Here is a 60,948-nt window from a genome sequence, read left to right on the forward strand (position 1 = left end):
AATATTTTCAGCCTAAACACTTATCTCTCCCATTACCTCAGCCAACTTGTTGATATGTCAAATGAGAAACATGCTGGTAAGTTGGCTGCAAACATTTCTTCTTCTCCTAGTGCATCCAAAACATACAGATTACACCATCTTGAACTCACATAAACCCTGATTGGGTTTATTGCAGGGCTGTAAAGCTGATCTGACTTTGCAAATTGATTTAGGGAAATGGAAACAAATCACTTGACAGCTTCCAAGTCAGCTTCTGCCGCCCAAACATCTTTCCTCCTTGAGCATTAAATGTGTTGGCCCTCAGTGAGCATCCACCAAATGGGCGTAAATGAGAACAAGCCAGGCAGGTCACGCTGCTCTCACATGTGTCCCTTAGGGCGTTTATTACTCAAATGTTCCCCCGATCAGTTTTTGTTATTTGCCTTGTAATTCTCTGGCTTTCTCTGATGACATTGACTGATGGACACCAGTTTGTCCATTGACTTCAGTGGTCTTTGGATCAGGCCCCACGAGGCTGCCTGACCATCCTATAACCTTTTCTTCTAATCCCTATTGCACAGGATGGGAAAGATGATTTGCAGTCTCATGGCATGTTTCATCCAAAGATCTCAAAGTGCTTTACAATCATAAGTTAATTCTCACAACAACCCTTTGGGGCAGGGGATGTATTATCTTTCTTACGGGGGTTATATGGGCAAACTGAGGCTCAGAAACTTGTCCTAAATCACAGAGTGAAACAGCAAGAGAGGAAGGAATAGAACCAATGTGTCGCCAATCCCAGTGGGCCTGCTCCGTGCTATAGCCCATAGGGGTAGCTTAGCATTTTATTTTACTTAGCAGTAATGCAAGGAACGTACAGGCCCGAATGCTGTAAAACATTGGCTTAAACAGATTAAAATAAGTGAAGCATAGGCCTATAACCTTTAGCACAGCTTAAAATAGCCCGGCAGTTACCCTAGATTTTGGAGAACTGTGAATAGCTTGTTTAAGAGGGGAGCTGATACATAATGACGCCAGGCAACCGCAGGGATATTGACCTGATACTAGGCTTAGATATTTTAGGATTAAATCGTTTAACCACAAACTTGCTTTAGCCATAGTTGAGATATATGGTATTGAGCTAAAAGGCATTAATATGTTAATCTGTAGGATAAAGGCAGGCCAGTATTATTAGGGTGAGGATGTTAAATATGGGCATGGAAGGTGGGGCATCTGAATGAATATTCATGATAGTCCCCCAGGCTCTATAATAGGCCAGACCACCATGTAAGCGATAGCGAGTTTTTCATCATTGACCCTTCAGCTCTTCATTGTCATCATCTATCACCAACCTTCAGGCATTGGGGTCTGGACCATCAAACTCATTTGACATGCCAAATCATTTGCCTCTTACCAGCAGATCCCCAAGGAAGGGTAGGTGTATATAAGTATATGAGCATTTGCAAGGAAGGATACCAAAAACTGTACTACTTCTGTTTATCTGGTTTGGCACTTTCTTGTCTCTGCTGGTTGTGTTAATAAAAGTTGGCTAAGGCTTTGCTTTGCGCTCCATGTGAGTGTCTTCGCTATACACATCAGGGTTCCCCACAAGATATTGAACTTGTCAGTTTTAATTCTGTTGTCTGATTCTGGGACTAGCACCCGATTACCCCCAGCTCATTAAATTAATGTTAATTGATAACCGGTACAATTATTAACCATTAAAGAATGAGGCTACGGTGCACTAAGCAGCACTCTTTAGCCATTAACCACAGGGTTCATTTACTGTATTTCATTTATATGGCAAAAATAAAAGATCTGGGTGGAAAAGAAAGATCAAGACCTCAAATCTGTGATTCCTGGCACCTCCAGATACATTTCTGTGTAGCTGGGTTCTTATATTGACCCCCCCATCTGAGCTCTTCTTAAGAGTAAAAAGCAGGGTGCCTAGCTGTGTTTGTTAGGCTGAGAAATGAAATCATCTTGGCCTGATCTAAAGCCAGTGGAAAAGCTCCTGTTGATTCCAAAGGGCTTTGGATCAGGCCTGTCGTAAGGAATTCTAGTCCTTGTCAAACACATAACTTGTACGCCAATTAAAAATATTTAGCTTCCAGCTTCCCTTTCCCAAGGCATTATGGGATCAATCCAGTTCCCAAAGAACTCAGAAGTCTCTCCATTGACGTTAAAGGGAGCTAAATCAGGCTGTATTCCAAGAAATGCATTTATCTTGATCTAACCAAAAGCAAGATTCTTCTTCCTATGGCTGATGTAAACGTAGAGCAACAACTATAATTTTACATTCAGATGGTTACGCCAGATAATTGCGTATGGAGTAGCAGAGTGTATTGCTGTGACGCTTCCTTCGTATTTGTGAATCGGGCATTATTCCATGGTCTGTTCTGGGTTCACACACTGGAGAGTCTTTAATTTTCCATTTGTGCAGCAAGTATCCGCATCTGCCACGGCTTGTGTGGATATGATTTAGGGTTGCTCCTGAGCTTCGTGGGAGGTCAAAGCCAGGGATCTTCTGCATCAGGTCTTTCACGAGGTGTTTATTTGTGACTTCTTGTGAATTACATTTGGCTTTCCAAGCTTCGTCAGGACAGAAGTTGCTTTGCTGAAGGTTAATTGCATCAGTTCACGACTTTGGTGGTGGTGAGGAACATTGTTAAGATCCTGGTGGATGGGAAGATGTTCGTTTTCCAGAAACCTCTGGAATTCCCAAAGGGTTGTGGCATCACAGCAAATGGATGGGGGAGCAAAGTGCGACAGCACTGGTAGCCAGGGTTAATTGATTCATAGATGTGCCTTGCAGCTGTTAGTTCTGAAAAGCAAGAGTTAATTGATTCATAGGTTAAACCCCCTGTGGCTGTTAGTTCTGATGCAGTTATTCAGTAACTGAACACCTGGAAATAAATAATTGTAACAGTTCATGAAAGTTGCCACCTATTTTGTGAAATGACTTCTAGGTTTTCCAAGTGGCTTTAACAGAGAGAAAATATATCAGATTTTACCTAATCAACTCAATAGAACCAGGGTGACTGAATTTTAGGGACCTTGCATCATGTCTTCAGTCTCCACAGGAACGACAAGGTGGAATCTTATTGTGGCTGGATTAAATCCTAAACCTCCTCATTTGTCTCAAGTTTAAACCAGGCCTTTCGCTGAAAACTCTTTCAATATTTGATTTGACTTTGGATGTGGACAGTATTTCGGCCCTATCTGAAGGCAAGTTACACCTGCCCAGTAGAACTATCCAGAGAGCAAAAAAGTGTGAATTCCAAGAGACTTGCTCCACTCCAGTAAGACTAACCAGGACCAGTCGTTCTCTTTAGTATCATTGTTGCTGGGCTATCCGTACCCCATGGTGTCACAATACTAATGCCCGTGTAAAGGCCAAATGCACCACAGCAGTGCTCAGCACACCCGGGCACAGAGGGACATAGGTGGATTTACATCATCTTTCGGCCACTCCCATTCTGAGACTGCTGGAGCCTAAACTCAGGCCTGAATGCTGCTCTCATTTGAGCAAGCAAATAAAAGCTCCCAAGGAACCATCCCCCAGCCAGGATTGCCAGAGTACATCATGCTCAGACCCTCCCCAGAAGTGCCACTTTTGCTATGTTGCCAGGAGCAGTTGGCCTTGGGATGTCAGACCAAAGCCGGGAATCCTCAACTTCTGCCTTCAGGCAGCTTTAAGTTCTCTTCACACTGCGCTAGTTGTGGGGCGAACGGAATGCTGGGGCTGAGACTCTTCTGCCTTTTTCACTGAAAATGGCTGTTCCTTATTCTACTATCAAGACTCTCTGCAGAAAACATCCCTTCCTTACAGAATGGTGGCCTGCTGGGGCCCCATTCGGACATCTGGTTCACCTGTCCATAACATCTCCTCCATAATATACAATAGCAAGTGGCTTTTCTGTCCGCAAAGCTATAGACAAAAGCATGGCGACTTCCTATTGGACTCCTTCACTTTCACTATCAGAAACAACCAGGTGGCAATGGCAGGAAACACAAGGCCATTTCATGGTCTTTTTCTCTATCCAGTATTAGATGCTACACAATACTATTTAGGCAGTAAAGGAATTTCACAAGGAGACACAAATCAGGAAGGTCTAGATGTATAGAATTGACCTGCACCTGGTTGTGTGATGTCAGGTTTGCTCGGCCTGTCCCTATGTCAGGCTATGGCCTAAGCTGTTAGAGAGAAACCAGCTGTATATCTCACCTGCTCTTTTAGGATAAAAACACATTAGTACAGTCAATTGATACTGCGTGAGGAACACTGGAAAATGGCAGCTGAGTTTGAGTTATTGACATCTAATGCTGAATGACTAGCATATGAAGAACACTAAGGCTACAGAAATAGACTCATTGAAATGTAGGGCTGGAAGGGACCTCAAAAATTCATCAAGTCCAGCCCCCTGCACTGAAGCAGGACCAACGAAACCTAGACCATCCAACCCTGACCAAGGTTTGTCCAACTTGTTCTTAAACGCCTCCAATGATTGCGAAGGCTATTGCAGAGCTAACGAGAAAGTTTTTCCTAATAGCTACCCTAAATCTCCCTTGCTGCAGGTTAACTCTATTACTTCTTCTCCTACCTTCAGTGGACTTGGAGAACAATTGATCACCATCCTCTTTATAAGAGCCTTTAACATATTTGAAGACTGTTCTCAGATCACCCATCAGTCTGCTTTTCTCAGGATTAAACATGCACCGTTTTTTTAACCATTCCTTATAGGTCAGATTTTCGAAATCTTTTATCGCTTTTGTTGCTCTTCATTGGACTCTCTCCAGTTTGTCTATATTTTTCCTAAAGAATAACAAGGAGTCCGGTGGCTCGTTGTTGTTTTTGTGGATACAGACTAACACGGCTACTGCCTGATATTTTCCTAAAGAATGGCACCCAGAATTGGTCACAGTACTCCAGGTGAGGTTTCACCAGTGCTAAGTAGAGCAGGACAGATATATCCCTGACTTACCTACAGCACTCCCGTTAATACATCCCAGAATGATATTAACCTTTTTTGCAATTGCATCGCATTGTTGACTTATATTCAATTTATGATCCACTATAGTGCCAAGATCCTTTTCAGAAGTACTATGGCATAGCCAGTTAGTCCCCGTTTTTGTAGTTATGCAACTTTGACTTTTCCTTCCCAAGTGAAGTACTTCACACTTGTCTTTTATTGAATTTCATCTTGTTGATTTCAGTTCTCCCATTTGTCACGGTCGTTTTGAATTCTAATCCTGTCCTCCAAAGTGCTTGCAACTCTTCCCAGCTTGGTGTCATTTGAAAATTTTATAAGTATACTCTCCACTCTATTATCCAAGTCATAATGAAAATATTGAACAATACGAGACCCCAGTTGCACAGCAAACCATTAATAGCTTCTCTTTGAATATGGTCTTTCAACCAGTTGTGCACCCACCATATAGTAATTTCATCTAAACTACATTTCCCTAGTTTTCTTATGAAAAAGTCATTTGGGACTGTGCCAAAAGCCTTACTAAACTCAAGATTTATCATGTCTACTGCTTTCCTTCCTACCCCCGTCCACTAAGCCAGTAACCCTGTCAAAGAAAGAAATTAGGCAGGTTTGGTGTGATTTGTTCTTGAGAAATCTACACTGGCTATTCCTATTATGTAAGTGCTTACAAATTGATTGGTTTATAATTTGTTCCAGCATCTTTCCAGGTGTCACAGTTTGGCTGGCTGGCCTATAATTTCCCAGGTCCTCTTTGTTCCCAAGAAAATCAATAATTAAAGTGGCCGTAGACTTGGACAGTGTGGTTACCCAGGGGAATGTGCATAGGTTTTGATAAGGAACTAAACTTTCAGGGCTAGAAGCTCAGCTGGTGTAAACTGGCATAGCTCACTGAAGTCAAAGAAGCTCCCCTGATTTACACCAACTGCAGATCCAACCTTTAAAACTTTTCGAAGGAACCTCCTCAATTGTACCTAAAAAACACCTTATGGGTAAGTACACACTGACGTTTCATTTTGATTACTGCATGTTAGTGGAATCTTTTGTAGCCAAATATGTCACCGTGCTTTACGAGCATAGGCCTGATAAAACCTCTGCTACAATTTACAGTCCAATTTACGGCCTCTCCAGTGCTTCTGCTGCAACAGTGGTGACCTGCATTGCCCTTTATGTAGGGCTAGGGCTTGATAGCATAAAGCTAGCCCTCAGTGTTAGTGAGACTCCCCGGTCTCATTCATAATAAAATGACAGTTAGATCAATCTTTGTATTTGTTGTTTTTCACTTGTTTCAAATTGTCTTTTTGTTGGATTCTATATTATGATATACAATAAAAAGCTAAAATGGAAATTCAGTGTTTTGATGTTGTCAAAACAAAATGTTTCAAATGAACTGAAATGATTTCCCCCCGGTCCCCTCTCCCCTCACCGCCCCCGAGCTTTCCTTTGCAGAAAATGTCTGCATTTTCAGGTTTTACTCCAATTCGGAACAAAGCCGAATTTTGAGACCCCTCGTGAAATGAGGCATCCGCCCTGCACCCAGCTCATGGAGAGCAACGTGTAAACATACTTGACAATGGAGAGTTCAACGGTTTAAGCATGATGGGTGTTTGCTCTGCTTCACAACGTGGGCCAAATGCAGTGATGATGCAAAAGGTGGGGGAAGTTAGCTGTCAGTTACAGTGAGTGTCAGTGGCCTAACCATGGACTGTTACTCTGCACTGATTCGGTGCTCTGTATTCGCACCTGGTGTAAGCAGGCCTACTTCCCATCAAAGGGGCCAAACTCAGCTTGCAAGTACATCAGTGCAAATCTAGAGTATCTCTATAGAGGTTGGTGGATAATATCAATTACACTAATGTAATCACATTCAGTGCTGAGGATTCACGCCTGATATGCATTGGTGAAAATTGGACTCTGTTGAATTACTCTCTTCTTATACCAATGTAAATCCAGTTATGGGCCAGTAGAATCATGCCAGTTTAGGCGGAAGGGAGGCAACTGTGCAGTCAGCTAAATAGAGCTTACTCTTTCTTACACCCTCCTGTGTCACTTTTCTTGTTCTTCCCCCCTTCCTCCATGTTAGTGTCCGATGCAAAGCCCACTGAAGTAAATGGGGGTCTCTCTACTGAATTCAGTGGGCTTTAGAACAGACCCTGAGTATGTAAGTTCCATTCATGTTGCTCTTCCAGTAAACGGCAAAATTACCTATCTGGGTTTTTATACCACCCTTGGCACTATGGTATCAGAATGTCTGTGCAAGTTACAGTGCTTTTTTCCATGTACACAAGTCTGTAACTGGTAACACTGGTAGCACTGCTGGGGAGTTTGACCCATTGTCTACAACCTTTGAAATATAAAGCTCAGTTGCATAGGCAATATAGAGGAAAAGGAATGTCTGTGTTATATGGGGCGCAACGTTGCAGACTTCAAAGGTTCAAATATTTAGCTTCTGTTGCTTCTTAAATATTGTCACCTGGGTGTCTCGAAAGCTTGCTGAGACTGCACCCAATACATCAAGATAAATGCATGCTTTGATCTGAGTGATAAAACCAACCGCTTTTCTGCATGTAAATGTTTATGAACTTGTGGGAAATTATGTCTCTGCCAGAATTGAAAATAAAAAGATTCAAGGAGTTTGCTTTATATTTGCCCTCTGCAGTTTTCTATTACATTTCTGTAACCCAATGAGGTTTTCAGGGAAGGCTCATGGTGTTGTAGTTACCAGGGAAATATATATTAAGCTGTTGCAATCTAAAGGAGAAAGTTCCTATTAACTTTCTATTAAGAAGTAGGTGATGTGAATTAATAGATGAGGTACCTGGATGGCTACTCTATTAAAACATTGAACTTATATAGCTACTTTCGTCCAACTTCAAGGAGCCCAAAGCACTTTCTGGCCAGATTCAGCAAATAGTAGTAGTTGTGAAGTAGAATACGCCTCAGGGTGAGTAGGGGTGGCAGAATCTAACCTGTCACAATCTAGACTTCACTGCGAGGCACAGTCATGAGCACCCGGTGGTGCATTGAACTGAACCAATCCAGGAGAAGCCCCAGAAACAGACACCAGGTGACCAACTAGCAAAAGCCCAAGTGTAGATGCAGTTAAACTGGTAAAAAAAAATGTCCTGTTCCTGATATAGCTTATTCTATTCCAGGGAACTGGTAGAAACTATACCAGCAAGAGAGTTCCTTGGCTGGTATACACTGTGCCTACACTAAGGGGGTTTGCCAGGATAGCTATATCAACAAACCCTTTACAGTTCAGACAAGGCCTCGGAGATACCTCCTTTGGGCAAAATCCCTTGTTTTCTCCTTGCTCCAGGGAGTAGTAATTTACTGCTGACTTTTAGTAGAAGAAATTTACAACATCCCTTACATCAGCCCAGCCGCACTGGCTGGCAAGTGGAGCCAAGTCTCCACCCATTCCTCACTCACCTGCTCTGGAGAGCAGGAAAACCTCATAGCCCCACTTACTTCTGCATCCCTGCACTAAGAGTGTGGGTAGCCCATGTAGCAGTCTAAGGGGGTTTCTCACTCTCTTGCACAGGCACTTAGGCCAAGTCACAATTAGGCCCTGGATTAAGTCTCAGAACCCTCATCTGAGGCAGGTTAAAAAGTATTATCCCCATTTAATGGATGGGGCAGTATAAACTGAGGCAGAGAGGTGTCACTGGTAAGTGACTTACCCAAGCTTTCCTTGTGAGTTGAAGAGAGGAGAACCCATTTGTGACTCCTAACCCACTGCTCTAACAGACCTTATTCCCTCCTCGTTCTTTCAGCTTATCTTCTTTGATTAAGAAAGGCATTGCTTTTGTTTAGCACTGGTGTCTGCATGTTGTCCTGCAGAAATGGACCTTGAGAGAAGCTTCTTTGCTTCAGTCATTTGGGGTCTATGAGTGGCATCAGCAGGTAAAATAATGGAACAAAAGTCTTATTTTAGTAAGCTGGCATGAACGGCTGAAAGGTTGTACTGTTTTCTCTCTGTCTCTTTTTATTTCCATTTCATTTTTGCTGGTTTATTTCTTAAGGTCCATGTCTAAAACAAGCAGGCTTTTCTCGTTAGTATTCTCAACAGATTTAAGAGAGAGAGAGAGAGAGACCTATAAAGCCAAAAACGAAATAGAGAATCCAAGCGGAGAGGTATGCGTTATTGGACAAGTGTTTAATTTATGGAATTTGGCCGGCAGAACAAGTGTTTGAAATGGACTTCAATAAGTGTAGCTCTTAGTATAAATGTGGCTTGTAAAGTTGTTTTACAATCTGCCTTGCAGAGCGGTCGACGCCTCATGGAAAACGCTGAAAAACATTCTATTGAGCATCGCTGTGTTTATATTTCATATTTTCTCTATTTGTTTTCCCTTTGGTTTTCTAACTAAGACCATATGCAGAAAACAGGATCTTTGTGCCTTAAGATACCCACTCGGCCCTGCTACTTTATTAATAGAGAATATCTAGCAGCTAGAAAATACTTTGTACCTTCCACAGCTCTGTTCAAATAGGAACTAATTAAGCCTTGTTCTATTCTCTGTTTCCTGCCCTGACCTTGGGCAAGCCATTTCGTTTCTCTGGCCTCAGTTGCCTGTCTGTAAATGTGGATAATGGCACTTCCTCGTCTTCCCTGGGCTGAAGTTAGGATAAAATCATTTCAGGATTCTGAGGCTATGGTTGTGAAATACTACAGCTGATGCATCAAAACCAAAACTTCTATCAGAAACGTGTCAGTCTCAACAAAAAAAATGTGTTAGGAAAATTCAGGTGCAAGAATGAGGAGGGGGACACATGGCCAGACTGACTAGCCCACCCCAGAATATTCAAGAGTCTGATGCACTCACCTGGCTGTCGGAGACCTAAGTTCTAGTCCCTGCTCTGAAGCAGGAGGTGAGTGCCAGGATCACTTGGCTGTAGAGTTAGTCTCTCCTGTTGGAGCCGTTCCAACGTGTGTGAATAACTAAATATCTGTTGAGCCAGAAAGACTCTGAATATGTCTACAGTAGAATAAAAGACTCAGTGGACTCAAGCTGCGCGGCTAGATTGCTGAGTAGATGTTTGGGCTCAGGGCATAGGTGCCAACTCTGTGGGTGCTCTGGGGCTGGAGCACCCACGGGGAAAAATTAGTGGGTGCTCTGCACTCACCGGCAGCCAAGCTCCCCTCACCCGCCGTCTCACCTCCCCTGGGCATGCCACGTCCCTGTTCCTCTGCCTACCTCCCAGTGTTTCCCGCCCAGCCACCACCAAACAGCTGTTTGGCAGCGTTAGCACACTCTGGGAGGGAGAGGGAGGAGCGGGAACATGGCACGCTCAGGGGAGGAGGCGGGGAAGAGGCAGGGCTGGGGCGGGGATTTGGGGAAGGAGTTGGAATATTGGCAGGGAGGGGTTGGAGTGGTAGCAGGGAAGGGGTGGGAAGAAGCAGGGCCTCATGGAAGGGGTGGAGTGGGAGTGGGGCTGGGGCAGAGGGAGGGGTCGAGCACCCAAAGGAAAGAGGGGAAGTCGACGCCTATGGCTCAGGGACCCTCACCCCTGATGGGGTCCCGCAGTCCAAGCCCTGCAAGCACCAATCAGCCGACCTTGGTTGCTGTGTAGATGTACCCTCTGTGGGCCAATGGTTAGGGCACTTGTGTGGTCTCTGGGACACCCAAGTCCAAGGCCTGGCTCTGATTCAGGCAGAACCAGGACTTGAATAAGAGCAGAGACACCACTCTTGGTCTCCCAGGTCCGTGCCTTTCCCCCCCAGGCTATTTGCTATTCTGGGCATCTCTTGTTTTTTTGCACGAAACATTTCCAAAGGTCTTGGTTTTGTTCCAGTGGAGCACAAAAAACAAACGTTGAAGCCTCAACATTTCTCACAAAACAGAACCCTTCTTTTCCAGCCAGCCTTTCTCTGATAGTCATATTTAGCCACCCAAGTTAAGACGGCCTGGTTCCAAACTCTGATGGGTGGCATTTGTCCTTATACAGACATGCCAGCTTTGCTACATGGGTTTATTTAATGCTGCTTGTAGGAAACAAGCTCCGTTTTTTAGTTTAAGAGCTGTCACTAATCATTCTGTACCCTCTTGCTGTGATTGCATTGCACTCAGCTCCAGTAGCTATTTTGAAAGTCTCTTTTTTGTTCTTTTATTTCCAGTGTCACAAACCAATCTGCTGTAGAGCCCTTGCTTCGTAGATTCATTATGACTCAGCCAAGCACTCTGTTGCTGTACCGGAACTTTGCCCTCCAGCTGTGCATTCATGAATTTTGCTTGCTTTTGTTTTCCTTTGCAATCTGTGCTGAGGTTTTACAGAATGCTTTCATTCACCACGTCCCTTGAACTCGGCACTTTTTTGGCCATGGTGTCCACATTTTAGGTGTTACTAACTCCCATGATTTTATCACGAGTCTTATGATATTTTTGAAGCCCCAGCTCCTGGAGTCAGTTATTTATTCATTATAAATAAAGTAAGTTTTCTAGTCCTCCTGGGTGCAGAGAAAAGCTTGAAAAGATGATCTCTTAAGGCTCAGATATCAGTAGGTGAATAAAAAGAACCCAGCATTTATTATTTTGTAAAATCGCATGATTTGCAGAGCCAATCTCATGATTTTAGGGGTCCTGACTTGTGATTTTTGAAAGCTTGGGATTGGTAATACTGTTTGTTGCAAGGAAAAGCCATTTGTTCACTCTTGTGCTCTTCCTTAATAACTTGTTGTGTATTTTTAATTGAATGCACTTCATCACTTTTACTTTCGTTAACACTTTCATGTGGGAAACCGTTTTCATGGGCTCTCCAAATAGCCTGCTGTTCTCTGCAAAGTCTCCCAGTAGCCACCATTTTGACCTGGTAATCATTTACACTAAAGATGATCCGATCTCTAGTCCATTTTTTAACTGTTCAAATTCCACATGACTTTGCTTCATTATGTAATAGTTCTGTAGCATAATGTTCAAGCATCTTACCTGGCTTGTTGGGAAGAAGCAGTGACATTCCTGCGTGGGTCACAATATTTAAAATTGTGAATAATTTATCTAGCTGCGAATAATGCATCCCCTGGGCTGCTTCTGCTGCAACATATTGCAGTTTGCCAGTGTCTCTGGGTCCGCCCTGCGTTGTAATATGGAGAATTTCACAATTCTCTGAGTTCTCTTCAGCACCATTTCCTTCCAGGAAAATTTAGACACTCTACTGTCATCTCTCAGTTCTATCCTCGGTTCCCTTCTAGAGGAAGGGATTCGTGTGGTTTCGTTTACTCTATTTTGGGACTGAGTTTCCTTTTGACATGTTGTAATAAAAAGATGACACACAGAAATGCTGGGAAGAGACTCATTTTTATTTCTTGGCCTCAGTCACCTGACATAGTTACGTTGAGGGAAGATGGTCTGGTGGTTTGGCCATTAGCCAGGGACTTTAGAGACATAGGTTCCATTTCTGACCCTGCCGCTGACTTCCTGTGTGACCTTGGGCCAGTCCCTTAATGCTTGTGTTTTGCTGTTTCTCAGGTGTAAAATGGGAAGGAAAGCACTACCCTGCAGTGGTCTTGTGAGGATAAATTCATTAGAATGGCTGAGAGGTGCTCAGATACCTCAGATATGGTAATGGGGCAGGTTAGATGTGACCATTTTAGGGGTCCTGACTGGTGATAAAATGGTAATGCGGCAGGTTAGATGTGACAGGTCAGTATTCACTGGCTCCATAGGCTGGCCGCAATGTTCCACATGGTGCAACTGCATCCGTAGTAAAGGGATCTGTGAGTTTCTGGTAGTATACTTTACACTAGGATATATCGCAGTGCCTGGCAAGCCTCAGGAGTCCCATTCTCTTTGGATTAAGGACCTTATGGCCTGGAGGCTCATCTGAAACATTTACACCTGCAAACCATGGCTGGAAAGTCTGGACAGAACAGCCTTATCCAGAGATTTCCAGCACCTCCTGCTTCTGAATGGACTTGCAATACCACAAATGCAGTATGAACGGTGACGTTTCTACCGCTGTTGGAACCACGCTGGGCAGAGACATGCCAATCTGAACAATAATGAGGTTTGGTTTGTGTGGGCAATGGCTTTAGGCAGCTGTTGTTTTGGCTAAACCTCTCCCTAGTAGTTAGGCTCATCGGAGGGCTCTTCTGGGAAAAGGCATTAGCAAAAAAAATTGTGATAGATATTGATCTTTGACACGTTCAGTGCCTACAAGACACAAGCCTATATTAATTTTGTTGTGGGTGAGGACAACCTCGGTGATATGCCCTCCTTTGGATTGTCCAGTGTCTCTTCTCTGCAGCTGCCCTCTAGACCAGGGGTTCTCAACCTTTTTCTTTCTGAGGACCCTCTCAATATGCTATTAAAAACTCCAGGGCCCAACGGTGGGGAAGAGACTCAGGGCTCCGTCCAGGGGTGGGACCCTTGGGCATAGGCATAGTTTGACTTCTGTTTGCGGGGGCAAGGGCCAGCAGGGCTCGGGCCAGCTCCACACAGCAGGTCCAGGTAGGGACCTCCACCTCCACCCCACCTCACCTCAGCAGGCCACCCACCTGTCTGGGTTTGTGTGCCAATGGCTGATCCCCAAGGGCTCTGCCGGCCCTGGAGCCGGGTCCCCGCCTGGGTAGCTGACGGGCTTTGTGAGCAGTCAAAGAGGGCTGGGAGCTGAGGAGCAGCTGCAACCCCAGGCACCAGCAGCAGACAGGGGAATGCCCCGGCTGCTCACTCCATGACAACACTAGTCAGAGAACCAGCTGCTTCTCACTGCCTGGCTCTGGCTTCCCACCTATGATCTGGCTAGAGGGGGGCTGAGGGAGAGGAGGAGGTGGGGGGGATGGAGCTTCCCCCAGGACTGCCCCACTCTGGGTAAGGCACTGCAGTTTGGGGGGGGCAACACCCTCATGTCCCCTCAACTCTGCCAATGGGCAGTGGGTGGGAGGAGGAGCGTGGGGTTTCAGGCCGGCGCCGCTCCCAGCTTCAGCCCCATGTGGGGGCACCAGGGATGGGGCTTCAGCCCCACAGGGGGCGCCAGAGATTGGCGTTTCAGTGGTGGGACCCCATGGTCCCCCTGAAAGGGCTCACGGACCCCCAGGGAGCCACGGACCACGGGTTGAGAACCACTGCTCTAGATGAAAAGGGACGGAGTCTTCATTGGGGTTTGGCCCCTTTACACTGTTGCTGGGTGTAAACACAGGAGATCTTGCCACCAACACATGCCTGCAGCATAGGGGACAAGTGGAGGATGTGGCTGGAGAAAAGGGGACTGTCCCTACTCGACAGCTGTTTTTGGCTGTCAGATTGTCCTGGCTATTGGGTCCATAAACAGCCAACCGCGGATTACAATAGTTGAGGATACTCTAATTTGTACTAAGGATTGACTCAACCCCAGGCCAGCCCGAGATTACAGAGAGACACTCCCTCCTTCCACTCCCAGGTCTTGTGCTAAGCGGACTTTGGCTGGACCTGGGAATAAAGCCTTAAACTCTTCAAGGCAGCTAGGTATTGTAGAGCAGAAATAGGATTTGTGCGGTCCTGCCACTCACTTGCCGGCTCCTCCTTCCACATCACACTGCTCATTTTATAATCTGCCTGATCTTCTTTTACCTTGAAGGGCTGCTGAGGCAGGTAGATTAGCCTTTCTGCAAATCGAGCATTGTTTTGTTTTTTTTAACAAGTTCTACAGTTATTTAATTATGTTGCTTACATCAAGCCCCAGGCCAAATGAAGGTCATTAAGTTATGAACAATCCTGATGCTATGTTTGCAAGCTGTCACAAGAGGGAGCTAGAGCATTAAAGACAGACCTTTGCAATACCAGTACCACATTGAACATTGGCATTTTTCTACAGGTGGATAAATAGGCTGATATTCAGATACTATTCACATTCCTGGGTCTTATTATTAGGAGATGCAGACTCACAAATATTTTTATCATTTACTATTTCCCCTCCCCATGCAATATCCCTTTCTCCAGCAGTGTCTGAGGCCTGATTCCAGCTTCACAAAGGATGTGTGAGGCTTGTTGTGTTCATTTAGATGGAATAAATGGGTCAAAGGTGTTGATATAACCCAGCGACAGTCCAACATTAAACAGTGTTAAACAAGGGTTAGGGTTTGGTATAGAGACCTGAGCCTGTTTAGTACCATGGCAAACCCACCATTAAAAATTCATGTAACCTTTTATTAAAGATACAGAAAAGAAGGAAAAACAGTTAAAGCATTTGAAATGTAAAATATTAAATAGAGTTTACATTTTAACAGCATCCCTTGTTTCCTTTTCCTTTAGCTGGAGAGAGAGTTTTAGAAGGAAAATTCCCCTTGTATGAAGTCTCAAAGATGGCAATAACTGTCCTTTTGGGTACAGAGAAGAAGTTAGCTGACATAGGCTGGAGCTGTTGTAATTTGCCGCTGCTGCTGCTGTTAAAGTCTAATCCTGTTTCATCTCAAGTGATGATTGGGATTCCGCTGGAGCTGATAGGGGTGGTGATGTCATCTGGATCCCGTTCTGTGGCCGAGTCTGGTCAGGAGATTAGCACCAATGTCCCTAGGGACGGTGGAGGTGGCAGCCATGATGGTGAAGCTTCCTCCAGTAGCCTCCCTCTCTTCTTCACTGCTACACCCCGCCCCCAAAGTCTCTTTCCTTAAGCACCCACAAAGAGAATGGTGGGTAGAATAGGCCATCCCCTCATTATTTTGTCCACAATATATTCCTAGACTAATTCAGTCTTTCTGTCTCCTTTCAAATCTTTTCCCATCCACATTAGTTATGGGTTTTTGTGACATCTTATGAACTTCCAGATGCTTTTTACAGTTGAGCTCACAATTAGAGTAATTTGTAGGCCCAATTATCACAACAAACTTTGATAGTGAATGGGGACGAAGAGTAGAGCTGGGTGAATAATGGGTTTTCTGGTTCATTGGCAATTTTGAAAAGTTAAAAAAAAAATTATTTCAGGTCAGACCAAAAATGAAAATGTTGGCACATAGAAGTCTACAACATTTTCATTTTGAATCAAATAAAACATTTCATTTCATGAAATTTTGTTTCAATTTTGACTATTTTTAATGTTTTTCTCATTTTTTAAAAACACTGAATTAAAGGAAATTTTTACATGAAAAGCCATTTCAAACTGAAAAAGAGATAGGTAATAATTGGAGATATACCAATCTCTTAGAACTGTAAGGGACCTTGAAAGGTCATTGAGTCCAGCCCCCTGCCTTCACTAGTAGGACCAATTTTTGCCCCAGATCCCTAAATGGCCTCCTTAAGCATTGAACTCACAACCTTGGGTTTAGCAGGCCAATGCTTAAACCACTGAGCTATCCCTCCTCCCATGATTAAGGGGGAATAGGATAGTGATCTATAAAATCTTGAATGGTACAGAGGAAGTGAATAAGGAAGTGTTATTCACATCTTCACATAATGCAAGAACTAGGGGTCACCAGATGAAATAAATAGGCAGCAGGTTTAAACAAACAAAAGGAGGTATTTCTTCACACAATGTACAGTTAACCTTTGGAACTCATTGCCAGGGGATGATGTGAAGGCCAAAAGTATAAGTGGGTTCAAAAAAGAAATAGATAAGTTCATGGAGGATAGGTCCATCAATGGCTATTAGCCAAGATGGTCAGAGATGCATCCCCATGCTCTGGGCGTCCCTAAGCCTCTGACTGCCAGAAGTTGGGACTGGACAACAGGGGATGGGTCACTTGATAAATTGCCCTGTTCTGCTCTTTCTGTCTGATGCATGTGGCATTGGCCAGTGTCAGAAGACAGGTACTGTATCTATTGGGTTTCCGGGAAATGGGGCGGGCAAGCCCGCCCCATGCTAACGGATTCCCCCCAGCCTAAGTGGAGGTTCCACAGGGCCTCAGAAACCCACTAATTGCAGGGGACAACTAATAAAAGAACAGGGACAGGAGTGCGGTCAAAGGGTCATAAGAAGGGAGCCTGACGGGGACACTGAGCAGAGAACCCGGGACAGCGCCCACTGTTCCTTGAAGGTGTCATTAAAGGTAATAATTGGAGATATACCAATCTCCTAGAACTGGAAGGGACCTTGAAAGGTCATTGAGTCCAGCCCCCTGCCTTCACTAGCAGGACCAATTTTTGCCCCAGATCTCTAAGTGGCCTTCTCAAGGATTGAACTCAGAACTCTGGGTTTAGCAGGACAATGCTCAAACCACTGAGCTATCCCTCCCCCCCAGGTAGGTACTATAGCAGGGTGGACTCCTGCTCCTGGGTGGAAGGGGTTTAAAAGCGGCTTGTCAGGGCTTGAGAGCTGCTGCTCTCAAAGCTGGGCTGATTGGGGAAGTAGCCGCAGCTGGGCCACACCCCAATCAGGCCACAGCTGGCCCTTATAAAAGGCTGTGAGCCAGGAGCACAGTCAGTCTCTCTCTGTTTCTAGAAGTAGATGGGCCTGGCTGCAGAGAACTGAGACAAGGTACCTAGGGTGAAGCAGGGCTGGGGAAGCTCTAGCCTAGAAAACCCCAGGCTGTGGCCTAGCACAGGGCAAAAGGTACTAGGGGCTGCAAGGGATAACCCAGGGGTAGGCAAAGGCAGCAGGTCCAAACCCCTTTGCCTATGATGAACAGGCTGATACTGCAGTCTGCCCCAGGGTGTGGGGCTAGACACTGACTGGCAGTAGCCAACACTGAGGCAAAGTGGGGATAGTGGGGTGGGGGTTCCCCTGGGAGGGGGAGACCCAGTTGAGGGGCACCGGGGTCCTGGGAGGGGACATGGGGGCCAGTAGTAAACAGGTGGATCACCAGCCTGCAGAGGGCGTGCCAGTGCTGAAACAGAACTATTTCCCCAGAGTCACCAGCAGGAGGCGCTGCAGGGGTGAGTCTGCCCGTTTACAGGTACCATTAGCCATTCTGGGTCAGACCATTCTTAGGTTTTTATGGAAAATATGTGCCAGCTTAGACCCAGTCTGCCACTCCCATCATAGTGTTTTAGGAGTCCCACATGTGCAGCACAGAGGGCCTTACACAAGCCAAGCCAATATGTGAATTCCACTCTGAGGGACTGTCTTTACACAGGTTTTAGCTCACATAGATCCAATATGATTGTATGCAGAGGTAAGGATAATTCTGGAGGCACGTTACATGCAATGCAATGTATATTCCACTAACAGATGTATGAGCATACATTGCGCATACGGGCATTTTGATGTGTGATGCTTTACAGCCAAAATTAACGATCCTGTGATCCTGCCTGCAATTAAGCATGTACTTTGCCTACCTATTACATGTCGTGCTGCTGTGCGTGTTTCCCTCTTCCTTATCCATGGCTTATATCACTTGTGAAATGACAGGAAGGATGAACTGATGTTCTGAGTGATATTTGTGATGTATCCAGTAGTTTTCTCTTCAGACACTTTCCTGGTTGGCATTAAGCTCCACCATCACTGAGTTTAAGTACCACGCCTTCCCAGCACACACCAAGATCTCCCTCCAAGTGTGCTTCTTTGGGATCTGCTGGAAGAACAGGTATGCGCAGCTTCCATTCAGTCTTCATCTGGGGGTGAAATAAGTCCAGGCGAAGGTGTTGGAAACAGGTTTTGAGGTATATAGTTCTTGCCTCCAGGAACGTCTGAAAAATGCCCTAAAGTCATTTCCACCTGCTGGCAGATGGATGGTCTATGTGAAATCCACTGTGGGGATGGAAGTCCAGTTCCTAGTGGGGACAGATCTACCTTTAAAAAACACAATAATCTTCTCAAATGGCACTATTTACAATTCTGGTTGGCAGTGTCAGCAGAGAGACCGGGGTGTGCATGCACTGTGGAGACTGAAGTTCTCTCTGCCCTCTAGACAGAGTCCCCCATACCAAGCTAGAGCTGAGACAGAATGTCTGGTGCTGCTCCTCTAACGCATTCTCTGGATAAATAGTGGACATCTGTCTCCAGTACTGTTAAGCTGGAGGTGGCACCTTTCATCAGTCCTCCTGAAACAATGGGAAGTGGTATCGCTGCCCAGAAAAATGTGGGGTGGTTTAACTGCACCAGTTGGATCACTCTTGAAGGCCCTTTGGATGTTGCTGGGCCTGGCCATCCTCCTGTCTTGTGCAATCTGTTTTTCATATGGTCTCCATATGAAGCCACACGAAACACACAGAAGGTACCAAAGTGCAGCATATCGTGCAGGGATAGCACAGCAAAACGACATCCATGCACAGCAAATCAGAAAAACATTGCCCAACTTCAGTGATGTTATTACTTTGTTTAGCAGTGAGGGGTTGACTTAAGATGAAGCCTGCAGTTCTGGTCTCCAAACAGGGAACTATTGGAGCTCTGCTTGTGTTTCTAAAATATATATATCTTGCATTCTTCCATCCGCTCTTACTGTCAGTCAAGCAATGTTCTTGATATTGTGACCAGTCCAATGAAAATCCAGCCTAGGCCTTTCGGTCTTAACTCATGCCGTTATGGGAAAATAGATGCAAAATAATGATTTAAATACCTACTTTTCAGAATTAGCTTAACTCCTTTTCATCCTGGATTCCAAAGGCCTTTGAGTCAGATATTAATAGCTGAATCTCCATTTGGTGTCAGGTTTCCATCCACAGCAAATGTTTCCGTTTGAGCCTTGAGAACCAGGGAAAGGGATTTCCACTTCAAACTCTTCAAAAATTCAGAATGAATTGGCTCTGTTAACTTTAACCATGTTCTGCCTTTAACAGTTAAACACTGAAGTTCTTCTCTTGGAGTCCTGGGGCATGGGTTTAAGGATGGATAAAGAAGTTTGGAAACAAGAGCTAGCTTCATAATTCATTGTGATGTATTTCCTCTCTTACCAACCCACAGCAAGCCTTTATATCTTGATGAAATCCCTCTCTGGAGCTCATCAGGTGTGGCCACTTCTAATGAGCCAGCTGCCTGGGAAGGGAGTCCCCACATTCTGGAGCTCCTCTCTCTAAAGGGAATAAACCATAGAACATTCTAGACATGAGCATTTAAACTAGCGTGATAGCCACCACGTTAGGTGATACACTGGGGATTTCCAGAGCTAAATGCAGGAGTTGCTACATCTTGAGCTAAAGATCGTTAGCTGGGGCTGGAACAGATTCTAAATCTCTGTGGATCATGCACAAAAGGGGGCCTGTAACACACCCCTATCAGTGGGTTACACAAGCGGAGGCATTGCCGTGCCTGAGAACTTACTAAAAAGCATTACTAATGATAAGTGGAGAGAACTGAGAGGGAAGGACAGATTGACTTGGGGTGCAAAAGTGGAAGCAGAGTTAGGATGCAGGTTGCATTAGCAAGGGGGTAGTGGAGCAAAAAGAACTCAAAATTTCAATCACATTTAAACATCTCAAGGGCTTGTTCTGGACTAAACCTCCCAACTCTTTACGGTCCAGTCATCACAGTAAGTGAGAGATGTGCCCATCTACCAAGGAACATGAATTCATCCAGCCAATCTGTTCCTTCCCTTCTTTAAGGGCCAGATTGCCACACCCATATTCATGTTGGGTAGCACCTCACTCTGCTGGTGGTCTCATTGACTTCAGTGGGGTTTCTCAAGGGGTAAGACACTTTTTCATAATGAGTAGTGAATCACAGTCTTTCCCTAAGTACAGAAGAAATTTGCTGGTGCACAAGTTAGGAGATTGAAAGCAAATACATCCGAGAACCGTTTGAGAGTTGTGATCCATTGTTCCCTTTCCTCGATTCCTTAAGCTATGGAAGACAGTGAGATTGTTAGAACCAATAATAACGGAGAAAGGAAGATGTACAATGGAAAGAGCACAATAAACCAGAGACCAGTGGGAAGTGGCAAAAGGAGAATCTGCAAAACACTTGGATATCTAACAGGAGAAATGAAAGCATGTGGAGACTGGCTGAAAGGTAAAGCCTTTGATTATCTGAAAAGCACCATGGGTAATACATAACAACTAGCTCATTACACCAACAGCAATGTTAACTTTTTCTGGGTGCATATATTGGGCATTAATCCATCTAACTCCCTGATTTGTGTACTTGGAGGCATGTTCAGAGTTTGGGGTGTACATTTTTTTTTTTTGACTAAGCATTTCATTTTCAGAAAGGAAGATCTTGCCGTTACCGTGACTGCCCACATAAATCGGGCATTTGCACATGCAAAAGGCCATTTAGACACCTAAACAACCATTTGTTATTACTATTATTTGTATTATAAGAAGGACTCGTCAGGATTAGGGAACTAATTTAGATTGTAAGCTCTTTGGAACAGGGACTTTCTTTTCCTGTTAACAAGTGGCTACAGCACCTAGAACAATGGGGCCCTGATTCCGAACTGGGAGCTGCTAGGTGCTACTGCAATACCAGTTATTAATAAACAATAATAATTGTGATGAGTGCTGTGCAAATGTAACACCGACAGACCCTGGTTGCCGGTGGCCTAGATCGAACTGGGGACCTCTGGAGCTTAGTGCATGAGTCTCTACAGCATGAGCTAAAAGTTAACTGGCTGTTAAGCAGACTCATTCTCTCTCTTTCTGTGGTCTCAGTGCCACTAGCTGGGCCAGAACACCACACCCAGAAGGTGTGTGGGTTACACATACATAAAATAAAAAGCAGTCCCTGTCTCAAGTAGCTTACCATCCATATAGGAACAAAATACAACCACTGGGTATAGAATACCATGGAGGACAGAAGTAGATGTCAAGGGTAGTATTAATAGGAATATGAAGTTGCATATAGTAGATGCATGAACAACTTGGAGGCTTTGTGGCATGTTTTCAATGGTTTGGTTTTAGATAAAAGGATAAGATAAATTAACTAATCTCCCCTCTCTGAACAATAGTCACTGCAATTGCATAAGCAATGAGTTGGCATTTTCTGTGAGCTCCTTGCACGCTTGTGCAGAGCAGTGTAAATATTGTTGTGTTTAGCCCTCGGGCTTCTTTTTCTGAAAATGTGGAACTAAAGGATTGTGTGGGCCAACATGCAGTTGGACAGAAGTGTCAGCAATAAAGATTTAGTTCAGTACTGCTTGTGCTGATGTACATAATATGCCTTGCCATGAAGGGGCACATTTTCAATAATATTTAGGCACCTAATGACATGTTATGGGATAGTGGGGTTTTCAGCAGTATCTAGGTGCCTAACTTCCATTGATTTCAATGGGAGGTAGATGCTTAGACACTCCTGGAAACTCCTGCTAGACATCTGTTCTTTAGGTACCTAAATACCTTTAACAATCTGTCTTGTGTCCTATGAAACCTGTGCCTCAGCATCCTGTGTCTGCATTTTTTCTTTGGTAAAAGGATTGTGCCTTACTAACGTTTCCTCATCCATCTACACACTGTTTTCAGCCTTGCCTAAAACCCATTCGGCAACAGAGTTAGACACAGAAGTGGTTTAGTTTTCTCATTAAATGTATAGTGGAATCCTTATGCTGGCTGCCCTGCAAGAAAGACTAGTTGTGACTTTCATAAACTCTTCTTTAGTAATCTGGCCAAGTGCTTGATAGCAGTGAACTCTACTGCAATACATCTCCGTTAGCTTTTCATGTGCCAGATGCAAAATATGTCCAGGCACCAATAAATCAGAGATGAGTTTTACAGTCTTGTTGATACATTGCTGGCAACAGAATGGAGGCAGACCCTGCAAAGCTAAGTGTGTTTCAAGAAAGCCATGCTGGAATGATGTCTTAGTCCCAGAATTTTTATTTGATCTCCTTCAGATAAACCTCTAGTTGTTCAGTTTATTGACTGGGTCCTGCGGGGAATATCCCAGGTGATGTTTGTCAACAACCCACTCAGTGGGTTACTTATTCTAGCCGGACTGTTGATCCAGAATCCTTGGTGGACGCTCACAGGCTGTTCAGGAACAGTTGTCTCGACGTTAACGGCACTTCTTCTGAGCCAGGACAGGTAGGTTTGGCCTTTGCATTTGGAATTTTTAAATAAATTGGCAACTGAACTTTAAAATATTGTGCTACCCATTAGTGGTGTCTAAGGCCCGTGTTTGAGCAAATCCGTTCTTTGGTGATGCTGAACAGTGAGTTCAAGCTTTTGCTCGCATTACATAAACCATGGTTATTGCGCTGAATGGCCTATAATCTCTAATCCAGGAGAGGTACAGTCTAGTACACTAAAAGCACTATAGACACCTCAGGTTCTAATCCCGGCTCTGGCACTGTCTTGCTACGTGGCAAGTCACTTACCCTTTGCATCTCCATTCCCTTGTCTGGTAAATGGAGATAATAACAAACATCATGGTAGGGCTGTGAGGTTAAGTATATAAAAGCAGTTTGAGAGCCAGTGGATGGACGTGTTATTTGAGCTGTTACGGGCATTTTACCTTGGAGATCCAATGCTACCCTCCGCTATTGTACCTGAGCACCTCACAGTGTTTAATGTATTTATCCTCACAACACCTGGCTGAGGTAGGGCAGAGCCATTATGTCCATTTTTACAGAAAGGGAACTGAGAGATACTAAGTGACTTGCCTGAGCTCACACAGGAAGTCTGGGGTAAAAAGTCTGGGTGTCTCCAGTCTCGGGCCAGCACCTGCGCAACTGGACCTGCCTTCCTCTCCACAGGTTTGGTTGCAGTTACATGAGGGAAGGCTTGTGGCCCAAAGGTTCAGGTAAAATAATCAATGAGGAACATGACTTGTTTTGGGCCTCAAGTAGTTTAGTGAGCAAGGAGGGGTAGCTTTCTGGCTATGTGCAATCTAGAACAGATTTCTTTTACAATGCAGTGTCTGTGGGGTATTAGAAATGTGCTGGGTACCCCACGAACTTTCAGCTGCCCTCTAAACATGGGGTACCAAGCAACACCATTGCTATCGCATCAATTGTGCTAACCCCAGTTACTTGTGTGAGTGGTCACATTGTTCACCAGCTCAGTATTGTCACTTTGCTAGATGTAGGACTTCTGGAAATTGCATTTCAGTACGAGAGAGAGTGATTCACTGGGATGCAGCTCTAATGCATGCAGGGCCTTCAGGGCCAATTGCTTTCTAGTAACCGTTTCAAGTCAATTGTCTTTCTCCCACAGATCGGCCATAGCAGCAGGACTGTTTGGCTACAATGGAGTCCTGGTGGGACTGCTTGTGGCGGTGTTCTCTGATAAAGGAGACTATTATTGGTGGCTTCTCCTGCCAGTTGTTGTTACATCCATGGCTTGGTAAGTGATACTGGCTTTATTTTCTGTAGACCAGGTTAAGCATTTCTAGTTCTTCTTTTCCTATATGGCTCTCAGTGAACACTTACTGATACTAACAGGAGTTTTGCAAACACTTCAAGCACTTAGTTTCAGTTTCTTTCTGTTAAATCCCACCCTATAGTTTCAGTTCTGATATTGACCACTTTCTGTCCTAAACTGTGGTGCCATTTTGCTGTGGGATGTTAAACAGCTTCTGTATTGCACCTCAGAGGCGGATGCACTTTTTTGTTTGTTTGTTTTTTAGGAGTTATTCCTGTATGTGCATAGCTTGTGGTGAGCTTTGGCATCCTTTGGCATGAAATGTAAATGGTTTTTAGTGAACCTATACAATTGATTATAGCGAATGGGCAAAATGCTTCCCCAGCTTACAACCTGTGCAAATACATGAGGTCAGTGGACCAAATTCACTGTTGATATAATCATGCCCACCAGTAAAACTGTGCTCACTTGCATCACTAAATTTGATCCAGTGGATTTTCACAGGACTGAATTTGATCCTGCCTTTCTTAGGTCTTTAACTAATATGCCACAATATTAACCCATGTAAGTACACTTGATTCCAAGCAATGTATTCTTCAAAATTAAATTTAGCTTTTAATTGTGGTTTTTAATGTTACAGAATCAATTTTAATATAAATGTTTTAATCAAAATTAATTCAAGATTTGCATTTTAATGGCTTGTCTTAATAAGACGTAAATCTGTGTTGCCTTGTGCTCCTCTTACAATGCAAGATTATTCCATATTTTATTTCTAAAGACTTCATAAATGAAGGTCTCATTGTACCAATCTCTTGAAACCCAGAACACTTTGCAGAATGTTGTAGCGTTTCTTAAATGCAGCCACCGGGGGCTTTTCTTGTGGCCACACAACCTTCGGGGCAGTGATTGGCAGGGAGGGTACAAAGCAGCACCCCGTCCCCTGGGCCACCAGGAGGAGTTGGGCCCTGCCGGTCTGAGTGGGTGGGGCTCAGATGTCCAGCTTCGGCCCTGGGTTGGCAGGCAGAAGTCTCTGGCTGCGCGGCGGTGGGCTCCAGCCACGGGCTCTGACCGTGGGGCCTCGGGCTCTAGGCTTTGCCTGAACAGCGGCAGGCTCCATTCCCCAGTCTCAGGGCTCCATCCATGGGCTGACCACCCCCCTTATCGCCCCTGGCCCCCACTGTCTCGCCTGGGCGGACCACTCCCCTCATCACCCCTGCTGCCTTCCTACCCACCTCCCCATCCAAGGGTTAAGAGCGGGAAGAGGTGGGGCAGAGACAGGGGCTTGGGGGAAGTAGGCAGGTGGGGGCGGGGTCTGGGGCTGAGCGGGGGGGTTGAGCACATCTGGAGGAAGCCAGCACCTTTGCCACTGGAGCTGTTTACTGTTTCAGTGACCCACCTTAATCTTCCCCCACTGTGTTTAGTTTCTGGAGGAGCCATGGTAAACTTCCCCCCGCCCCATAGAGTAGAATACAGTCACACAGAACAGAAGCCATTCTTAAATGTAATACAAAGGTCCCCAAAGCTACTGGGTTGCTATATCTGCCACAAAGCTATTTGAAAGATTTTAAAATTTGACATTTCAGCGACATTTTTGTCGAAATTTCAAAGTTCAGTTTACAAAAGAGCAACGCTTTTTGTGAAAATGCGATCCTACTTTTCAATCAGCTATAGAGCTATGGAGAAACATTAGAAATGTTGCATTTCAACAAAGAAAATGGAACAAACTTTTCACGAAAGCGCTGACCTCTTTTTTTTTTTTTTTACTAGTTCTAGCAAAGGAGTCTTCTGAACATTGCTCTGGTAACTGAAATCCTCTTAAGAGAAACAGCTTGATCTGAGATTGAATAGGGATTATAGTACAATGCATCTTTTCTATTGATCATAGCCACAGAAGGGGACATGGGATATTGCATTAGACATGCCAAATGTGTTTGGTTAAAATCAGCAACCAACTGAAAATCCCTGTAACACCCAAACTCACCTGTTAACTATTTTTTTTTAAATATGGGCTACATTGAGTTCTCTGCTAACTTCAATCGATTTGCACAGTTGTAACTAAGAGCAGAAGCTGACTGTGCTCGGTCCTCAGCTGGTATAAATTGGCATAGCTCTGAAGCCAATAGAGAAACACTAATTTCCACCAGTGGAGGATCTGACTGGCCTAGATTTTCCATGTTCTTTTAGATTTATTGATTCCAGTCAAGACTGGGAGATGAATTATCAATATGCCACAAGAAAGACTGTTTGTATGATATATTCATCTAGACTGAAAACCAGGTGGTCTGGAAATCTCCCAAGAAATCCTGTTCTTGTGAGATCTGTTGCCCAATTTCCTGCCCAAGAGGTTTGGACAAGATTATATTAAGCATCCAAACTTTTGGGTGCTTCTTAGTGATGGATCTCCTAATATTTTGTGGCTCACTCACCACAGCTTTACATGCCAGGAATAAACCTAATTTATTAATCTCTTTTATAAGAAGGAAACTTGTACTTTACTTTAACAATTAATGCGGCCTGGTTGAAGTGGTGCTGAGCAACATCAGTTCTCATTGGTTACAGTTGCTCATCTGGGGATCATGCCTAAAGATGGTGCTAGGTCACATTTTGTGAGTGCTTATCTCATGTAGGTTAAAATGATGTGAGAGATTCACTGTTTGGAGTCTCCTAAGGAGATTGGAGTTTTCTGAGTTTCACTGGGACTTTGGACTGAAATGGTGGGGATATTTTTCACCATTCCAGCTGAGATGAACAAGTTGAAACTTTCTTTTTATTCTTCTCTTTTCAGCCCACTTCTTTCCAGTGCTTTAGGCGCAGTCTTCAGGAAATGGGACCTTCCTGTTCTCACCCTGCCTTTCAACATTGCGGTGTCTCTTTACTTGTCTGCCACTGGACATTACAACCTCTTCTTCCCCACCACTCTCATTCAGCCTGTAACATCAGTGCCCAACATCACCTGGTCTGAAATCAAAGTGCCGCTGGTAAGGTCCACTAAAGAAAGGAGAAATAGTCCACACCCTTGCAAAAGATAAATACAAGGGCTCTCACCTCTAGGTAACAGGCTCAAATACAGCACAGGTTAATAGCATCTGAACTTCCTGAGCATAGAGTCATAGAATATTAGGGTTGGAAGGGACCTTAGGAGGTCATCTAGTCTAGCCCCCTGCTCAAAGCAGGACCAATCTCCAACTAAATCATCCCAGCCAGGGCTTTATCAAGCCTGACCTTAAAAACCTCTAAGGAAGGAGATTCCACCACTTCCCTAGGTAACCCATTCCAATGCTTCACCACCTACCTAGTGAAAAAGTTTTTCCTAATGTCCAACAACTCATAAAATGAATCGGTCATCTCTGCCCAGTTCTTAACCAGAGGAGTAGCCACTTCACAAAAAAAACTCCACCAAAATGGCATGATGCCCATTATTGATGGTTTTGGTGGAAAGACTAAGGATTCAAACTGACCATGGACTTTGACCTACTCCCTCTACTTAGAGGTGGGCCTCACATGACCAGATCTAAGGCAAGTTGGGGGGACAGCTTGGGGAAAACTTGCACTTCAACTGTGCTTGTCCTGTGGTTGAATAGACACTGTCAGTCAGACACCTTTCACCAGCAGCTGACCACTATATTTGGGGTCGGGAAGGAATTTCCCCCTGAGTCAGTTTGGCAGAGACTCTGGGAGGTTTTATCCCTTCCTCTGCAGTCTGGGGCATGGGTCACTTGCAGGTTTAACCTAGAGTAAATGGTGGATTCTCTGTAACTTTTAATCTTTAAACCATGATTTGAGGACTTCAGTAACTTAGCCAGAGGTTATGGGTCTGTTACAGGAGTGGGTGGGCAAGTTTCTGTGGCCTAGGAGGTCAGACTAGATGCTCATTTAAATCACCCAGGCCCCTAGGCAGTAGCTGCCTTTCTCCCCTCCGCATTGGCAGGCATGTATCCTTCATTTCTTGCATGTGTCTGCTTTAGTGTTCGGAGTCACGGGTAAGAATGCTCCCTGGCGTTCTCTTTTTCCAGGATTCCAGAAGATATTAGGGGGACCTAGTAAAGCTATGCTGACTCAGTAGATGCATGATGAAACTCTGGGTATTTTTTCAAATAATTTTTTTCAAATTTGCCGGTTTTATTTAATTAAAAGTCTGAGGAATTATTACAGTATCTAACACCATCCTCCAAATTCTAGAAGGACACTGAACATATATACCTGGGAGGAAACCCACATTCTGCAGAAGGAGCTATGATATTCTGGGGTGCAATCCAGACCAGCGAGAGGCTGTGTCCCCCCTGCCTTGCAAACTCAGGTGCCTCACAATGTTTTACTGCTCTAGCTCCCAGCTGAGCCCCTCACAAACAGCCTGCCAGCATGTGGGTCACAGCCTGAGTGTCTGTGTATTGCTGCAGCCTGCCGGCCACACATCAGTCATGCTCTGGCTTTCACCAGCCTTGGTTACCACTTGCAGTTACCCAACACACTCTCAGTCCTGGATTTCCCCCCAAACATGTATTCTATACTGTCTAGCCATCTCCTGGACAGTCCAGGACATATTACCTCTGTAGCCCCTCTAAGGGGATCAATATACAACAGTCTGCTACCATAAATGAAGTTACCCAAACAATTCACCACACTGGATTGGTTTTAACTGAAGAATAAAACAAGTTTATTTAACTACAAGGAGATGGGTTTTTAAAGGAGGACAAGTATAAGGCACTAAAGTCAGAGATGGTGATGTGAAATAAAGTTCCTAGCACTAAATTTAACAAACGAGACTTGGTTCAAGTTGATGTCGCTTACCACATGTTTCCAGTAACATTGGCCAGCATCTGCTCCCAAAGTCCAGCGTCCGTGTCTTTTCTCTTCTCATCTCAAAAGGAGAGAGATGTATAGGAAGAGATAACTGGAGATGGTTTTGCCTGTCACTTTTATTGCTCAGTCACCCTTTGAGATGCATTTTCCTGAGGGTCACCCCTAGGCAAAGTTCATTCCCACTCTGAGGTTGGAGTCAAAGAGTCTGAAGGTGAAAAAGGTTCCATGCTGTTTGATAAGATGCAAATCTTTGTTCTTGCTCCCTTCCCTTGCCAAAGAATGGCCACTTGACTTGGGATTGCCTATCAACTTGGATGACACCTGACTAGTGGCATCAGCTTGTCCTTTGTCTTTGGGAAACACGTTTATCCACTTCCCCAACTTGTCTGGTAAACCCATTTCAGTCATGAATTCAGCTTATGTTCATAACTTTACATATAATGTTGCTACACACATTTCACTATATTATTGAGCAGCAAGTTATTTATTTTCAAATGATCCCTCACAAGGCATATTTTGTACAGATATTATTACAAAGCTGTGTAGGCTGTGAATACAGGGGTGCATACCGTCACAGGAGCATGGACTGAAAATTATCTGTGACAATTCTGGCTCTTCCTTAAAATGAAGGAGATTCCAGGCTGTAGGCTATCCATTGTTATGAGCTATGGGGAGACATTCTGAGGCAAGGATGACTGGTCAGTTGGTGTGGCCTACATGTTTATAGGGATACTCCTCAAGGGTGGTCCTTTTCCATGCACAAGGAGTGGGACTAGCTTGCAGAAAGGATCGTCACAGGGGAACTGTCAGAGCTGCTGATGACTAAACCATGGGGTACGTTGTCACTGGTTTTGCACAATATGTCTGCTACAGCTGGCTGGAAAATGTTTGTCAAAATATCTTTTCAACAAAAACTGCCATTTTCATCTAAATAAAAACACTTAGAGAAATGTTTTTGATTTTTGCTGAACATTCCCAGAGGAAAAAAAACTATTTAAAAATGAAGAAATTCATTTCTGAACATTCTTGTTTGGGGAAGTGTTCCAAAATTTCATTTCAAATTTTATTTCTATTATGTGTACGTTATTTCACAACATGTGACTAGTAGTAGTGCATGTTATGCACTACTGCTAATGAAATGTCATAATAGACTTTTTCAACTATTATATGATATCCTATTTTCATTTTATTTTATTTTTAAAATAACTAAGGGCAGCTGCTACTTAGTACTGACTGAAACACCTTATCCTCTTTTCTAGTGCGAAGTGTGTCCTATTTGTGTTGTAATGCCACAGTTTGACACTTTGACCCCCTGGCTTTCTAACAAATAGACACTGGGAAATTGCCATTTTGCCTTGGTTACAATAATATAATAATGTGTCCTTTTCAAACCAATGCTGCAGCTGCTACAATCCATTCCGGTCGGCGTCGGCCAGGTGTATGGCTGTGATAACCCCTGGACTGGTGGCATCTTCCTGGTTGCTTTACTCATCTCTTCTCCACTCATTTGCTTGCATGCTGCAATCGGATCAGCAGTGGGGATGCTGGCAGGTACTAACCAATGACCATGACTTACCAAGGTTATTTTTGTCATTTCTTACATTTACCAGCACCTTGACTCCAGTTATTACATAGTTCTGTCCAACACTTTGTGGCTGGATCTGGACACGGTTTTGATTTGCAGTCACATGCTTGAGCTTGGATCTGAATTTTGGGTTTTATTCAAACCCAATATGGTGAAGGCAAAACTCAGAACAAAAGAGTAGAGTTCCACAAGAGCTCTATTCATTGTGTATGGGTTTGCAAGATTCTGTGTTCTACCAAGGAGACCTGCTGTAGCTCTATGACCAGTTGTCACTAGTTACGTTATGAAACCAAAACTAATCCACGACGCCCATCTTGGAAAATGTGTACCCATCCAGCGATGGCAGTAAGTTTGCGTTGTGCTTTGGACCCATACGTGTTTTGCAGAAGACTCAGGCCATTTTGTTTCCATATTTCATCTGGTCTGGGATGGTTGCACAGGTCTAGTATTTAATCCAAGTGATTCAGTAGGTTTTCCTACAGGGGAAGGTGAGGAGAGGAATGGGTGGGAGAAGGGGAATCATAAACAAGAAAGCAAATGGAGGCATCACAGTGGGAAATGGATTAGTCCAAACAAGTGGTGATATGAGCATCCAAATTCAAGTTATCAGAGCTGATAATGTCTCAGGGTGGCCTGGTCGCCAGAGGTTGTGCTGCCCTGTTTGCTGATGGTGCTGAGGCCAGTGAGAACTCCAAGGAGCTCTTGTAAGGCCAACCCAGGAAAAGACCCTTAGTTGCTGTCCTGCTGGTGAAAGCCCGTGTAGGTGGAGACTGACTGGGTCCCAGCATGCCTGGCAGCTTGGGGCCATGGGAGATTGGCTAGGACATCCTGCTTACTTCCCCGTTGCTGCCTTGGCTACAATTGTGCCAGGACTGGTTAATTTTCTTGAGCCAGAACGCCCATTGAGCTTAGAAAGAGTTTTGCCTGAGTGAGAACTTGAGGACTGGTCCAAATTCTGGACTCTGTTACATCATCATAGATATGGAATAAGCATAGCCATTGACTTCAGCCTATTTCCTCCATACTGGCAATGGTGTGACTGAGAACACAGTTATCTTTTAGTGCAGATGTAATGGGAAAATAATCCTGTGTTGATGCCAAGGGATTTGTAAAGAATGATATCTGAGATCTAAAACTTGGCTAATGGCTAGATATCATAAACTGTGCCTTTTGCCTTACAGCGCTGACCATTGCAATGCCATTTGACAGGATCTACTTCGGCTTGGGGAGTTACAACTGTGTGCTTGCTTGCATTGCAATCGGAGGCATGTACTATGCTCTTACCTGGCAGACACACTTGCTGGCACTTGCCTGTGGTATGTATCCGATGGGATGTGGAAAGCAGAAATCCAAAGCATACAGAATAGCTGTGGGAATTCTGCAGATTTAGTGTCAGGGTTGTGGCCATGCTGGCAAAAGCGCGCACACATCCACCCATGCAACAGAGACTTTGGAGGCATAATCTGCATAATTACACCCACAGTCAGATGTTCAAGCAACTGATCTGTGAACACAAGTCCATTTCCACACTTTTTTGTTTTAGCCTGAGGAAAACAAAAGCAAGAAAGAACAAAGGTAAATTCTCCATGAGAGAGCACAGTGTGTGTCTCCTCTGTTACAAGTTGCAGCAAGTGCAAGAGCAAAATGGCAAATGTAAGCATTCAGTACATAGCAAATAAAGGTGTGTCAGTGTCATAAACTACGTATATCCAGGAGTGTCACTTGCTATGGAGCCAGTGGGCCAGTTGCCCCACGCCAACTTAATTCCCTGCTCCCCCAGGACTTTTCATAGTCTATATCAGTGTCTCTAAACCTTTCCAGACTACAGGAGTCTGATTTATCTTGCATACCTCCAAGTCACCTCACTTAAAAATGACTTGCTTACAAAGTCGGACATAAAAATACAAAAGTGTCACAGTACGCTATTCCTTAAAAAATGTCTTGCTTTCTCATTTTTACCATATAATTATAAAATAAATTAATTGGAATATAAATATTGTACTTACTTTTTCAGTGTATAGAGCAGAATAAACAAGTCATTGTATGAAATTTTAGTTGGTACTGACTTTGCTAGTGCTTTTTATGTAGCCTTTGTAAAACTAGAAAAATATCTAGATGGGCTGATGTACCCCTGGAAGATCTCTGCGTACTCCCAGGGGTACATGTACCCCTGGTTGAGAACCACTGATCTATATGATCCATTATGTCAGCCACTTTTTGCATCAACAGACTTTGCAGGGCATAATATAATTGCATATTAAGTCCTAAACACAACTTTGCCCACCCCCAGCAGAATTTTTCTGAAAGATGCCCCTGCAAATGTGCTTGTTGAGGTGAAATGCTCACTCACCATCCATGCAAATAGAGCAGATGAGGCCAAACTAGCCTTAATGTCAGAGCGACTTCATACTTCACACAGGAACAAATATAAACCACCTGCATGTGGGATTTGGACATCCGATTTAGTAGCCCTCCTGAATCAGAATTCTAATTCTAATCCTTATGCCAGCTAGCAGTAAGTAAGCAGTAACTACTTTATAGTGTAGTTGCAGAAAGTGGCTGCCTCTGCTGATTTCACTGAGCAACTTTTAACTTGTTTCATAATCTTTGTTCTTTTCACAGCATTATTTTGTGCCTATGCTGGAGCAGCTCTTGCTAATATCTTGTGCGTGGTAAGTTTATATGAATTTTGGTTTTGTCATATCAGAACACAGAGACTTCTGTATTACAACAATGACAGTTTTGACAGCAATGGAATAAGAATTCTGCAAGCCAGTAGGGTTTATTGTATAGATTCTGTCTGGTGTATTGTGAGATTACAGACTCTACTGCTGACAGTAGGAGTTCAGAGAACTTCAAGCCATGCTATCCTCTGTGTGCACTTGTGTATATGATTGAATTCCAACAACCATTTCTGGAATGAGATACAACTTTTATTCTACACAGACAAACTCCTTTAGGCTGATATTTTCTTTCTTTGTTCCCAATTTTTCCTTGCTTTGTCTCAGTCCAATCATTTTTTTAAAGTTTGTTGCAGTCATTTTCAAGGATTGTTAATATATGGTAAAAATATAAAATGTATGCTCATATAACTCAAAAATAGCTGAAATTAGAACCATCAAACTATGCTTGTTTTTTAGATCTTACTTGGGGGATCAAAACTAAAGCCAAGTTTGAAGACAATAGGTTTGGTAGCTTTAAATATATGAATGTTTAAAGACAGCAATTTCATATATACATATTAAAATGTACCCATCTGGTTTCTTTGTTAATGCATTGTATCTAGAGTGGTTTAGAGCAGAAGGCCTGTATAAATAGGATGCCTCTTTTACATACACCTGAATTAAGGATGTATCAGGAAAAGGATGGTTGGACCCAGTGTCCTCATTTTTAGAAGAATGCAATTGGAGAGTCACAAGGACCCTAGAGTAATCTTGGTCAGATACATTTTTGTACCAATTTAATTTTAGGCTTTTAGAGTCTCACTGGAACTTGCTCCCTTTTTTTCCCTTGTAACCTTGCCCGGCTTTGTATTGCTATCTGTGCCGCCAGCAAGGGGTAGGGATAGGAGTGTGTTTTGGGGGAATATCGAGAAGGAGATAAGAGGAATCCCAAAGTGCATCTTAATTGTCAAAACTGTTCTTTGAGGAAGTACATTCTTCTCAGGCTTCTGACTAAAAGCTGGAGAGTTAAGCAAAGGGAATAATAAAAATGTGATATAAAATGCTGTCAACACATTCTTTTTCCCCTACCCAGATTGGATTACCAGCCTGCACCTGGCCTTTCTGCTTCTCTGCACTTCTCTTTTTGCTCCTAACTACAAATAACTCCGCAATCTACAAGCTGCCACTCTGCAAAGTCACTTACCCAGAAGCCAACCGAGTCTACTACCTGAGAATGAAAAGAGAGCAGAAACCCACTGGTGATTAGCCAATACAAATGGGAGACACTTTGTGATCCCCAATGTAGCTGCACATACTGATCTCAAAAGCACATGAATCAGAAGTTTCATGCTATCTGTCAAACACACACACACGTCAGCAATTCGTGTCTTCAACAACTAGGTGTTATGCTATGAGGGCTGAGGTGTTATATCATATTTTGGAGGAAATATTTGTTCCTGATCTGAGCCTCAAAAAATGCATTCAGGTAACATAATGGGTGTATGATACTAATTTGAAACAAATTATTATTATTCATAGTAATAATATTGTAGGAGTTGACTTTTATTTTACATTTGCATGGTAGGACAATAAGGACCCAAACCCAACTAGGATTTTTGGATGCTGCCATAATAGAACAATAATACTGTGCGAAGAACCTTGTAATGAGCTGTGGTTAAAATCAAGACGACGTTTGTTTGTAAATGCAACAGAAAGACTGACTGACTGATTTACTCTTTTAGCAACACATAAATCTTGTCTAAGCCCCCAAATCCCATAATTAAATCCATAATATAAATTGTTAAAATATTTATTAAATTCATCATCTTTCTCTGTAGTCTGCTGTCTTTTCCTTATTGTACATTGCAGTTAAGATATTCATATTTTCCCTCTATCATCAGACTAGGGAAATGACTTACTGATAATTGTGTTGGCCATTAACACCATCTTCTCTATCATACAAACAGAAAAATAACAATCCCCAATGAAAAACACAAAAGTATGTATCCATCTTACCTGTGTTGTACCACACATTCAGCAAGGAGCAGCAGAGGGAAGAACAGGTACTTGGAGGAAGACTGTGACAAATGCAGTTACTGTTATATCTTTTCTCTCTACTGTCCTATCAGGACAGCAGAGGTAATGAGCAATAGCCAAGTCAAAGATTCCCATTGGATTGGTCCCCACAGCTGGCTGACCTACTTAACCAGATGAAGCACTGAACTTAGTGCCAGTTGTGGGATATTACCTGGACATGGCGTTCTATTGCACTGTCCCTTAGAGTGATTATTTATGTGAGTGCAAAATGAGCGGAGAAGAGAACTGGTCTGGAATTTTTCAACACAACATTTTTTGTTGGAAAATGCTGATTCATCAAAACCAAAACTTGTTGCAGAAAAGGGGTCTGTTTCGATACATTTTTCAACTAAAAAATTTTGAGAAATAGAGTTTGGAAAACCAGAATGTTTTGTTTCAATATTGTAAAAAATGCCAGTGTTCTGGTTCAAAATGACTCTTTATTTCAAAATGCACACTGATTGTAGTTAAAAAAAAATATTTTAAAGAAATGGTCAAAATTAAAATGTTTTGAAATTATGAAAAAACATTTCACATGACCAAAAATATTTGGGGGGGGGGGTCAGTTCATAAAATTTGGAGATTTTGACTTTTTGTTCTGATTCATGATGGAACATTTTGCATAATCTTGAAAATGTTCACAGGATAGGAAAACCATTCCCCTACCAGCTCTTGTCAAGAACTCTACCAAAATAGAATGGCAGCATTTTGGACCTGCTTTGCCCTCTCTTCACTAAAGGCTTTGTGCCAAGCATAAACATGGACCCAAGCGGGCTTAAGGACTAAAGTCAGATCCTTCAAGATAAAGCTTCACCTGAAAACTGAAGAAGCATAAGGCTTAAGTGAAATGAAGAAGCGGAGAATGAGCTGATCTCATACACCTCCAAATGTACTTGAAGACGAGGCAAAAGAAGAAAAATCCCAGGAGGTTTCTGACAGAGTTAATCAAAACTCTTCTGTCATAGTTGGCCAAAGAAAAACTAAGACACATTGGATCTCACACTCAACCTGACATACCTCCCACTGACATTACATTCCCCCTAGCTGATATCCCCTCATAATTACCCAACTGAAAACTTAGCCAGTACACTAGGGTTCACATGGCAATAGTTGCATGGGCTCTTTAATGTTTGTAAAAGATCCAGACTTCTGGCTTATGTCTCACGCGCAAGGCAGAACCTCCAGCATCACAGCACTAATACTGAGCTGGTTCAGTACCAACTCAGCTGGCAGAGTGCCACTGTGATGCTGGCAGACCTGGTGCCAGCTCTTGCCATGGCTGTAGGCCTCAGCTGAGCACGGACAAATTCATTGCAGGAAACCAGTTTCACTTGTGTGTTAGTACGATTCAGATGGGTATTGGGCTGGTAACAATGTGTTTAGTGCTTAGAATTTTTGAAACGCTTGTAAGTTGCTGCAGGCATTAATCTTAGTTATAATATCTTTATCACATGCTATAACATAATATTTAAGTTTGGCTCGATAACTGTAAAAAGTTTGCTGTGAAACTATGAACCCAGTCAGCAGGGATCGTTTCCTGTCCATCCAGAGAGCCTATCAAAACTAAATGGGCTATTGTGGGATATCACAATACAAATAATATTAATTGCCCCTCATACCGTGAAGAGGCTATGTGCAAAAGGGCTTTTCCCATCTTCTTGGATTCTGGAAGAAGGAATTAAAAGTAGCTGACAAGAAAAGTTTTCATCTTTTGCTGTTTGGACTCTTTCCTTAATTAAGTAAACCTTAGATTGGCAACAAGAGTTATCTTTGGCGTGAGAACTAAGGTACGAATTGATGCTGAATAAGTGACTGGTCTCTCGGGACTGGGAGCAACCTGACTATTTTGTGATCTTTGGTGCATGGACTCCAACTATCACCAAGTCCCCCTTGCCTGGGTGGCAAAATAGACTGGAATGACACTGTCTGTGTCTCCCTGGTAAGACTGGTACAGTGCTTCAGGAGTTCACGCTTGTTACCGGGCCGGTGAAATCTAATTACAGAACACACAACCAGCTTGGGATCTCTGTCCTGCTTCTTGGCAGTCTGCCCTGAGGTTGGCACTCCTGGTCGTGAACCACTCCACACAATGTGACAGCCACGTCCTGCAGAAAGCTGAGTTTGGCACAGAAGTCTCCCCTGCAAATCCTGACAGCTCTGCCTAGCGGCTGAGTTCTGATGAGATCCTGGGCTAGATGGAGCTGCAAGCAGGGAAGCATTTCTCCAAAAAAGGAAAAAGCATATTTGGTAATTTCAGCCCCAATTCTTCAAGGCTATAAGCACATGAGTAACTTTAAAGAAATATGTGGCATCTTGTTGAAGTCCATGGAGTAATCACCTCTATAAAGTGATTTGTGGAGCCAGGGCTTTCAAACTCTTGGCTAAGGGCCTTTTGACTCAAGTATTATCCACATGTTTGTCAGAGAGCAGAATGCAGTATTGTTGTAGCTGGGTTAGTCGCAGGATATTAGAGAAACTAGGTAGGTGAGATAATATATTTTATTAGACCAACTTCTGTTGGTGAGAGAAGAGCTCTGCATAAGCCTGAAAGCTCGTATCTCTCACCAACAGAAGTTGGCCCAATAAAAGATATTACCTCACCCACCTTGTCTCTCTAATATCCTGGAACCACCACGACTATAACAACACTGCATATGACGCTAGAAAGAGATTGACAAGTAAGAGATGCACCAGAGGTTACATAGAGGTAACAATAGCCCACTTTAACAGTCAGGAAAATGGATGGTTTACAGCATTTGGACATTGTTAGAGCACTTAAATTGAGAGATGTATTTACATGTCTATGAAAGCTGTTCATTTCCAGTGTTTAAACTGAAATCTACAGCACTGGAAAACTGTGTGGTAAAGGAGAGCGTTCTAACAGCAGGATGTTGGGCATCTGAAAGGCTCAGCGTGCTCTCAGCTCAGCACCTCGCAAGCTTCCCTTATGCCTGCAGGAAACCAAAAATGACCAGAATTTCACTGCTAGGTCTGTACACTATGAAAGGCACATATTTGATAGCAGCACTGAAGAGCACAAACATCACTTAGTGAACTCTGTATGAGATTCACTTAATAACCCAGTGGCATCTCCCTCCCTGTGGCCCCAGCCCAGCAGAACATTTGTGATTCTTTCCAAGACTCCTGTGCCCTGAAATGTTCTGGATCGCGGTCCAATGGCAGGCTAGCTGATTCTGTAAGAAGACTGGCCTGCCAGGGAACTTGCATCTGTGTAGAATATAGCATGATGGCTACTATCAGCAAAGCCACCTGGAACTGGAGAATTCAGTCCTGTGGTGAAAGGATGCCAGTCCCCTTAAAGTCAATGGAATTTCACTGACGCTGGATATGGCCAATGATGTTTGGATGCAGCCTATTTCGACAAATTCCCTTGCCTCCAGGTACGTGGTGGGAACGCAATTTAGAACTCAGAGAGAGACACACAGACACACAGACACAGACACAGAGACACACACACACACACACAGACACAGACACAGACACACACTCTCTCTCTCTCTCTCTCTCTCCTCTCTGGTATGCTGAAGACACTAAAAGGTTACTCAGGATGAAGAGAGAAACAGAATGTTATCGTTTGTCACGTACAAAGCTTCCTACCCAGAGCAGTGCAAGAATCACTCATTAAAAGGTGAAAAGAAGAGAGAATAATGAAAGCGTACTGAGGAGGAAAGAGGTCTGAAGAAAGCAAATAAGCCTCTTGAGAGGAGAATCCCAGATAATTGCCTTAACGACAAAGGAGAGCACCAGAATCACTGAGAGGAATTACCTGATTAGAGGCGTAAGAGAATTTAACTAACACCTGTTTTAGTAGAGCTTGTTCGGCAATGATGAGAGGTAAGTGTATGATCTACTACAAAGAGCACAGCTCTGGAATGATGTGCTGATTAGCTGTCATTAACATCTTCATACATAAACACATGCTACCATTGCTCCCCCAGGTCTCCCCTCAATCGCCCACCACCAATGCAATGCACCTGTGTCCTGCACAGCCTTCTATCCCAAGGTGCTTTGCCCAAGGTGAAAAATGCAGCTGTGAACATTTAAAATAAAGCACCAGCAAACCAAGAGAGAAGTTAAGAACTCCAGGCAATGGAGGAAAGAAACCAGTCTTCAGCTGAGATTTGAAAGGCGATGGAGAGCGGACGTGGAAAAGAGCTACAAGGAGGAAGTTCCAGGTTTCAGAAGCTAAAGAGAAGGTGATTCATGCCCCAGGAGTTGCTAAAACAGGACGAGCTTGTGCTTCCTTCAGACATGAACTGATATAGCCCCAGGCCATCCAGGGATGCCAGCACAGAGGGACAACTACAATAGGGAACAGTGATACTGCACCACCTATGAAAAATACCCAAAGCTGGAAGTTTGCATGCTACTGAGGCAACTGGCTGTGGTTTCATAGGATGATGGGGGAAGTGATGAAGCTGTTGGGAGTGGGGACGCAAGGCAACAGTCTGACAAAGTGGGTTGGACTAAAGGCCAAACTATAGGTGAAAGGGGGGTGAATCCTCTTGAAGACTGAGGGAAAAGCCAGTCTCAGTCACATTGGCAGAGGGATGCATTGCAATGGAATTGTGTTCTTCCACCCAGGAGCACAGGGAAGGGATCATCTCAGTTTAGTGCTGCAGACAGAGATGCTTTGAAAATCAAAGGTAGGTTTCCAAAGGCCTAAGTGGTACTTAAGCACCTGACTTCCACTGAAAGTCTTGTACCCTTGAAAATATACCCCTTGATTCAGCCACAGGGGACCCATAACAGCCAGCCCCTGGAGTATGTGTACACGCCTATGGAGCGTAACCCTCCACTGGGCGGGTCTACACCTGCCCCTGAGACACCCGAGGGGCCTCTCTTTTCCCTTGCACTTTGGACACACTTGCACAGCTTGTCATCCCAACAAAGCATCATTGAACTGAACTTGATTGGACTTGCACCTGGCTCTTCCCATCCTCAAAGCACTTGACAAGCATTAACTAGTCAATCCACGTCACGCCTCTAGAAGAGAGGGACTCAGACGCCCATTCTGCAGAAGATGAGAACTGAGTCAGGGAGGTCAGTGACTTCCCCACAAGGCCAACGAGGGACTGAGTGCAGGAGATGGGACTGAAACTCCACTCCAATCAGAAGACCACACCTCTCTTCTGCCTGATTGTTCGTTGCATGTTATTCTTGCATGCTTCGTCTCACTGCATCACACTCTAAGGGTTTCCCTACACGTGTACCTTCTGTTCCCCTTTTTTAAAATGCTACTTTCTGTCAGTAGCTACGTTTTCCCTCTGTGCCTTTCCCTCAGCATTAGATAGTCCCAGCAGGCATTTACCTTCTCACGTTGCTTTCTTTTCTTGCCCATCAGATGGTGTTATGGAGGAACCTTCAATTGTATTGGAAGCAGATGAGTGCCAAGGAGATATCCAGCCAAAGCAGAGGAACTTGTTTCAATTCGAACAGCAGTCTACCCGCTGGCCTGTGCGAAGGAGAAGTAAAGGTTCTGTTCCATCTCTTCCTGTCTTTCCTCTCTCACATGATCCTGGGTAGCCCTAATAACAGAGCTTGAGATTTTGCAAGCGTAACCCAGATATGAAACTAGAAAGTTTCAACCAAACTGAAAGCTTTCTGAAAGAATGTTGACCAGCTCTAAAGGTGTAAATGATCCTAGATATACTCTCTGCTATTTAGGTACAAAGATAGTTTAAAAGTTCAAGATCAGGGCTATCCTCCCTGGAAAGAGAAATATTTTACAACAACCATCCTGAAGGAAAGTTATAATTGAAATGCTATTGTGATATACCAGCGGTTTAACAAGTAACAATGCATAGCCATTCTGAGTGACTCCGAAGGTGTGCAGTCTATGCACATCCACCATGAGAGGGAGGAATTTGAGGTGCAGTGAGCAAATCTATTTCTTCTGTACCTACAGTTTTGGGAAAAGTTGAACATCTGGATAGACAAAATGAGGATCAGTTTTTCCCTCCACACCACCAACAGGAGAATGAATCAGCTGTAAGTACTGGAGCTACCACTTTTCTGCTTATTAAATCCAAGTAAAATGAGTGCAGAATTATTTGTGGGGTTTTGGTTAAAAATGTATTATGTGGGCATGAAATCTAAAAAGAAACTGCAAACATTTTTGCTTAAAACCACACTTTTCAATTTCACAAAGCCCTGAGTTACACTGAGCTTTGCTACTCAGTCATTTCAAAGCTTTACATTGTATTGGTGCCTTTTCCCATTTGGTATCCCATTTGAACATCAGTGTCATCCCTCTGCCAAGCGGTAGTAGATGTCCAGGGACTTGCAGGCCAGCTTCCTAGTGGAGCAGAAATCAGTGGCCTGGGGTCTGAGTAGAGCGGAAGGTTACATCTGCACTATGAGCTAGGGATGTGATGCCCAACTCACGTAAACATACTTGTGCTAGCTCAAGTATAAATAATAGCTTAGCCATGCCAAGTACAAACCCGCCTGAACTACACAGGTATGCTTCCCGTGCTACTGCAGCTGCACTGCTATTTACATGCATGAGATGGGAATCATATCCCTAGCTCATAGTGTAGAATGTGTCTTAGAATGTAAGAGATATACACCTATATCATAGAGCTGGAAGGGACCCCAAAAGGTCATTGAATCCAGCCCGCTGCCTTCACTAGCAGGACCAAGTACTGATTTTGCCCCAGATCCCTAAGTGGTCCCCTCAAGGATTAAACTCACAACCTTGGGTTTAGAAGGCCAATGCTCAAACCACTGAGCTCCCTTGTAGCCAAAGTGTAATATACACACCACTCCTGAAATGAGATGGTCAAACAGCATGTAGGGCAATCCCTTCCTCCAGGAATCTCAGCCCAGCACCAATGTCTGGTCCCCAGCAAGCAACTCTGCATCAAAGATTGATTCCAGTCACAGAGAGCAAACTCTCTTGCTGCTCACAAAGCTCCCCTTCTCCTGAAGATGCCTATAAACCTAACCGTCCATAACGTGAAATTAACCCAGAATTTCTTCCCATAAACCAAAACTTGCTCATACGCCAAGAAAAAGAACTTGCATGATGGTATATGTCAGCACCCCCTGATGACTCTTGCCATAATATTTTAAAATACATTTTAAAAAAACTTATCAGTGGCTTTGAAAACAAAAGAGCTTGCCATTTGAGAACTGTAATAACATTCTCTCCTTTCGTGAAGAAGGATCTGAAGGGCAACATGGTTCCTGAAGCCAAAATTACTGAAGATAAAAGCACTAAAAATCAGAATAGAGAGACAACAGGTGTGAAAAGCATCAGCAGAGCTGTCTCCTATATCATGGGAAGAACAAACATGTCTGAAGGTGAGTCTAGAGGTAAAGCAATTGCCAGTCACAGCTATTGACCAGTTGTCTGACTAGACTTGTAGTTCATTCTTAAAAATGCTCAAGAGACCAAATAAGCGCCAAATGTATTGTCTAAAGATAAAGCAGTACAGTATGAAAAGGAGATCTACATACCCTCCTGCCAGGTAGCAAGTTCTCACAGCATGTTCACCTTATGCAGAACGTGTGCTTCAAAGATATGCATTTCCGCTAGTAGTATTTATAGTGTGGCTTTACAAGTTGCCAACCTCTTTATGCATCACTGAACTTTAAATTTAACCCACATGTTGTGCCTATACACCTCTACCTCGATATAACGCTGTCCTCGGGAGCCAAAAGAATCTTACCGCGTTATAGGTGAAACCACATTATATCAAACTTGCTTTGATCCGCTGGAGTGCGCAGCCTCGCCCGCCCGGAGCGCTGCTTTACCACATTATATCTGAATTCGTGTTATATCGGATCACGTTATATCGGGGTAGAGGTGTACTTTCCCATCCCTCATTTGAATGCTACATTCCACTGATGAGCCATAACCGGGGTCCCTAGCTGTGCTTGGTACAAAGTATTCATGAATCTTTACTTTGACAAGTTTCCTATTTTCTAATGCCAAAGCTGACTTCAGCTTTGCAAAGTTCTGTGGGATGTTTGACACGGGTGAACAGAAATTGTGGGAAGAGCATAATGCATTTAATTAATGTAACCTTGCAATACCCACATATTTATAAACAGTATATTAATACCATCCACATAATAGCTATCAATGTGTATATTACATCGAACATATACGTATGGGCAAACACAACCATTGTTGTTCCAGAGCTGTGGAGTGGTAATTGGTATCTTCTTATTGGCTTGATCATACATGTAGCATGCTCTTAATAAGGGGAGATATGTTGGTGCAAGTCTCTAGGGGGAGCATCTTCAGTCTTTGCATCTTATAGAGTCCTAGGATTGAGACTTGCAACACCTTTTTCTGCCTTCAGTGGTAGCCACCTCCACCGGCCCGTGAGTCTAGGGGACAGAGTCATGGCTGCACCTCCTCCCTGCCCAGTTACTCCCAAGGAGAAGCATCTGGAGCACAAATGCCATGCGCTTTGGGCAGCCCTCGTGGGCTGTGAAAGGCGTGGGAGAGGACAATCTTTACCACTTCCGATAGCCCTGCACAGTCACATTAGCCAGAGGCACAACCTAGCGCTACACCCACACTAAGGTCCTTTCCTGCTGCTCTTGCTCAAGTTGACTAGTCCTGTTAGCATCTGCAGTTTGACTTGCACATTTCCATACTCCTCAGCCTGAATAATGCTGGTGTTATGGGGTCCTAAGTGGCCCGAATTGCCAACAATCAAGCATGCAGTTTGAGTGCACAAGAGCACCCATGCAAGCGCATGCCTAGTCTGTGCCTGCTCCCCTTAAAACACAGGCTTGCCCATTTGTGCAGGCAGGTAACTGATTTGCACACACCCCCACTCATGGTAATTGAGCATGGTAGCCTCCCATATCATAGCCCAGAGAGGTAGATCCTCCATGATTCTTACATAGCTTCTGAGCATCTGTGACAGTCACTGCACATATGCCTGGGTTGGCTCATTGGGCCTTACATGCCTCTAGCATCTGAGGGCAAGTCTACATTACAAAATTCAGTTGACCTAAGTTACGTCGACGTACAGCCACTGCAGTAATTGGATTGGTTGTACGTGTCCATGCTGTGCACCTTGTGTTGGCGGTGCACATCCTCATCAGCAGCACTTGCACTGATTGAAGTGCCAGTGTGAGACATTGTGGGACGGTTTCTGAAAGGCAGCAATAGTCGATGTAAGCAACGCAGTGTCTACACTGACACTGCATCAACCTAACTACATCGACTTAAGTGCTGTGCCTCTCGTGAAGGTGGAGTTATTAAGTCATTGTAGTGAGCAAGTCACATCGATGGCAGCTACATTTTAGTGTAGATGCCTACAGAATTAGGTCAACGTACGCTGCCTTAGGTCAACCTAACTGTGTAGTGTAGACCAGGCCTGATGCATTTCCTTCCTCCTTTCATTGCAAACGGGTTCTGCTTTTTTCATTATATTTTCCTAGAGACTTGTTTTAACTTTACCTAAACTCCAGTGTATAAATGAATGAGTAAGACTCTCACCACCATCTGCTATGCAACTTTGTGGACATCATAAAATAAGCCAGTTTGTACAAGTATATCCCAGTGTGCTTTATAATAGGGAACTCTGCCAACTACACGCTGGAGCAGTTAGTTTTTCCCATGCCAGATCTAACAGTTGTCCTAGAATGTGATAAATCTGAGATTGCTTTTCCAGTCTGGCTGATGCATTGTCCCAGTTCTACAATAATTGCTTAGGGCATTTTGAGAAAAGCAGCATCCCAGAATTGTTTGCGTCATTTACATTGCTTGTAAGCTCTTTGGGGGCAGGGATCGTCTTTTCATTGGGTTTGTTGTCCCTGGAGACTTAACCCACAGATGTGTGTACAGCACCTGGAATGGCGTGGCCCCAATCCTGACTTGACGCCTAGATGCTAAGAGGGCCAGAGAAAATGCCTTTCAGTGAGGGACTTGAAGAGAGCCACCTGTTCAGCTTATCAAAAAAGAATGAGAGGCGACTTGCTGACAGCGTCCTTCACAGGGAGAAAATACTGTGCTCTTCCGGGCGCTTTCAGCTGACCGAGAAGGGCAAAACAAGAACCGAAAGCTGGAAGCAGAAGCCAGACAAATTCAAATTAGAAATGAGATGCAGGTTTTTAACAGTGAGGATGATTAGCCATTGGAACAACTTGCCAAGGGAAATGACGGGCTCTCCATCTCTTGTTGTCTTTAAGCCAAGACCGGATGCCTTTCTGGAAGATGCTTTAGTGCAGGGGTAGGCAACCTATGGCACTCTCACTGCCCGGGTCCTGGCCACCGGTCTGTGGGGGCTCTGCATTTTAATTTAATTTTAAATGAAGCTTCTTAAACATTTTTAAAACCTTATTTACTTTACCTACAACAATAGTTTAGTTATATATTATAGACTTATAGAAAGAGACCTTCTAAAATGTATTACCGGCACGCAAAACCTTAAATTAGAGTGAATAAATGAAGATTCGGCACAGCACTTCTGAAAGGTTGCCGACCCCTGCTTTAGTGAAACACATTGTTGAGCTCAGTACAGGGGGGTAACTGGATGAAATCTAAAGGCCTGTGAAAGGATGTCAGACTAGATGCTCTAATGCATGGTTCTCAACCTTTCCAGACTACTGTACCCCTTTCAGGAACCTGATTTGTCTTGCGTACCCCAAGTTTCACCTCACTTAAAAACGACTTGCTTACAAAATCAGACATAAAAGTGTCCCAGCACACTGTTACTGAAAAATTGCTTCCTTTCTCATTTTTACCATGTAATTATAAAGATTAATCAATTGGAATATAAATATTGTACTTTCATCTCAGCATAGAGCATACAGAGCAGTATAAACAAGCCATTGTCTGTATGAAATTTTAGTTTGTACTGATTTCGCTAGCTTGTTGTAAAACTAGGCAAATATCTAGATGAGTTGATGTACCCCCTGGAAGACCTCTGTGTACCCCCAGGGATACACACACCCCAGGGGTACACTTACCCCTGGTTGAGAACCACTGCTCTAATGGTCACTTCTGGCCTTAAAGTCTCTGAATCTATGCTACTGCGATACAAATAAAATAAGAATATCCCTCTGTCTCTTCATTCTGATGATCTTTCCTCTTTCAGATAAACCTCTAGTGTTTCAGTTTATTGACTGGGTCTTGCGAGGGACGTCCCAGGTGATGTGTGTCAATAACCCTCTCAGTGGGTTTCTCATGATTGCTGGATTCCTGGTCCAGAATCCCTGGTGGGCGCTCACAGGCTGTTTAGGAACATCTGTCTCAACTTTAGCAGCACTTCTTCTGAGTCAGGACAGGTATGTTTATCTCTGGGGGTTGTTCTTGGTGCTGACCAAGTTCACATTTGAACTATGATTACTTTGGCACTAATACTCTTTGACAGTGCTAAGCAAGCAGCAGAGCTTTAGCTCAAAAAACCTGGAATAAAGAATAGATATGGACTAAAATGCAAATCACAGAGCCAAATACTTCTACTCTTTGATTTCCAATTTGAGCTCTGCAGAGCTATCAGGTAAAAAATGACACTTTTAAAAAAAAATGGTTATTTGCTTTGTTGTTTCACACCACTGATTCTAAAAATAGAAATAACTTTAGAAATCTGATTTATTCTTCTCTGTTTTTGCTGTTGGTTTCCTTTTTACAGTCTCAGCTTGGAACATTCCAGCTGGACTATAATTCCTACTGCATTTGGAAACCCAGTTTCCATTGGGCATTTTTTAATTTATTTTTATGGAAACACTTATGTAGGTCTTGGGTTTTGTTGCTGTAGATATTCCCGGTTAGAAAGGCCTCCAAACATGGACAATTACAAGCTAGCCTTGGGTAGATCAAGGTTTTGCTACAAGCCCCAGCTGTTTACTTGTCCGAATCACCACACTGATCATTGCTCTCCACTTCTTCAGACACAGAACTTCCATAAATTACCTTACAGCTCACATGCTCTGTCACAAGGGCTTGAAGGGACGTTATTATCTGGACAGCGTAATTAGGGTCTTCTAATACATTTTCAAGTGAACGTAAAGACTCATCTGTCTCCCACAGATCGGCCATAGAAACAGGACTCCATGGCTATAATGGGACCTTATTGGGATTACTCATAGCTGTGTTTTCTGACAAAGGAGACTATTATTGGTGGCTTCTGCTGCCTGTAGTTGTTACATCCATGGCATGGTAAGTTGCTCTTTGTTTTGTTTTTAATGTGCAATCCTAAATATTTTCCATTCTTAGTTTGACCTTTTTTACTTTTACTGACCCATGAGTTATCTACTGTAGCTTGCTTACATTTTTAACTAATACAACTTGAAACAAAACTGTATTTACAGGTGGGCAAATAAAGCCAAAAATTTCTGCTAATGGTTGTTCACTTTTTGAAACTTCAGCCATGTTTGCACTCTTTTTCAGTTCACTTTCTTCGGAGGTCAATGTGAGAGGCAATAAGAGTCTACTTAGGTCCACCCACAATCTAAGCTCTGCCCACGTAAGATGTCAAAATATGATGCCATTCACAGTAACTTGTGAAGATGTTCAGTGTATGATCATGTGTCCTCTGTGGGGTTCCACTAGGTATTGGGGGCTCAGGACTGCCCTTAGTAGAGCTTGGGTGCCGCACTGGATTTCTTGACTGAGTGGTGCATAGATGCCACATCCAGCAGATTTTGCAGATCTTCACAATATGCTCATCTCCTTCATTTCTTGAGAGGATTGTTCAACAGTGAATAGTGGGCTAGGTGACATTGCAATTATTACCTTTAGACTACTTGCTCTTATATTAATGAACTATAACTGAGCAAGGGTCCAACCATTAGCCGCACCCAAACCCTGCATCCGAATGACCCAGAAGTAGGGGCAAGTTCAGGATCTGAACTTTACAGCTCGGACCCGTCTCTCTTTGTTCGCACAAGCTTACATTTGGAGGTTGAATGCTATTCCCGAAGAAGTCAATGACAAAACTCCCATTGACTTCAGCAGAAGCAAGATCGTCCCAGTATGCTTTTAGAAAATGAATGGACATTGTAGCTAGTTAATTTGGAGATAAGGGCCAGATTCTCGAAGATATTTAGACACCTGCATCCCATTGGGAGTTAAATGCCTAAATATGTTTATCTGTGCCAAAGTACCATACTTTCTGCTGCTTTGCTTACTGCTAGAGGCTGACCTGATTGGTGGTAAGTGACCACCTGCAATACGAGTCACTTCTAAGGACAGGGAAGGCTGTTTCTGTTCACTCCAGTCATTATAAACCCTAAAGGTAAAAGGAGGACACAGAAAACAACCCATAGGTAACAGATGCCATCACAAGAGGTGGACAGATACATCTATGAAGAGGTTGTTCTCCTTTTGGGTTCAGCCAGTTTCAGGTGAAGATGTTTACCACCACCCTCACTGGTATGTAGAATTTATCCCTGCTGTCTGAAAGAGCTTGTTGTTCTCTTTTCAGCCCCATTCTTTCCAGTGCTTTAGGTTCAGTCTTTAGTAAATGGGACCTTCCTGTTCTCACCCTGCCTTTCAACATTGCTATGTCTCTTTACTCGGCTGCCACTGGACACTACAACCTCTTCCTCCCCACAACGCTCATTCAGCCTGTAACATCAGTCCCCAACATCACCTGGTCTGAAATCAAAGTGCCACTGGTAAGGCAGAATCATTCCACTCCATTGCAAATAGTGTCTGGGAAAGAAGGGTATTAAATTCTGCATAATCCCAAAACATGGAGCACAGAACTACATGAAAGGGAACTGGAATGGGTTGGGCTGGTGCCAGGGAAGGTGCCAAACTGATGGCAAAGCAAACTGATGTCTAATATTTATCTACAGAACAGGTGTATAGTGTGGTCAGTGTGGCAAACCTCTTTATTGTGGGGCCACAGTGCTGAATCGCTCCCAAAATTGGAACAAAACATTGCAATTCCCTATGAAAGGGCATTTTAAAAAATCCATTTATAATGTAACATCAAATAAAATTTAAAACAAAAAGTCATTTCAAAACAAAAATTAAAACATTCCATTCCAATAAAGGGAAAGTTTCAATCTTATCAGAATGCGTGTTCCCCCCACCCACTCCCAATATTTTCCAAAAGAAAATTTCCCCTAGGAATGTCAATTTCAATGAAATTTCAATTTTGGCAGAACAGCATTTTCCAACAGAAAATTTACTCTCGGAAGATTTCCAACTAGCTCTAATAAAATATCATGCTACATCCCCTGTCATTAACTCTGGCATGTCATTTTTTTGTAATTGATTTTGCAGTTGCTAAAATCCATTCTGGTGGGAATTGGTCAGGTGTTTGGTTGTGACAACCCCTGGACTGGTGGCATTTTTCTGCTTGCTGTGTTTGTAGCATCACCACTCATCTGTTTATATGCTGCAGTTGGATCAGCAGTGGGCATGCTGGCAGGTATGATCTACACTTTACCCTGAGATGCTCAGCTAGTGTAAACAGACAACATTCCAGGGATTTAAGTGAAGCTATGCCAGTTTATCTCACTGAGTGCCTGGTCCTACACCTTTAGAACTCTTCTTATTTTAAGTCATCCTATAAATCTACCAGCCTGACTTAACCAGCAGGGTTCTCTATCTGGTCTGACCATTTGCCAGTTGTAATACTCATAGAGCATCAGGGTTGGAAGGGACCTCAGGAGGTCATCTAGTCCAACCCCCTGCTTAGAGCAGGGCCAATCCCCAGACAGAGTTTTGCCCTAGATCCCTAAGTGAGCCCCTCAAGGATTGAGCTCACAACCCTGGGTTTAGCAGGCCAATGCTTAAACCACTGAGCTATCCCTCCTCACCTCAACTCTGTTAGTAGAGAACAACAAATATATCATGGTTTGCAACTCCTCTAAACACAAGTATTGATGTGATGACAGTCACTTTGGCTGGCACCAGTATTGAACTGGGGGCCTTGGGAGCAGAAAAACATGAGTTACTGAGCTTGAAGAAGTGAAGAGTCAAGCGGCGTAGCTGATGCGTGTAACTGTAGAGGTTACAGAGACCCAGGACGCCATGGTTGGTATGAATGCAAGACCGTCTTTATTTCCTGCTTACACAGACTCTTACCGTCTTACCATATGACCCTCAGTAGCCATCCTGAATTGCAGCTCTAAATATTAACAATGAACAGCACAATAACGGACTTGGCTCTTCTGTGGATCAGTTGTAGGCAGGGACACATAACACCCGGGCAGGTAACAAGGGCTTGGGAAATGGAGACCCAGTTCAGTAAACAGCCTGTGTTTTCCAGGTACAGATGAGCTGTGGTCACCGAAATGCAGCCACCTCTGGGGTGGGGTAGCAGATAGCTGCATAGCAGCAATGTTCAGAGTTCATATGCCTGGAGTAAGAGACAGCCGCCCCGTGATTGGGCAGATAGATAATAACACAAAGTGAATGGGGAGCCTGTGTCCTAATGCAGCCACGGGTGGATTTAGGGGAGGGGACAGAATGGAATAACTGAAGGAGAAAGTGCTGAGGGATCTTTCATGACAATGGGGGACCAGTGAGTTGGTTATTTCTGATAGGCAACTCAGCACTTGCTGCAGCACAGCACCCTGCTGGGGCGTTGGGGTCAGCACTGACTGAGGGGAGAGTGCCTCCTACTGAGCACCCATCCCACTCTCTGCAGCACTGGCCCAGCCACTGGGACCCCATTCTGCTCCCTTCAGCACAGCATCCCCTACTACCAAGCTGAGGCACTAAGGTAGCACTGACTGTGACAGAAGTGCCTTACCCCACTCTCTGAGGGCTTTCTGATGCCTTCTTTCTAAATCCTGCACATGCCAGAACCTGCTTAGCTTGTGAGATCCACGCCAGGGGAGTGCCTGCCTCTGAGAGTATGTGGTTGGCTTGGCTTATAATCATTATTGCCAACTCTGAGTATATTTGTTGTTTCCAGGTGACGGGTTTGGAATTGCCCTAAGGTCCCTGAGTCACTTCATCAAAGTCACTTGGCAATAGGGGTTCTGTTATTTCTACTTGCCTAAGGTCACAGACAAATTAAGTACCTAGGTCATATTACTCCTAAAGATTCACCACAGACTTCTAGTGTAGCCGCCTGGGGGAGAGGAAGGGCAGGCTTTGTGGGTTGGGTTCGAGGGACACTGGCTGAGCTGTGTGTAGCGGGGGGAGCCCAAGGCTGGGATAGCAGGGGGCTGTGGGTCAGGACTGAGGGGCACTGGCAGAGCTATGTGGGCAAGTGGAACTCTGTCAGGGCTGAGAGGCATTGTTGGTGCTGGATGTGTTGGGGGAAGTCCAGAACTGGAATAACAGGGAAGTGGCCTGCCAGCATTCAGGATGGGTGGTATGGGGGGGGGGTTGCTGAGAGCCATTAAACTAAACTGGAAACCCTGTATATGATGGAAACCACTCCAAGCCAGGGGGTGCAGCAGCACCCCTAGTTCCAGCATCTATGGCATCAGCAGTGCCGGTTGTGGGAGAGCTAAGGGCTGAATACAGGGGAGGATGTGATCAAGCTTCAGGTGCATCAGCAGAGGGGAAGCCCAGGGCTGGAATAACAGGGGGTTGCAGGCTGGGATTGAACAGGTGTCAGGTGCTTTTTCACTTGGGGTACTTTATTTATCCCTGTTCTGTTTATTCTCTTGTTGATCCAAACGAGCGGGGTCACTTTCCCTGCATGAGTCCCCTCTGGGAGAGTCCAGCTCGGGGAGATCCCTAGGCCAGAACTGAATCTGTCGCCTCCCAAACACTCTTTAAGCTGGGAAGCTGTTGTCTCTCTGCACAGAGCAATGCTCAGGCCCCTGGCCCAGCATCTGCCTGTAACCCAGTGGAGCCAAGCATGGCTTGGGATCTGCTCCTCACAGCCTCTGCCCTGCTTTGCCTTGTGCTGGGCCAGGGGGAAGTCTTGTGGACGGGTGACACAGCTTGTGCCATGCAGAGACTCTGGGGCAGCTTTGACATCAGCTGGCTTGAACCCTAGGGGCTGCAGAGAGATTCTGTTGCAGTTTCTATCCCACAGGGCTGAGCTGGCTGCAGGGGGCACTAGGGAGAAGGCTGGGTACAGATGTCTTCCCCTACCACATTCATCTGTCTGCCTACCTTCCTTGGTACTCCTGCACTGCACACTAAACCTGGGCTCTGACTGAGGTTTGAGCCCACACATCCCTTCTCTGTCCACACACAGCAGTCTGACTTGGGTCAGCAAGCATGCTGGATTCAGGTCCTAGGACCCTGCTAGGGGGATAGGTCAGAGCCACTGTGACTTGAGTCCAAGCTCTGTTATTTTGCAATGTGGACACAACTCAAGCCATGGACCCAAGTCAGAAGGTCTGTGTAAAGCACAGCTATGAGACCCAGGTCTACAATGTGGTGTGTGTACTCCAAAACTGGATTGGTAATATGGATTCCGCAAGCCTGGGTCCCACAGAGCCAGCTTACAATGAAGGAAGGACATAGATTCATAGATTCTAGGACTGTAAGGGACCTCGAGAGGTCATCGAGTCCAGTCCCCTGCCCTCATGGCAGGACCAAATACTGTCTAAACCATCCCTGATAGACATTTATCTAACCCACTCTTAAATATCTCCAGAGATTGAGATTCCACAACCTCCATAGGCAATTTATTCCAGTGTTTAACCATCCTGACAGTTAGGAACTTTTTCCTAATGTCCAAACTAAAGCTCCTTTGCTGCAGTTCAAGCCCATTGTTTCTTGGTCTATCCTTAGAGGCTAAGATGAACAAGTTTTCTCCCTCCTCCTTATTACACCCTTTTAGATACCTGAAAACTGCTATCATTTACCCTCTCAGTCTTCTCTTTTCCAAACTAAACAAACCCAATTCTTTCAGCCTTCCTTCGTAGGTCATGTTCTCTAGACCTTTAATCATTCTTGTTGCTCTTCTCTGGACCCTCTCCAATTTCTCCACATCTTTCTTGAAATGCGGTGCCCAGAACTGGACACAATACTCCAGTTGAGGCCTAATCAGCGCAGAATAGAGCGGAAGAATGACTTCTCGTGTCTTGCTCACAACACACCTGTTAATGCATCCCAGAATCATGTTTGCTTTTTTTGCAACAGCATCACACTGTTAACACATTTAGCTTGTGGTCCACTATAACCCGTAGATCCCTTTCTGCCGTACTCCTTCCTAGACAGTCTCTTCCCATTCTGTATGTGTGAAACTGATTGTTCCTTCCTAAGTGGAGTGCTTTGCATTTGTCTTTATTAAACTTCATCCTGTTTACCTCAGACCATTTCTCCAATTTGTCCAGACCATTTTGAATTATGACCCTATCCTCCAAAGCAGTTACAATCCGTCCCAGTTTGGTATCATCTGCAAACTTAATAAGCGTACTTTCTATGCCAATATCTAAGTCGTTGATGAAGATATTGAACAGAGCCGGTCCCAAAACAGACCCCTGCGGAACCCCACTTGTTATACCTTTCCAGGAGGATTGGAAAGCATTAATAACTACTCTGTGAGTACGGTCATCCATATCCTCTATGTCCTTTCCAAATCCCACCCCACAATGGGTCCTTCAATGCCACTGGCTGTGCGTGCTGTGTATTCCAGTGTGAGTCCGAGACACACACACACACCCTTGTATGCCCTGATTTACATACGCACACCCAGGGTCATCAGCAAGGAGCAGAACCTGGGGACCTTCAGCATCACAGCAGAGACCTCTGTCACTTGAATTAAAGAGAGACCTCTGTTAGCGAGCAGCAGTGGTAGGGCTGTTATCTGATGAGGAACATTCACTGGGAGGGGGGGCTGAGTGTGTCCGTGCTCATGTGCACAAACACGCTAGAGGGGTAGAGGATTCTGTGTGTTCGTAATAATCATCCCAGCCACTAGAGGGGTGTGGGTGTGAGGGTGGGTGTGTGCAATGCTAGCTGCTAGAGGGCTCTGTGTGCCTGTATTGCCCAACCCGGGTGCTGACATCTTCACCCTAATCCCAGTACTGACACGCCAGCCCTAACAATGACTCCCTCGCCCATCCCCAAAGCTAACCCCACCTTCTAGTGCTAGTGCCCGAACTAGGGTTGCCAGGCGTCCAGTTTTCAACAGAACACCCGGTCGAAAAGGGATGCTCCCCAGCCCGGTGAAAATGAGCAAGTGAGGGTGGAGGAGTGTGAGTGACAGAGGGAAGGGGCATGAGGGAGTGAGCAGGGCGGGGTCTTGGGGAAGGGGCGGGGCAAGGGTGTTCAGTCAGAAAGTTGGCAACCCTAGCCCAAACCCTGTCGCAGAACTCTGACCCCATTACTCCCATGCTGATGCCTGGATGTTAATGCTGGCCTCCTAACCCTAAGGGTGCCTCTCCATTGCAGCTAAGGAGTGCATGGCAGCTTCAGTAGCTGTACTCATGCTGTTACACCTATTCAGCTATAAAGTTTCAACACAACAGTTATACTTTCATACTTCAGCACACACACATCAAAACATGTTCCCCTCTGATCGTCTCGCTGAGCTGACATCTCAGTCTCAATCGTGTGGCCATGGTACTGTCGGGTGTGTCACCTGGCCTCTTCAGAGCTTGAGAAAAAATGCACCAGCTCAGTTCTTTCAAACACTTCAGAACCTTGCCAGCAAATGAAGTCTGGGGATCCTCACAACTAGCAGCATTCCAGCCCTTGGGTCAATTGCAGATTGTGCCTCTTAGGGTATGTCCACACTGCGATTAAAAAAGCGGGCCCGTATCAGCTGACCTGGGCTCTTGGGGCTCGGGCTAAGGGGCTGCTTAATTGCAATGTAGACGTTTGGCTCAGGCTCTCAGACCCCATGAGTGTCCCTGCCCTGCTCTCTGCACAAGAGCCATGTTCCCTCCCCATTGCTTCTCTCCCTTTCTTTGTGCCAAAGCCAAATGCCGCAGTATAGAGCATGTGTGTTACATCAACACCAGTGACCATTAGTCTCATAAATGGTTAATTAAACCATCAAGAGATGCACACACCTGAACTGGGGAACTCTGTGATCTTCATGCTCCAGCCCTTGTTTTTCCTCCCATCCCATCCTTCTTGTTTGTTACCTCTTGTCACTGTGGCATGTCTAAAAGTCAGGCCCCAATGTTGCACACACTTATGCCAGCATGGAAGCCCACTGACTACATGATCTGACTTAGGGCTTGGCTCATCCTTACCTTATAATTTGCATAGATGGTGACTCCTGCGCTTCCCAGAGCAGATATCTCCCTCTGCTCACAGCTTTTTACACTCACTTGGGCAAATCACCAACCTGTCACTAGAGTTCTGTATAAAAGATAGGCATATATATAGGCATACATGGTAAATAGCTAATGTAAAAAGTGCCATCTACCAGCATGGAAGATTAGGTAACATTGCTCAGCAATTTGTAGGTTCGATAAAGCCGTTGTTGTTGCGCACTGTGAAAGGGTTCCCACGTGCAAGAGGCATGGGGATGCTTGGGTCTTTGGTGCTCAGAAAACCTGTGATCAGCAGAAATGCTTCCTTGGAACGAAGGCAAAAGTTACAAATATCAGCCACAACTCTCCCTTTCTCCTACCCAATGGTAATAAAACAATTAACAGCTGGTTTTAAAAATCCTCCTGCAGAGTTTGCAACCCATATATTGCAACATTCTATTCTATTGTATTCTGTGTAGGTTCTTATACCACCCTCACTGCTGTAGTATCTGCACACCTTCCAGTAGTGCATTAAGTGACATTCAGCTCTCCCCGTCTCCCTCCCTCCTGGGGGGAGAATTGTATGTGGAGTGCAGTTTGGTTTTGTAAATGTCCACACTGCTCTACGTTGGTGTTAGAGAAGGCTGATCAAAGAACTACACCTTTGGATTTTAAGCTGGTGATGTCAGAGAGGGAATTCATGATTGTCCTTAGCTCCTATGCTCATATTTAAGAAGCAGAAAGTGAAACTGATCATCAATCTATTTTACTTACCAATGCAACGTGTAGTGCAAGGAGTAAACGTGCAGCAGAAAGGGTGGCAGGCCATTAGAAGTTTGAATGCTTTCAATGTCAGCACTAGTAACAAAGAGAAAGAAACCAGTTCTGTTAATGAGTGATTTTTTTTTAACACAAGTTTCCCTTGATGTGTCTCCCTTTCTTTACAGGCTTGACTGCTGCAGCACCCTTTGCTGAGATCTACTCTGGCTTTTGGGGCTACAACAGCGTCCTCTCCTGCATTGCAATAGGAGGCATGTTCTACGCTCCCACATGGCAGACCCACTTGCTAGCAGTGGCCTGTGGTATGCCTGATACCATCCTTCATTTTAAATGCACCTAGCGCTTGTGAAAGATGCTAGATGTGTGACTAGGGTGACCAGATGTCCCGATTTTATAGGGACAGTTCCGATTTTGGGGTCTTTTTCTTATATAGGCTCCTATAACCCCCACCCCTTTTCCCGATTTTTCACATTTGCTGTCTGGTCACCCTGTGTGTGACCCAAGAGAATGATTGATTAGCTAGGGCTAAAATATGCCATTTGAGCACCAGCCCATGTTTTTCAGGGAGAGGGAAGATCCACACGCTGAAAAGAGACCTCAGGGAGAGACCATGCCTCAGGGAAGTTCAATCTCATCGCAAGCTGCCCACTGCACAGAGTGTGTGTGCACAGCAGCCTGTTCCCACAGCATGCTCCATGGGTAGTGCTGGTCAGAAAATAGGGGGTTTTCCTCAGAAAATGTTGACATTTCAGTGAAATATCAAAATATATTTTGGCCGAAAACTGAAATATTTTAATTCAAAATGGCACCACCATGCCCCATGGGAATTGTAGTTTAGTTGCCTCATGCTCTCATTCTCCTCTATAGGCCTGAACTACATGTCCCATGAGGCACCACTTTCTCCCATGTTGGTGAGGGAAGAAGGTGCATCATAGGGGTCATGACACTTCAGGGAAGACATAGTCACTGCGAGAGGAGAATGGGAGCAAAAGGCACCCACACTACGGCTTCCATTAGGCACAGCAGCGCCATTTTGAATGAAAACATTTCCATTTTCAGTGAAAACTGTAAACTTTTCTGATTTTAGGCATTCCATTTTTCGACAAAGTGTCAAAATTTCCCATACAAATTGTGCTCTTCCCAAAAAAAATCACTTGAGTCAAAACCCAGATTTCTTTTGGAAAACACTTTCAACAGGAAATTTTCAATCAGCCTTATCTATAGGGGTGTAGAGAGAAGAGGCAGATCTATGGGCCTACCTCCCCATTCCCTTTGGGAGAAATTCATACACAAAGCAGTTTTAAACCAGTTTTTCATTCTGTAAGCTCCCTTTCATGCTCACACACAACATGGCAGGATGCAAGGTAGGCACAGGAATGTGTCCTCCATCAGTGATGAATAGAAGTTACGGGCACGATGCAGGAATCACTGGGTGACACTCTATGACCTGTTATGTAGGAGGTCAGACTAGATGAACATAATGGTCCCTTCTGGCCTTAGGCTACATCTGCACTACAGCCTATGTTGGCAAAACTTATGTCACTCAGGGCTGTGAATATTCAACCCCCTGAGCCACATAAGTGACACCAACATAAGCACTCATGTGCAGAGCACTATGTTGCCAGGAGAGTTTCTCCTGCTGATATAGCTTCACCTCTGAAAGTGGCAGGGTATTTTTAAGCAAACGGGAGAGCTCTATTCCATTGGCATAGACCGTCCTCACCAGACGCGCTGCAGTGGCACCGCTGTATCAGTACAGCTGGGCTCCTGCAGCGTTGTACGTATAGACAAACCCCTAAAAATCTCTGAATACCAAACTTTTGTGCCTGGCATTGATCCATAGAAAAAACAAGGATGCATGTCTATGTATCTATAAGGAGGTGCAATCAGGGGATCTGGGGTTGTGGTGTAATTTTTGCTAGCTGTCTAATGCTGCGATAAACACATTTTAACCTGAAGTTTCCTATGTCCTCTTCACAGCCTTCTTTTGTGCCTATCTGCGAGCAGCACTTGCTAATTCCCTCTCTGTGGTAGGTATTTTTTTCGTGTTGTTTTCTAATTTTCAGTTCCCAGGACTGTTCTGAGGCTGCCAGCAAGTACGAGATATGGACACTAGAGAGGCAAGGTGAGTGAGGTAATATCTTCTATTGAAACAACTTCTGTTGGTGAGAAACAAGCTTTTGAGCCACACAGAGCTCTTCTTCAGGTCTGGGAAAGGTACTGAGGGCAGGTCTACACTTAAACACTGCATCGGCACAGCTACAACACTTTAATGAAGGCCCTCTAAGCCAGTGGGAGAGAGCTTCTCCCACTGGCTTAGTTAATCCTACTCCTCGCAAGGTGGTAGCTATGTCAAGAGAACAGGGCCGGCTCCAGGCACCAGCTCAGCAAGCAGGTGCTTGGGGCGGCCAAGGGGAAGGGGCAGCATGTCTGGCTCTTCGGTGGCAATTCTGCGGCAGGTCCCTCGGTCCCTCTCGGAGTGAAGGACCTGCCGCCAAAGTGTCGCTGAAGAAGAAAGAGGTGCAGTGGAGCTGCCGCCAATCACGATCGCAGCTTTTTTTTTTTTTTCGCCGCTTGGGGCGGCAAAAACCCTGGAGCCTTCTCTGCAAGAGAAGATATTCTCCCGCCGACATAGCACTGTCTACACTGGCACTTAGGTTGGTATAACAGTGTCATTCAGGAACTTGGATTATTCAAACCCCGGAGCAACATAGGTATACCCAAGTAATTTTGTAGTGTAGACAGGGCCAGCTCCAGGTTTTCTGCTACCCCAAGTGGCAAAAAAAAAAAAGCCAATTGGCAGCTCACTCGTGCCGCTCCATTCTTCGGGGGCACTTCGGCAGCAGCTCAAAGAGGAAGAGAGGGACTGAGGGACCCACTGCCACCGAAGACCCAGCTGTGCTGCCCCAATAGCGGTCAGAGTGCCACCCCTTTGTATTGGCTGCCCCAAGCACCTGCTTCCTTAGCTGGTGCCTGGAGCCGGCCCTCAGTGTAGACCAGGGCTCAGAGTGTCACCGCTAAATACAAGTTCAAATAGATAGTTTAGCATAAGTAGTTATCACATATTCTAAGTGTCCATTCAAGGTGAAGTGGCCTGTTAGCACTCCTGAAGTCATAGGACAAAATGGGGGGTTAGTGAGTTACAGATTGTTGTAATAAGCCATAAATCCAGTTTCATACAATGTGGGAACACGAGTCTATTAGGAGCTGGATGAGACAGCCAACTCATTTCACATTGGACACTGAGCAGCCATTTGGTCAACAGAAGCCTAAGGCTCTGTAGCCCATCATACAGCCTGTAGGCTACAGTCTGTGTGAGTGTGCATGCGTGCGCGCGCGCGCACACACACAGAGTCCCTCTCTACCTATTTAACAACGAGCTTGTTCTGATGCTCCGTGGTTCTTTGCTTTGCATCTATCTAAGGTTGAAGAATTAAGAAAATAGAACAGTCAAAATTGTGAGTGGAATGATCAAGATCCTTTTCCTTTCAGTTTGGATTACCAGCCTGCACCTGGCCTTTCTGCTTCTCCGCATTTCTCTTCCTGCTACTAACTACAGACAACTCTGCCGTCTACAAGCTGCCACTCTGCAAAGTCACTTACCCAGAAGCCAACCGTGTCTATTACCTGGCAGTGGAAAGAAACAGGAAGGCAACAGTGATGACAAAATAGCAGTCTAACATGGCTTCCTAATGCAGTTCATAGCTCTGCTCCAAATATGTGAACTAAATCCTCCTTGGGACATTTCTAAACAAAACAATACTGCATTTTGTTTACTGAAGATGATGATTTTCTTTTGTGTATCATGAAATGGATGATATGTAAGTTCTGAATTGTAATGGATTTCATTTTAGAATTAAGCTGTCTTGCTGTTCGCTGAGCCTTTACACACTCATTTCCTATAACATGGAGAGCGGTAAGAATGGCTGAGTTATTGGAATGCTGATTAACTGCTGCCCCAGAACATTCGGTCTGTGCCATGCATGGAGATAGGTGAAGGAGATGATACTGGATGGAGCTGTACTAGGTTGAGATTAGCTTTTGTGGGTGCAAGCATTTGGGCATAGAAATGGCTGAAATAGCCCAAAGATCCACTGGTCTCAGGGGATGGTGTAAAGCTCTTGCCTTTCTGAGGTAGAGCAGTAAAATAGAAAATCTTCCCTAAAGCCAAAAGGAAAAGAGTGATGCTGTATGATTGAATATAACCATTTATATTGCCACTGTTATATAGTCGCAACAAATCGTGTACAAAGTATGTCATGTAAGGTGTCAATGGAAACGCTGTGATTTGCTAAGTATGAATACCCTGTTTCTATGCATGTATCAGTGCCCTAACAAGGGCGAGATGAGTGAGGCACTTGCCTCGGGCGCGCAAAGTGGAGGGCGCAGCTCTACCGCGATCAGCGGCGCTTCGGCAGTAGCTCTATCACGCCGCTTCTTCAGCAGCAATTTGGCAGTGGGTCCCTGAGTCCCTGTCGGAGGGAAGGACCTGCTGCCGACTTGCCGCCAAAGAATGAATGAAGCAGCGGCGGCAATTCTGCAGCAGGTCCTTCCCTCCAACAGGGACTCAGGGACTCTCCACCGAATTGCCACCGAAGAGCCTGGAGCCGGCCCTTGCCTCGGGTGCAAAAATTCCTTGTTACGGCTGTGGCATGTATCATCTTTGTATTTGAAGTTGTGAACATTGGCTATGAACTGGCATTATACACGTGTGTTGTATTCCTGGGTAACACCCACCTGGTAAAATTTACATTAAGGCCAGACAGCTATGTACTGAGGGCCCATCAAGAACATTTAGCTCTCATAGTGGCCCATAGAAGAAACTCATTCCACCCAGATAGCTCTTCCTGTGGATACCTCAGACTCCAAGGGACCAATGGCCATCCTTTGAGAGTCATCAAGCCATGTAAGGA

At 44.4% G+C, this 60,948-nt stretch overlaps 1 protein-coding gene across 4 annotated transcripts; it reads left to right on the plus strand.

The window, feature by feature from the left end:
* The first annotated feature begins 17,312 nt into the window (after window positions 1-17,312).
* Window positions 17,313-60,434, plus strand: LOC123373402 (urea transporter 2-like). 4 transcript variants are annotated; one of them, XM_045022436.1, is made up of 20 exons: window positions 17,313-17,360; window positions 18,293-18,408; window positions 20,601-20,768; window positions 22,588-22,777; window positions 23,909-24,037; window positions 26,841-27,033; window positions 30,259-30,406; window positions 31,622-31,756; window positions 33,063-33,112; window positions 34,197-34,362; window positions 40,545-40,676; window positions 41,109-41,191; window positions 42,367-42,508; window positions 46,270-46,459; window positions 47,205-47,333; window positions 48,601-48,793; window positions 49,410-49,557; window positions 56,203-56,337; window positions 58,016-58,065; window positions 59,528-60,434. In XM_045022436.1, exons 3-20 carry the CDS (start codon window positions 20,603-20,605, stop codon window positions 59,705-59,707), a joined length of 2,559 nt encoding a protein of 852 aa, XP_044878371.1. In that variant the 5' UTR covers window positions 17,313-17,360; window positions 18,293-18,408; window positions 20,601-20,602; the 3' UTR covers window positions 59,708-60,434. The 4 variants fall into 4 exon arrangements, 3 of the variants coding, with proteins under 3 accessions (XP_044878371.1, XP_044878374.1, XP_044878372.1); XM_045022439.1 differs by lacking the exons at window positions 40,545-40,676; window positions 41,109-41,191; window positions 42,367-42,508; ... (5 more) ...; window positions 58,016-58,065; window positions 59,528-60,434 and adding an exon at window positions 35,071-35,585; XM_045022437.1 differs by lacking the exons at window positions 40,545-40,676; window positions 41,109-41,191; window positions 42,367-42,508; ... (5 more) ...; window positions 58,016-58,065; window positions 59,528-60,434 and adding an exon at window positions 34,689-35,059.
* The last annotated feature ends 514 nt before the right edge of the window (window positions 60,435-60,948 follow it).

Source organism: Mauremys mutica, chromosome 6 (assembly GCF_020497125.1).
Source record: "Mauremys mutica isolate MM-2020 ecotype Southern chromosome 6, ASM2049712v1, whole genome shotgun sequence".
In the NCBI taxonomy this organism is placed as follows: domain Eukaryota; kingdom Metazoa; phylum Chordata; order Testudines; family Geoemydidae; genus Mauremys; species Mauremys mutica.

Excerpts from the sequence above, each read along its gene's own strand:
- LOC123373402 (XM_045022436.1), top strand. The coding sequence starts at position 20,603 with ATGGAAGACAGTGAGATTGTTAGAACCAATAATAACGGAGAAAGGAAG. Across the intron at positions 24,038-26,840 it reads GTTGTTACATCCATGGCTTG|CCCACTTCTTTCCAGTGCTT; the intron begins GTAAGTGATACT and ends TTCTCTTTTCAG. Across the intron at positions 58,066-59,527 it reads TTGCTAATTCCCTCTCTGTG|TTTGGATTACCAGCCTGCAC; the intron begins GTAGGTATTTTT and ends TTTTCCTTTCAG.